This window comes from Nicotiana sylvestris, chromosome 5 (assembly GCF_000393655.2).
Source record: "Nicotiana sylvestris chromosome 5, ASM39365v2, whole genome shotgun sequence".
Taxonomy (NCBI): Eukaryota; Viridiplantae; Streptophyta; class Magnoliopsida; order Solanales; family Solanaceae; genus Nicotiana; species Nicotiana sylvestris.
In genome coordinates, this window is record NC_091061.1 from 2357590 (window position 1) to 2429678 (window position 72089).

Genomic DNA, 72089 nt, shown 5'->3' on the forward strand with positions numbered 1-72089 from the left:
TTTACTCGAGCCAGCCTCAGTCTCAATTTCCGCAAGCCATAACCGATTCACCAGCACGCCTCAAACTGGAACCAACATAGCACCCAACCGTGCAATTGCCTAATCAATAGCAAACTCCCCCACTTGGCTCGAAGCCATAGATAAACACACACTCAATAACTTATAACGATTATACTCTATTGATGCCATAATACCATAGTGAGATTAAACTCAAATCTTTTATAAGCTTGTGAAAACTTAGATCATCTAGAATTTTAACTCTTCTGTAAAACTCGCATTCCACTCTCGCAACAGTTACACCCACTCTCTAAGCAACCCAATTTAAATTGCAACATATATCACTCACAAATGAGATCTTCTAACAGACACATAAGGATCGTACCACCTCAGAACATTTTGCAGGAGGCCACCCACATGCTTTGCCTCTAACTAACATTTATGTATACCTTCCATCGTCATAAACTGTATGCAGTCACTTAGTCTTCCTGATTCTGAACTCATACCGCAACATGAAATTTACTTCACTCACAACTGGGAAACATGAAAAGATTCTTCACATGCCCATAACTCGGGGCTATACCTCGAATCAAGATAGAACTCAAGCACCTAATAGTTCTTTTATCCTCTAGCAGACCTTCTCGTCGATTTGAAATCATGTAGATACATCTCGCAGTACCAACATACTCATCACATAGTTATCCAGCCGTCACTTCCACTAATAGGGACAATACCGAACATACACGTTCAAAAATACTTGCTCATACAATCAGCACCTCGGTGCTCAAGCCATAGGCAAAAATCCGGCCTCAAGTCCTTCAGACTGGCCCAACATCAACTTACAAAGATCACATCTCGCCCCTCGATCGGAGAATCACAAGCCATCAAGGCATATCTGATACTAAGCACTCATGCGCGTATGCAAACACGTTGAAGGAATTTCAAGAATTACTTTTCAAGCTGAATCAAGGACGCACGTAAGAATTCAAAATGTGAATTTTTCCTAAAGGTTCTGCAGCCTCTCGAGGATAAATACAGACATCTCCATACCGATCCGTGAGACTCTACTAAACCTGCTCATGACTCGAGAGACCTATGTAACCTAGGCTCTGATACCAACTTGTCACGACCCAAACCCCGCTCCGGTCATGATGGCGCATCTCGTGAAGACAAGGCCAACCAACAAACCCATATCGCCTTTTCAAAAATAGTTAAACATTAATAAACAGTTTAAATATAATTTAACGATATATTTAACGAAAGCGCAACCCGACACAGCCCTAATCGGGGTGTCACAAGTCACGAGCATCTACTAGGGTATAAATACAACTGAAAGCCTGGAGTGTACAAATACAGACTAATGAAACGAGGAGAGAGAAAAGCAGTGCTGCGAACGCCGACAGCTACCTTGATAAACCCTGATGACTCTACCTCCGATCAGCCAAAACATACCTGAATCTGCACACAAGGTGCATGGAGTAATGTGAGTACTCCGACTCAGTGAGTACTAATAATAAATAAAGACCGAAGGCAAGAATTCACTCAAAAACATAAAGTATTCCATACTGAAGCAGAAAATCACTTTAAACAGTAAAGCAGTGAGAAATCAAGTGAAAATCCCTTTTTTTTTCCAACAAGTAAAGCAAGTAGTTTACAAGTGAGTAACAAAAATGATAGAAATGTAAACAACCCCTCGGGCAAAACATGTACAACAAACCGCCCCTCGGGCATAATATCAATAGAGCCAACCCCTCGGGCTCAATATCAGAACAGTGCCAGCCCCTCGGGCTCAATATCAGAACAATAACAGCACATCGGGCTCAATATCAAAATAGTATCAGCCCCTCAGGCTACCTCACAATCACTCATATCAGCCTCTCGGGCATAGTATCAATCACTCAAAACAATGGGTACCCGTGCTCACTATGGGTGTACAGACTCCGGAGGGGCCCCTTACGGCCCAAGCGCTATATCAAGCCACCTCGTGGCATCATCACTTAGCATATCCTCACATCACTCAAGCCACCGCGTGGCATATAAAGTATCTCAGGCCCTCGACCTCATATCACTCGGCCTCACATCACTCAAGCCACCGCGTGGCATAAATAGTAACTCAGGCCCTCGGCTTCATATCACTCAGCATATCCTCACATATGGCCCTCGGCCTCACTCAGTCCGAAAATCATCACAAGCCCCTTGGGCATTTGTAAAACAGTAGTTCTCAGCCCAAAATATCATTTAGAAATATCATTTGAGTTTCAAATCTATATAAAAGTGGCTGAGTCTGTAAAACAATAATGATCAATAGGACTGAGTTTAAATATAAGTCAAAACAATGAGGAAATAGTGATAAAATCCCCGAAGGGTTCAAATAATTGGCACGAAGCCCAAATATGGCAATCAACCCAAATCATGATGATAACAAATCAGTTTCAATCAAATATGTAGTAAAATCATCAATACGGGATGGACCAAGTCACAATCCCCAGTAGTAAAGGACCCTGCGCTCATCATCCAGCACGTGTCTCACCTCAATATAGCACTACAATGTGCAATCCGGGGTTTCAAACCCTCAGGACATCATTTACAACCATACTCACCTCGAACCGACTAATTCTCTAGCTCGCGATGTCTTTGCCCCTTGAATTGACCTCTGAATGCCTCGAATCTAGCCATAATAATTTGATTCAGTTAATAAAAATTATAGGAATTAATTCCATATGGAATTCTACATTTTCCATCAAAAATACGAAATTACACTCAAAATTTGTCTGTGGGGCCCACATCTCGGAACCCGGCAAAAGTTACAAAATATGAAACCCCATCCGACCACGAGTCCAACCATACAAATTTTACCAAAATCCGACAACAATTCGGTCTCCAAATCTAGAATTTTCGTTTTTGAAAGGTTTACAATTTTCTCCAATTTCTTCCATTTGATTCACTAATTCATGATGAAAATAACCATAAAATCATTAAATATAATCACTTTTGGATATAGAACACTTACCCCAATCCATATGGTGAAAATCGCTTCAATCCGAGCTCCATAGCCCAAAAAATGAGAAAAACTCTCGGACTGCCCGAATTATACACTGTCCAGAAATTTTCGGGATACTGTTCATATGTTTTTACTGTTCGCTGGGTACTGTACACGGTACTGTTCATGGGGTACTGTGCATGGTACTGTTTCTGCAATTTTCTGCAATTTTTCCTAAGTCCAAAATCACTCCGAGACACCTCCGAAACACTCCCGAGCCCTCGGGGCTCCTAACCAAACACATACACTAACTCAACAACATCCTACGAACTTAACCGTGCGATCAAATCGCCAAAATAACGTCATATACCGTGAATTAAGCTTTAAAATCCAAGAATTCTTTCAAATTTCATAAAACATCAAATTTTCCATTTTGAGTCCGAAACACGTCAAACGACGTCCGTTTTCAACCAAACTTTACAGAAAGTGCCTAAACTATATATAAGACCTGTACCGGGTGCCAGAACCAAAATATGGGCCCCATATCATCACTTTCTAATTAAATTTTATTTCCATTTTCCTTAAATATTTTCAGAAAACAATTTTACTCAAAAATTTATTTCTCGGGCATGGGACCTCGGAATTCAATGATTCTTGTTCCTATGAGTCACAAATAATGATATGAACATAGTCCTTCAATCGAAACTCAATTCGGAGCTCGTTTGCTTAGTGCGATATACATTTTACTCGTTAAACAATTAACATAGACTTGATGAAATTAGACCAAAATTTCCAGACCACTCCTATAATTCATTATCAAAATTTCGGAAGTCTCGAAATCAAATTTCGATCTCTAGAACTAAAAATGGACCTTTAGATCATTATATGCTTATGCTCAAAACGGCAAAATCTTCCAAAAACTCTTTCAAAACTTATCCGAGCCTCATGGGACCCCGACCAAACATGCCAACATAATTCATAACATCATTCAAACTTGTTCCAATCATCAAAATACCTCAAACAACATCAAATTACCCAAAACTCATCGAATTCAAGCCTAAGTTTTCAAAAACTTCCGAAATACACTTTCAATCAAAAACCCGACCAAATGATGTCCGAATAACCTAAAATTTTGCACACACATCACAAATGACATAACAAAGCTACAACAACTCTCGGAATTCCATTCCGACCCTCGGATCAAAATCTCACATATCAACCGGAAATTGCCAAAATACTAACTTTGCCAATTTGAGCCAAATCCTTCCACAGACTTCCAAAATGCATTCCGATCGCGCTCCTAAGTCATAAATCACCTAACGGAGCTAACCAAATCATAAAAATTCCAATCCGAGATCATATACAAACAAGTCAACTCTTGGTCAAACCTTTCAAATTCAAAGCTTTCAACTGAGACTGTTCCTTCAAATTCAATCCGATTTTTCCTGAAAATCAAAACCAATGATCTACATCAGTCATAATACGTTACACGGGGCAATGTCATGCCCGGGAACTGGCGATCAAATTGCGAAAGTTCAAAACGACCGGTCGGGTCGTTACAGTCGTAAATATCCTTCAGCTAGTTTGGGTGGCGGTGGTAATTCAGCTTCTGGTGCAACTTCGTCTAATGTAACCAACTATCAAGGATACACCTAGTGTTTTGTTTTTGTAATAAGTGTCTGTACTTGTTTATGTTGCATTATCTATCAAATAAAATTATGTTCCACAGTCTTGTTACTTATTTTTTAACATGACCTTTTGAATTGGGATGATGATATGATAGTTCCAACATTCAACTTATTGGTATTAGTAAAGAAGACCAATATGAAGATTGAAATTTCATAACATAATATTCGAAGAGAAAAAATCACAACAACCATAACTAAAGCAACATATATGAAAATAAAAGATAATAAAAGGATAAATCAAGACAAAGCTATTTCGTTTCAAAAAAGTCAATATGTATAACACGGTTAAATACTACGTTTTGTGTGTTGTCTTGTCGGTCTGAAAAGCTGACCAACTATGAAAAAGCTGTTTTGTTTCATAAAAATTAACATATATAGCGCGATTAAATACTTTGTTTTGTATGTTGTCTTGTCGGTCTGAAAAGCTGACCGACTACGAAAAAGCTGTTTTATTTCAGAAAAAGTCAATATGTATAGCGCGGTACAATACTACGTTTTGTGTGTTGTCTTGTCGGTCTGAAAAGCTGACCGACTGCGAAAAAGCTATTTCGTTTCAAAAAAAGTGAATATGTATAGCGCAGTACAATACTATATTTTGTGTGTTGTCTTGCCTATAAATAACGGGTGCATTCTAGTTATTTTCTGCGCTTAACAATAACCAATAGCAAATATTTCCATAAAAGCAAGGTTTTTCTTTACGCTTTAACAAATGTCTGAACCCCTTTATATGTCAAGGTGCGAGTGCGGAAAAAAATGTATGATGCAAGACTGTTGGGATGATGGTGAAGCTGGACACCGCTACTGGGTGTGCATGAACAAGTTTTATAGGGTTCCCGACAAACCTGTTTGCAATTTTGAGGTATGGATTGATGAACCATGTCAGCAGGAATACTACAAAGAATAGTTACAGTATCTTCATAATTTGTGTTTGAAAGAGTGGGAAAGAGAGCGACAATCCAAACGAGAAGTTGCGGAGTTGAAGGAGAAACTCAAAGAGGTGGAAGAAGAAAAAATAAGCTGGAAGAAAAATTTAAGTGGTTGGAGCAGAGAATACTAGGCGGTGGTGACTAAACAATGACATGTACGTGTTGAGCGTAGTAGTGTATCTTTATGTTTTCCGTGTCATGTGTTTTCATTAGTTGTACTGAATTTAAGTTATGTTAAGTTTTTATGTTTGTGTTTGTATTGTACTGTTAAAATAAAGAAGAAACGGAGTAATAAAAATATAATCCGCATATTATGTAAGCATAAAAACTGTTGTTATTATTTACATAAAATAATATTTACATAGAGTACATAAAATACAAAAAAAAAAAAAGAAAGAAAATCAATTAGTCCCATAGCCTTTGTGCTTCAATGCAGCCGCTGGCCTGAGGCGTATCCCCCCCCCCGCCCGGATACACTATCAAGATCATCCTCATCACGTCGCCTCTTTATATGAGGATGCGCTGCAGCATGATCGTCAGTTGGGTTGGCAGGATCGGTAGAAGGGGCCGTCAGTCCATCAACAACCTACAAAACAATAAGTAAGCTCAGTATATGAAAATGTATATTAGTAATGTACGTGTTAAGTCAAAAATATTTTCTTACCATGGTCTCGTCGGGCTCCTGAATATAAGCATCAGTGGTATCCTCAGCATCGCACAAAGTGGCCTCGGTGATAGGCTGGGATGAAGCCTTAATAAAAAAATTAAAAATTAATTTATGAAAAATCATTGAAAAAAACAAGTTAAAATTTAATAGTAATACAAACATACATGCACCCGTGATAGATCCGCCGCACCCGACGACGATGAGCCAAAACTCAACATGCGCCCACCATCCACGTCTCGGGTCGGCCGATCCTCAGGTGCGGTCGATGGGCCTGAAAAAAACTGCTCTATATCTATGGTGAATGTGCCCATGATCTACAATGGATCTGACGGGGTCACCTGCGATGCTGGCAGCTCCAACTGAAAGCTGTACGACAGCATGCTGCTGGGAGGCTCGTCTTGCTGAGGGATGTAACCCGGCATATCAGCTCCAAGATCCTCATCAGGTGCCTCAACAGGTGCCTCAATGCCCCCTTGCTGGGGACCACCTCCTCACCGACCCCCACGACTCCGTGGGATACCCCTGCCTCGTGCGGTAGCCCCGCCTCGTGGGATAGCCCTGCCTCGTCCCCATCCCCTCGGGAGTGCGACAGGCCTACCCGGCTAGTGGTGCTCTGGCGCCATATAATTAGGGTCATAATCTAAGCGCTCACCCTATCTGTCTCTCTACAGTGTCCGAAAAGCCAACTTTGTTATCTGCCGGCCATACTCAGCGACCCAGGATCGCCGACATGCTGCTGCATCTGTAGTCCCGACTGGTAGAACAAATGATGACCAATAGCCTACACACCATTTAAAATATTAATTACAGAACGTTATATCACAGTTATAAGTAAGAATACCAAATAACATACCAGTGCCTCGTGCCTCCCGGCATATGGTCTATACCGACTGCCAGCTTGATGAATGGGGTTCCCAATAAAAAGTCGGGTAACGCGGCGGTACCAGGACGTATACACCTGAATAGTCGCCACATGGATCTGTGAAGGTGGGGGCGGAATCAGGTCCTCTCGCCCCTCCCAAGTATGGACATGCACCTCTAGCCATGCTACATGTGCGTCGTCCGCCCTCGAACGATCATCCCACTGATAATGTGTAGCCTCCCATGTAGGCTCCCTCGGTATAGTCTGCGGACGGCCAAACTGGCGAAGTACACGCTTTGTGGCATTATGCTCCACAATATCGAGGCACATCAGCGGGACAGAAGTGCTCCAAATCAGTCAGCCGACCGAGCAATAATTAGGCAAGCCACCTATCAAGTCGTCGTTGTATGGCGTCCAGATGAACTATCAAATAATAACATAAAAGTGAGTATGCGCAACACAAGTGAATTTGTAATAAGTAAGTTTAGGTACACATTTACCTGTGCGCCCTCCAGCATATCCAATACATCCCTGACAAGGGGGAGATTATGATGAGCATCAATGGCTCGGTAATTTCCACGCCAGAGAACTCACCTCGTAGCAGAGGTGGCTGCAACTGCAGGAACCACTCCCAGGCCCAAACCTAACATACAAGGTTGACGTAAAGTTTAAGAAATTTTTTGACTAGATAGAATTGGAAGTAATGAACGAAGTATTCAAATATGTTGTCACCTGTAGAAGCGACAGAAAATCACATACGTCGCTCTGGGTGGCCATGCTCGCCCGACACATATTCCTGTACAGATAAGCAATAACAACAACAACAACCTCGAAGATGATGTAGAAATCGCAAACTCACTAGATTTCCCGAAGTGTTCGGGAACAAGACACCCCCAAAAAGAAGGAGCAACACCAACCTCATGTACCAGTGAATATGTAGATCATCTGTCTCGCCGGTGATGTCGGGGTGCAATATATCCAAATGCTATCCAATAGCTATCAAAGCCATGCGACTAGCCCCTGAAGCTGCAGTCTCATCCTGTGGCCTGAAACCAGTGAACTGCTGCAGCAAGTCCAAATACTGGGCACGCGACATAGATCTCATATACTGAGGCAGTGCAACGGGCAGTCCATCAGCAGGCAGTCCATATAAAACCTCAACATCCTGCAGCGTGATGGTGGCCTCGCCAATGGGTAAGTGGAAAGTGTGCGTCTCCGGTCATCACCGCTCTATCAAGGCCGCGATCTGAGACCAGCCAAGCTGCAGCCGCCCAATCTGAAATATCCTATAGAAGCCCGTATCTCGCAAGCGCTGGACTACCAGGGATGGAAATCTCTACCCCTCATAAAGTCCCACAAGTCGTCCACTCTCCTGGCGCGGAGAGTCTGGTCTAGTAGCTCTCCCTCCCATACATAGGCGGACCTATGATCGTCTTGTAACACTAATAGCTCATTGGAGAAAGGTCCAGGATGCACAGACGGCACTTCCATGTCGTCTAGTGTAAATTAAACAATATTAATGGTGTGTTTGTTTTGTAAATAATTAATATTTAATTATTTAATCGGACATAGTATATATCTATGGGTTCCAGGTTCGATATTTGAGTCCTAGTAGTACCAAGCTATCCTGAATTCTTATGTGTGTCAGTTTCAATACTTTTCATAATTTTGTTTGTTTCATAAATTATATAATTAATTTTTAATTGGACAGCGTATATATATATATGGGTTCCAGGCTCAATATTTGAGGTTTAGTAGCACCAAACTTTCCTGAATTCTTATGTGTCAATTTCAATACTTTTCATAATTTTATTTGTTTTATAAATTAAATAATTAATTTTTAATTGGACAATGTATATTTCTATGGGTTCTAGGCTCGATATTTGAGGCTCAGTAACACCAAGCTTTCCTGAATTCTTATGTGTGTCAATTTTAGTATTTTTAGAATTTTCTGTGTTTGTTTTGTTTTGTAAATAATAAATATTTAATTATTTAAATATTTAATTGGATAGAGTATATACCTATGGGTTCCAGACTCGATATTTGAGGCCCAGTAGCACCAAGATATCCTGAATTCTTATGTGTGGCAATTTCAATATTTTTCATAATTCGGTGTGTTTGTTTTATAAATTAAATAATTAATTTTTGTAAATTGTAATTGGACAATGTTTGTGTTTGATCTATCAATATAGTAGATACTTAAACTACAGAGATTCTACGCTAAAAGGATCTACATTTTACTACGCTAAAAGGCTCTATATTTTACTACGCTAAAAGACTCTATATTTTTACAACGCTAAAATGACACTAATCTTTAAGCAAATAAATAATCTAAACTAAATAAAAAAATAAATATATTTTAATAACATAACATTCACGAAATTGCATATAAAACAGTAAAAGATATTTATGAACATTTTTATTAACAAAAAAATTATTTCTCAACTTTTAACTATTTTTTAAAAATACTAATATCTTAATCCGGATAAAAATAACATACTAGTTTAGTCGCAAATAAAATACAAAACATCATAGAAACACATTCAAGACAACTAATATGCATTATTATACGAGTTTCGACATAAGCTAAATCGGAATACCTCGATTTATGTTTTTAGAAAACTCGAAAAATTAAAATTTTGAGCCCGAAACGAGGAAACCACAACAATAGAAGGCTTGGGTTGGATGCGGGACCTACAATCTTATCTTTTTGTGTGACGGGTGGGGTCCACTCGGATTTTTTTGGAGAAAAAGAGGGAGGGGGGGGACCGCTGTTTCTTTTCTTTTAAAAATGGGGCTCGAATATGTTTCTGTCATGGGAAGAAGAAGGGCTCTTTATTTAACAGGTATAGCGCGGTGTAATACCACGCTATACTTTAACGCCAGAAACATCGTTAAAGTATAGCGCGGTATAATACCGCGTTATATATAGAAAAATATCTTTTTTTAGGTAGTAGAAACATATTTTAAGTCCAAAAACTTGGCATTTAGGTTTCAGACTCGTAGCTCAAGGCCTATTTATTCAAATGGAGACCATTTATTAAAAAGAGGTAAAATTATTAGATGATTTCTTTTTATCTGTCCAAATTTTGGTAGATAGAGTTATCTAATATTTATACTGGTGGGAGGTAACATGCATTTTGTAAAATTAATCGATGTACATACAAGCTGCCTCAAACACCACGATTATAAGAAATGTAAGCTAGCCGTCTATATTGACGAAATAATCACATATTTATGTTCACTCGTACTTATTTATCGGCTTCAGAAAACTAGAATACATATACACTTGTTTTTTTTTTCAATAAATATTTTCATGGGAGACATATGTTACTCTCAAAGTAAAATGTGTATAAACTTTAGAATTAATGTGAGACGTGTTGTAATAAGTTTACCTTATGCTTTCAATAGACAAATGTAAAAACAAAAGTACAAATCTTTCCATTACTTATAAGTATCGTGTATCTAATAATCCTTTAAATTCCCTTCTTGCGACTTATTTATGAATATTACGCAATGTGTATATATATATATATATAGTTAGGTAGGTATGGTCAGGGTGAAGTAAACTTGAATATAGTTCGGGGTGAGCTAGACTTGAAGATACGGGTTCGATCGAATTTAGTAATTTTGGTTCAAAGTATGTATTTTATCTTTAAACCTCATTTAATATTTATAAATTATTAATTTAAAATTCAGTATTTTAAAAAAGGTTAGAATTCCGAACGAACAACTTTAAATTCTGACTCTGCCTCTGATTCTGATAAGGTGGGAGCAACCTAATAGGATGACTGCACGACAAGGGGTGGGGATTCGGGACATGGGTGTTGACAAGAGGCACAAATTCGTGGGTCTTGTTAAAGCCAAGCAGTCTTGGGGTAGCTCATCTCCATTGTCTCCACGGTAATCTTTTGTTTTTTAGTATTTCCTTCTTTAATACATGCTCTAATTTTCATCTTAACAATAACAAGTACCAATATCTCTTTTGGTTGTTCCAGAAAGATAATCTCTTTTGGTTGTTGGAGAAAGAATGTATGTACCAAATATATTGATCATAGTGAGTAAAATATATTTCTTGGAATGACACAACTAAGTACCAAATTTAACTTATAAGTGCAATTATAAATCTCAATAGGATTTGCAAGGTAATGTCTAGCTTAGTAAGTATTTGCTATATGTTCTATGCCTTTGGGAAATATCGAAACGGCTATGAAATTATTCGCCCTTGTGAGACTTTGCCGGCAACCATACCATGATTTTCATCATGAGGCTGCTATCATGAGGCTGCCATCAGGGGCAGAGGAATGATTATATAGCCAAGGCATAGAGGCAACACTATTGTAGCTTTTGCCACCTTACTTATACTTTTCCTTTGTGGTCTTTCTATTTTTATTATTAATAAAATAGCTATTAGACAGCCCACCTAGTAATATAATTTTTGAAAAAAAAGAGAGTGTATTTATAAGCAACTTCAATGTAGCAATACGAAATGGAGTAAAGCGCGCAACCACCAAGGAACGAGATAAGAACACTCCTCTTAATTAGAGGTCTCAGATTAAGTTTCAAAATTGAAACATTTTCTTAATAGGGAGCGTAGTTCTATTTTCATAGATTTTATGCCGCGTATGTCACGGCCCAAGTCCATGGCACATATTGTTCGCTTTGGGCATAAGTCCACACAGATTTGTCTTTCGGGCTATGCCACCTTAAGCCCAAAAACATGCGTACCAGAGGTGGACCAAGAATTTAAACGCATCAAAGACTGTTTATATAATATAATATAATATTGTTACGCGTACAACAATAAAATATTAGTTATATTTATAGTGGTGAAGAAAATGATAATACTTATAAGAACTTATTTATCAAGTTATAGAAGGTACTTGATTGGCTTCTTGCTGGTGATATACCATGGATGTATGTCTAAAATTTAATTATTTTTCTGTGAAATATTATCTTTTTAGTTGTCTTTATTTTTTTAAAAATAAAATACAATAACAATTGGTTAGAGATAAAGATTATTGATTAATGGAACTAATTAAATAATTTATTCCCCTTTCAAATTTTCTTTAATCAATATTTTGTCTCTCTATTAACGTTTCAATGTCTAGAAAGATATATCTCTAATATAGTTTTTGACTATTTAACTTTTATGTACTAGTTCTAAACTATTGTCTGAATTAAAAAGAAATAAACTAAGTTTACTATACATAGAGTACTAAACTGTCGTTCAATTAAAAAAGGAAAAACAAAGAAAAGGCGAAGCCAGTGCATCTATGGGGATTTAGTTATTTCACGGGGCACAATTAAATTATGGGTCTTCGACTTATATACAATAATAATATATATATTGGTTTTCCCGAGCCTATAGGGTTCCAGTGACCTCCACGTAGGTCCGCCCTTGGCGCGTACCATGTGAACTTGTGTCATGCCTTATAAAGCTTTTCACTTTCCTCTCCCATTCCGACGTAGAATTCGCCTAAGCTGACATGTTGTAAGGAAATGACACCAAATAATAATAATAATAATAATAATAATAATAATAATAATAATAATAATAATAATAATAATAATAATAATACTGCAATAATATTATTTGTAAGCGGATACACAGATTGACTTGAGTCGTGCTGAGCACTGTCCTAAGCAATGTGAAATGTTTCCCCAGGATTAAACAAGCCCATCTCTAATTTATTTAGAGGATACAGGAATCAGAAAAAATATTAAATTACAAACTCAGCTATTTAAAAGAGGGGACAAAAGAAATTAAGCTACTAAACTTTGAGAAGGAAAAATCACAAAAGGAAGCTGATGAAGACCGGAATTAGAAGGAAAGAAGTAGAGGGATTTCTTTATCTTGCTAATGATGATTTTGTTGTCCAATTGAGAGCCTATTTATAGGCATATGTGCATGGATTCAACATGCTGAGAGAAAAGAACGTGGCAAAGCAATTGACACTTTTCAAAAGCATTTTGCCATTTATCTCATAGCTTCTAGAAGGCTTGCCACTTGGTTTTGGTTAAGACACTTGTCAACAAGAGGCTTTAAAATATTGCCACAGTCCCCCACTATTTTAAAGACTTTTAAAAATAAACTTGCTGGATTTGTATGGTCTAATGTAATAGGTTTGGTATCTTCAGGACTATGAACCAAACTTAGACCAATAATACTTAACTCACAGAATTACTGGTGAAATATAATATTTCTATGAACCAATAACTCTTATTGTAAGTCAGAAATTTTATCAATCACATTTCAACTCTCGGTAATTTGCTGTTCAATGCAGTTTTGCGCTCAATAGGTCATGTGCGTGTCTGGTTATTCATGAGAGCTCTAGAGACTAGGCCAAAATCTCATAGGAGCGGTCCACTCCACTCTCATATAGGTGAATTCATCAAGTGTGTATTGCTTTTAAATACACCATCCATAAGGACTATGAATTTCATTAAGAGTTATAACTCAACCTCTCAATTAGTAGCAGTCAAACACTCTCTTTTAGTGCATCAGTGCCAATATCGACTTGTTATTACCCACATGAACTTACTTCATGGTATCTCCAATCACATAAGTTGGGTTACCATCTCTATTGACAATATGTCGGCCTTAACCCCATCTCTTTTGAGGTTTGAAGAATTAATTTTCTTCCCACAGGTTTAGTCAGAGGATTGGCCAAATTTATCTGTGACGTCACATAGTCAATGGAAATTATTCCATCTCTCAACAACTGTTTTATGACATCATGTCTCAGTTTCATGTGTCTACTTTTACAATTATAAGATTTATTCTTTGCAATAGCTATTGCCGCTTGACAATCACAATGCATAGACACATGAGGCAATACGTCCTTTATTAAAGGGATATTAGCAAAGAAATTTCTTAGCCACTCAGCCTCAGAACCAGCTAACTCCAGAGCTACAAACTCTGATTCCATAGTCGATCTAGCAACGATCGTCTGTTAGCTGATTTCCATGATATTACACTACCACCAAGGGTGAATACATAACCGCTAGTGGATTTTGTCTGATCTGAATCAGAGATCCAGTTTGCATCACTATACCCTTCTAAAGTAGAAGGAAATCCACTATATAGGATAGCATAATTCATGGTTCCTCTCAAATATTTCATTAATCTATCTAATGTAGACCAATGCTCCATGTTGGGATTATGAGTATATCTACTCAATCTACACACAACATAGGCTATATCAGGACTTATAAAATTCATTAAATGCATCAGACTCCCAATAATCTGAGCATATTTAAACTGAGCAACTGGGTTACCATTATTCTTGTTCAACTGAGAGTTAGCATCAAAAGGAGTTCTCACAGATGTGACATTAAAATATTCAAACTTCTTAAGAAGTCTCTTTAATATAATGTTCTTGAGACAACATTTTTCCATCTTCACTCCTTATAACTTTAACTCCCAATATTGTATTTACTTCACCCAGATCTTTCATATCAAAATTAGCAGACATAAATAATTTTGTACTTTACACAATATTTAAATTTTTACCAAATATAAGCATGTCATCAACATATAGACATATTATTACATAATCATTGTCTACCACTTTAGTATAAACACATTTATCCACCTCAACTGAAGAAAAACCGTCTCTCAGTAAGACTTGTTCAAATTTCTCAAACCACTACTTAGGAGCTTGTTTAAGGCCATAAAGAGATTTAACTAATTTACAAACTTTATTTTCTTGTCCAAGAATGACACAACCTTCATGTTGAACCATATAAATTTCTTCTTCTAAATCACCATTCAAAAAAGCAATTTCGACATCCATTTGGTGAATAAAAAGCTTACGGATTGAAGCTGAGGCAATTAAAACTCGAATAGAAGAAATTCTAGTCATGGGTGCAAATGTATCAAAATAATCTATATTTTATTTTTGAGAAAGTCCTTTTACTACTAACCGAGCTTTATATTTATCTAAAGATCCATCAGAATTAAATTTTATTGTAAAAATCTATTTACAACCAATAGATTTTGCACCAGGAGGTAAGTCAGTTAAAATCATGTATTATTTTTCATAATAGAATTTCAACTTTTATTGCCTCTTTTCAATATTTAGCATCTGAAGAAGATATAACTTCAAAATAATTTGATGGTTCATTATCATCAAGAAAAGTTTGAAAGTAACTTTCATAGGCCTTTTGCTCCTTCTCAGTTCCTCATTAGAGATAATTTCATTATTTGTTTCAACAGGTGTATAAGAAATTTTATTAGATAATAGATAAATATATTTAAAGAACTCAACATTCTTTGTCTCAATTATAGTATTGCAATCAAGCACATCACTTTTTAAAACAAGGAATCTATATGCAACACTATGTTCAGCATATCCAATAAGCATGCAATCAATAGTTTTAGAACCTATTTTTCTCTTTTTAGGTTCAGGCAAAAGAGCTTTAGCAAGGCACCCCTACACTTTTAAATATTTCAATTTAGGTTTATAACCCTTCCACAATTCATAAGGAGTTTTGCCAGTTCTTCTATATGGTATTCTATTTTATAAGTGACATGTAGATAAAATAGCTTCATCCCACAAATTATCAGGAGCATTAGAGCTAACTAATATAAAGTTCATCATCTTTTCCTTTCAACTACTCCATTTGACTTAGGTGACTAAGGCGGAGTTACTTCATGAATTATTCCATTCTTTTCACAAAAATCATTTAAAGATAAATATTCTCCACCTCTATCTGATTTAATTCTCTTGATTTTTCTACTAAGTTGATTTTCAACCTCAATTATAAGAAATAAAAGCAATAAATGTATCATCTTTATTTCTAAGCAAATACAACTTAGTATATCTAGAAAAGTCATCAATAAAAATCACATAATATCTTTACCACCTCTAGTCATAGTCTGCTTCAAATCGCCTAAATCAGTGTGAATTAAAGATAACAATTCGGTTTCTCTATTTACGGAAAAACATGTCTTTCTAGTACTTTTAGCTTCAGCACATATTTCACACTTGTTAATATTATTTGAGTCTAAACTAGATATTAATCCTAACGACTACATTTTCTTTATATATGCGACATTAATATGTCATAGTCTAGCGTGCCACAAAGAAATTGACTCAACCATATAAGCAAAAGAAGATGCATTTTTATTGCTATTATCAGAAATATTTAGCACAAATAAACCATGGTTACAATATCCATTGCCCACAAAAATATCATTTTTGGTCAATACCACCTCATTATTTTCAAATGATACCTTTACTCCAAATTTTCCTAATAACCCCACAGAAACCAAATTGGATTGGATATTAGGAATATGCAATACATCACTCAATGCTAGAGTTTTACCAGATGTGAGTTTGAGAAGAATTTTTCCTTTCCCAAGAACGCGATCTGTTCTTGAGTCACCAAGATAAATAGTTTCTTCTCCTTCCTCAACTTGGGTCTAAGACAAAAAATCATTTTTGTTTGCACAAATGTGCCTAGTAGCACCAGAGTTTATCACTCATTTTCTCACATTGGCCACATTATTTATTTGGAAAATGACCGCAACAATTATATTATTTGCTTTAGTCAAATTTAATTTTGACTTAGCGAGATTGTCATTTATGCCAACTCTCCTCTTGCATTGAGCTGTATTTTTCTTGAAGGTTTTAATTTTAGCATTGGATATGTAACCATGTCTATTTACATACATGTGTTTTGACATTAGTGTCTGTCAAAGTTATGGATGCAATAACGTATTTGCAACACCATGGATATCTGGCAGGACAACTGAAACAGCAGCATCGAAGACAATACCAAAATTGGTAGCACCATCAAAAATTTCCGCAGTAGTATTACTTGCCATAGTTTCTTAGATGGTAGAGAAATGATACCGAATAATAATAATAATAATAATAATAATAATAATAATAATAATAATAATAATAATAATAATAATAATAATAATAATAATAATGCAATAATATTATTTGTAAGAGGATACACGGATTGACTTGAGTCGTGCTGGGCACTGTCCTAAGAAACTATTTCAACAATGTGAAATATTTTCCCAGGATTAAACAAGCCCATCTCTAATTTATTTAGATGATACATGAATCAGCAAAATATTAAATTAGAAACCAAGTTATTTAAAAGAGGGGAACAAAATAAATTAAACTACTAAACTTTGTGAAGGAAAAATCAGAAAAGGAAGCTGATGAAGACCGAGATTAGAAGAAAAGAAGTAGAGGGATTTCTTTATCTTGCTAATGATGATTTTTGTTACATATCGCGTTTTTCGTACGTTAAAGTTTCGTCTTCAGTAAATTGACGTAAACTTGGGGATGAGATTATCTGGAGGTTAGCATATTTATGCTTTTTATAACAAGCAATAAGTAAGTGCTATGAAGGAAAAGGTACACGAATTAAAGAAAATAAGTTTCGTTGAAGGTTGTCGAATTGGGATAAACTACGGGTCGAGCGTTAATACCCGATACTTATGAAGTAGCACCATGCAAGGTACCATATGACCATAATAGTATGATGTATAAAGTATATTAAAAATAAGTAGAATTTTAAGTAATTTGAGACGATTTTTAATTATGCAGGTAATTGGTTAATTACCGGATAACGGGATATTACCTAATTACCTAACAAGTGGATAAATATTAAATATCCCACCCCAACCCCACGTGGCAGCTATCCATGTTATAAAAGAATGACTAAGTCATTCCTTGCTAAGGTATCTTGAAGATATAACATGTTTCATTTCCGAGACTTTGACTAATCAAAGCCTTTCACTTAAAAACTAAACATACCATACATATTTTATTTTAAATGTTCCATAACTAAGAACAAAAACGTTAGCCTCACATGATACTTGTTGGATGAAGTAGATGTTATCCATTTTCGTTGCAATCAATTCCTATAAAAAACCCAACAAAGAATTATTAAAGTCTTAGAAACATAATTACGTTCTGCGATTCTAACAGAGTACGGTGCAACCTTTTTCAAGAATATCATACGGATTTTTTCCTACTCCAGGTATGTTAAGGCTAAGCTCTTCCTTCATTTTGCATGATCTCGTAATTACAAAAGTTTGATAACGAGTCATAAAAAAAATTCATATCCTGGAATTTACGTATTTTTTGCTAGTCTCGCAAGTTACGTATATTTTCCTAGTTTTATAAGTTATGATATTCTCTTTAGCGGGACTTCATATTCAATTGAGTATTTCCTTCTTCCAGTCAAGAGAGCAGAGAATTTATATATATAGTATTAAAGTATTTCATTACCATCGAGCTATAATCGTTGGGCAGGCTCCTATTAGGCAACCTCTGATCAGATGGTAAGTTATATACCGATCCTACTGTGGCTGAGCTCCTGTGAGCGAGCCCAATTGGTTATGACCGAGCGCCTATGAGCGAGCTTACTACGACAGAGCAGATATATACATACACCGAGCCTTATAGGGCCGGACAACTATTTTACTCACCATATTGAGAGAGTTGAGTCAGTATCAACAGATGAGCATATCCTCAGTTTTTCTTTGACTCCCAGTTGCTTTCAATTAGTATATTATCAGTTCAGTTTCAGCTTCAGTATCTTGCCTTACATACTCGGTACATTATTTCGTACTAACGTCCTTTCTGGGGGCGCTGTATTTCATGCATGCAGGTCCAGACAAGCACACAGGTAGACCTCCTCAGTAGGTGTTTGCTCGAGTTCAGTTTTATCGGTAAGCTCCCCGTCCTTCGGAGTTGCCGGGTCTAGAAGTTTTATGTACATCTTGTGTATATATGTAGATAGGTTATGGGTATGTAGGGGCCCTGTATCGATCATAGTACATCTATCAGTAGAGGCTTGTAGTCATATCCTGTCAGTTAGTGCAGTATATTGAGCTTGTAGGCCCTGTACGTATATTTTGTTGGCTTGTCAGTTGAAGTAATTATGACAGCCTTGCTGGCCCAACTTTATATTGACATTTAGTCAGCATTAGTCTCTATTCAGTTTTATATTTTGCATCTCACATTATCTTTTAATGTGTCCCATGGCCAAAGTATGACATTACATGTCCAGAGTCTCTTAGTCGCAAGTGATATGCAAGGATAGGTGATGCACTAGGTGCCGGTCTCGCCCCCAAGCTCGGGGCATGACAAAAATGGTATCAGAGCAGTTCTGTCCTAGGGAGTCTACAAGCCGTGTATAGTAGGGTCTTGTTTATAGACGTGTGGTGCACTACATTATATAAGTAGGGGACTACATGACATTTAGGAGTTGGTTACCCTTCTTTCAGATCTAAATCGTGTTGTAGCATTGAGTTATAGGAAATTTGAGTTAAACTAAATATTGACGTGTGCATGCACAGATGACGGTAACTAGGAAGACTACGACTACCTAGAGGAGAAAAATAATAGTAGGTGAGGGGACTAGCATGGTACCCCCAACAGATGGGGCCCAACCGGAGTCCTAGGGAGAGACCTCTACCCAGCAATTATCGACTCCTCTGCCACCTGAGGAGATTCCTAGGAAGATAGCACATCCAGTTCCCCCTCCGCTTCCATCAGATCAGGACTTGAGAAGTGTGGTACATTTGTTGGCACAATTGGTAGCTACCCAGCAACATGCTAGGGCATCTGCTAGTGCAGGACCTTCTGAGGGATCTGGGAGTTCAAGGGTCTGAGAGTTTATTGCTTTGAATCCCCAGAGTTCACGGGGACAGATCAGAGGGAGGACCCGCATGATTTTATAGATCAGCTTCATAGGATCTTTTGGGTTATGCATGCCACAGAGAAAGAGGCAGTTGAGTTAGCAGCTTTTTGACTCCGAGATATAGTCATCCTTTGGTATGAGGGATGAGAAAGGTCTAGGGGACGTGATGCACCTCCTGCTAATTGGGAGAATATTTCAGATGCCTTCCTTGACTAGTACTTACCGCGAGAGATCCGACATGCCCGACTCGATCAGTTTCTAGCCCTCAAGCAGGGCAATATGAATGTTGAGTATAGTCTCTGTTTTGACTCATTGGCTAGATATATACCATCCATAGTTTCTACTATGCGGGATAGGATCCACAGGTTTAAAGCAAGGTTGGCCCTAGAGTTGACCGAAGCATGTGCCATCGCTGCATTACAGTATAGTATGGATATCTCCCGAATTCAGGAATTTGCCCAGAATATAGAAAGGGGTAGGCGTCGACAGCAGGGTACGGAGAGGACTAAGTTAGGGCAGCGGAATAGGATGAGATTTTCCAGATCTCAAGAGTAGTCTCAAGGTAGTTATAGGCCCCAGTACTTCGAACGACCAACTAGACCTTCGCCACCTCAGTCACAGGGTTACAGGTATGACCGTTATACTCATTCAGGACCAAGAGCTCCCAGGCATCAAGTTTGTAGCGACAACGAGGTTCGGAGCAGACATGGCCATTTCCACTACGGTGTGCCATCTGCGGTCGAGGACACTTGGGCCAATGCTGATCCAGTTCCGATGCTTGTTATACATGTGGACGTCCAGGGCATATGATGCGAGATTGCCCAAATAGAGATTCTGGAGGTATGGCGCACCCAGCAAATTCAGCAACAGGATCAACTATGTCCATGCATCCTTTAGGACGCGAGTCTTAGTCTTCGACTGGTAGAGGACGAGGTAGAGGTAGATGGTCCAGCTCAGGTGGTAACCATAATCGTATCTATGCGTTAGCAGGTCGACATGACCAAGAATCCTTACCAGACGTTGTGACAGGTATGTTGACCATTCTTTCTCACGATGTTTATGCCTTGATATACCTAAGATCTACTTTATCATGTATTACCCCATTTGTCGCGAGGAAATTTGGTATAGTGCCTGAAATACTAAATGATCCTTTTGTGGTATCTACACCGGTCGGAGAATCGATTATCTCTAGTTGAGCTAGAGATGTTGGAGTTTGTTGCTATCATGGGCATGGACTGGTTGGAAACTTGTTATGCCATAGTTGATTGTCGAACAAAGACAGCCAGATTTCATTTTTCGGGTGAGCCAGTCCTTGAATGGGTAGGTAATACCGCGACACCCAGAGGTAGGTTTATTTCCTATCTGAAGACGAGGAAAATGATTGCAAAAGGGTGCATTTATCATATTGTGCGAGTTAAAGATGCAGATGCTGAGGTACATACACTTCAATCTATTCTATTAGTAAGGGAGTATGCTGATGTATTTTCAGATGAACTTCCAGGTATTCCTCCAGAGCGAGATATTGATTTTGACATCGATTTACTTCCGGGAACGCATCCAATATCCACTCCTCCGTTTAGAATGGCACCTGCCGAATTGAAGGAGTAGTTAAAAGATTTGCTGGAGAAAGGTTTCATCAGGCCTAGTACTTCACCTTGGGGTGCACCGATACTGTTTGTGCAGAAAAAAGACGGCTTGTTGAGAATGTGTATCGATTATAGACAACTGAACAAGGTAACTATTAAGAATAAGTATCCACTACCAAGGATAGACGACTTGTTTGATCAGTTGTAGAGAGCTAGATGCTTTTCAAAAATAGATTTGAGGTCGGGATACGACCAGGTCAGAGTTCGGGAGAAAGATATCCCCAAGACAGCCTTCAGGACATGATATGGCCACTTCGAGTTCCTTGTTATGTCCTTCGGGTTGACGAATGCACCTGCCATATTTATGGACTTGATGAATATCCTATTTCGGCCATATTTAGATCTGTTCGTGATAGTCTTTATTAATGATATTCTGGTTTATTTGCGTTCAGAGGATGATCATATGGACCACCTACGAGCGGTACTCCAAACCCTCCGTGATAATAAATTGTATGCTAAGTCTTCTAAGTGTGAGTTCAGGTTAAAGTCTGTAGCATTCTTGGGGAACATTGTATCCGATGGAGGTATAAAGGTAGACACTCAAAAGATTGAGGCTGTGAAATCCTGGCCTAGACCTACCACTCCGACAGAGATTTGTAGGTTTCTAGGCTTAGCAGAATACTACAGGAGGTTCGTAGAGGGTTTTTCTTCTCTTTTACCACCATTAACAAAGCTGACACAGAAAACGACTAAGTTTCAATGGACAGAGGTCTGTGAGCAGAGTTTCCAAGAGCTTAAGAACAGGTTAACCTCAGCGCCAGTTCTAGCACTTCCAGAGGCCCCAGATGGTTATGCCATGTATTGTGATGCCTCAGGTGTCGGGTTAGGATGTGTCCTGATGCAACATGGGAAAGTAATTTTGTATGCTTCAAGGCAGTTAAGGAAGTACGAACAAAATTATCTGACCCACGACCTCGAATTAGCTGTAGTTGTCGATGCACTTAAGATATGGCGGCATTATTCATATGGTGTTTATGTTAATATATTCACAGATCATAAAAGCCTGCAATATATCTTCAAGCAAAAGGATTTGAACTTCCGGTAGAGGTGGTGGCTTGAGTTATTAAAAGATTATAATGTTAACATTCTCTATCATCCAGGGAAAACTAATGTTGTAGCAGATGCCTTAGGTCGCCGATCTATGGGTAGCTTAGCACATGTAGAGGCCGAAAAAGGACAATTAACTAGAGAGATTCATCAATTGCCTTGTTTGGGGGTTCGGTTAGTAGACTCTGGTAATAGAGGACTTGTACTCCAAAATACTGCAAAGTCATCTCTCATAGCTGAAGTAAAGGAGATGTAGTACGAGGACCTAGAGTTAGTCGAATTGAGAGAGCGGGTTCCACAACAGAAGAAGCCATTGTTAGAACTCAAAGGAGATGGGGTTCTCAGATACATGGGTCGTTTATGTTTTCCAGACTTAGTAGGGCTACGAGACAAGATCATGTCAGAGGCACATTATTTGTGGTACTTCATTCACCCTGGTTCGACGAAGATGTATCATTACATTAAGGAAGTGTATTGGTGGAGCGATATGAAGAAGAACATTGCTGAGTATGTCGCTCAATGCCCTAGTTGCCAGAAGGTGAAGATAAAGCAGTAGAAGCGCGGAGGGCTAATACAGACTACAAATATCCCGACATGGAAAGGGAAGGCGATAAACATGGACTTCATCACGGGTTTACCTCGTTCTAAATGTAAGTTCGATTACATATGGGTGATAGTCTATAGGCTCACGAAATCAGCTCATTTCCTACTGGTCAAAAATATATATACAGTAGAAGATTATGCAAAGTTATATATTAAAGAGATAGTGCGACTACACAGAGTGCCAATATCTGTTATATCTGACAGTGGGGCCCAATTTATACACATTTTTGGAGGTTATTTCAGAAAGGTCTAGGGACTCAGGTGAATCTCAACACAACTATTCATCCACAAACTGATGGACAAGCCACTCAGACGCTCGAGGATATGTTACGAGCATGTGTGCTGGATTTTAAAAGGAGTTGGGATGAACATCTACCTCGTATTGAGTTTGCATGTAATAACAGTTATCACTCAAGTATCCAGATTGCTCCGTACGAGGCTTTGTATGGGCGCATGTATAGATCTCTTATAGGGTGGTTTGATGTTGGAGAATCTGGCTTACATGGGCCAGATCTGATTCAGCAGGCCATAGAAAAAGTAAAGTTTATTCGGGAGCGACTGTTAACAGCTTAGAGTTGTCAGAAGTCATATTCTGACGTGCGACGATGAGATTTAGAGTTCGGGGTTGATGACTGGGTATTCTTAAAGGTGTCACCTATGAAGGTGTGATGAGGTTTGGCAAGAAAGGCAAACTTAGCCCACGGTATATTGGACCATGTAGGATCATTCGGATAGTGGGCCAAATAACTTATAAGTTAGAATTTCCCTCAGAATTGGAGTATGTCCATCCGGTATTTCACGTATTTATGTTATGAAAATGCATTGGCGATCCTACCTGAGTGGTGCCCATGGATGATGTACAGATTATAGAGGACTTGCCATACGAGGAAATTTCGGTTGCCATCCTAGACCGACAAATCCGCAAGCTACAAAATAAGGACATATCATCCGTGAAGGTTTTATGGAGGAGTAAGAAGGTGGAAGAGATGGCGTGGGAAGCGAAGGAAGAAATGAAGTTTAAATACCCCCACCTATTTCAAACTGAAGATATGGCTCGAGGTGGGATACCTCAGCACAACTCTATTCAGGCCAGTATGTCATCAGGTAAACTCTCATTTTTAACACTCAAAATTTATAATGGACAGTTGTGTGGAGCCAAGTGTTGCTATTTATAAACAGTGGTTATGTGTACCATGTATAGTAAGTTTTCTGGCTGCGTACAGGTTGGTTTCAATTAGGTGTACGGAAGAGACTCCGGCAAAATTTTTTCCAAAGTATCTAAAAATAGACATTCGAGGACGAATGTTTCTAAGGGGGGAAGAATGTTACATCTCGCGTTTTTCGTACGTTAAAGTTTTGTCTTCAGTAAATTGATGTAAACTCGGGGATGAGATTATCTTAAGGTTAGTATATTTATGCTATTTATAACAAGCAATAAGTAAGTGCCATGAAGGAAAAGGTACACGAATTAAAGAAAATAAGTTTCGTTGAATGTTGTCGAATTGGGATAAACTACGGGTCGAGCGTTAATACCCGATACTTATGGACTAGTACCATGTAAGGTACCATATGACCACGATAGTATGATGTATAAATTATATTAAAAATAAGTAAAATTTTAAGTAATTTGAGACGATTTTTAATTATACAGGTAATTGGTTAATAACCGGGTAACGGTACATTACCTAATTACCTAATAAGTGGATAAAGATTAAATATCCCACCCCTAACCCCACGTGACAGCTAGCCATGTTATAAAGGAATGACTAAGTCATTCCTTGCTAAGGTGTCTTGAAGATACAACATGTTTCATTTCCAAAACTTTGACTAATCAAAGTCTTTCACTTAAAGACTAAACAAACCATGCCAATTTCATTTTACATGTTCCAAAACTAAGAACAGAAACGTTAGCCTCACATGATACTTGCTGGATGAAGTAGATGTTAGCCATTTTCTTTGCAATCAATTCCTATAAAAAAACCAACAAGAATTATTAAAGTCTTAGCAACATAATTACGTTATGCGATTCTAACGGAGTACGGTGGACCCTTTTTCAAGAATATCATACGGATTTTTTCCTACTCCAGGTATGTTAAGGCTAAGCTCTTCCTTCATTTTGCATGATCTCGTAATTACAAAAGTTTGATAACGAGTCATAAAAAAAATTCATATCCTGGAATTTACGTATTTTTTGCTAGTCTCGCAAGTTACGTATATTTTCCTAGTTTTATAAGTTATGATATTCTCTTTAGCGGGACTTCATATTCAATTGAGTATTTCCTTCTTCCAGTCAAGAGAGCAGAGAATTTATATATATAGTATTAAAGTATTTCATTACCATCGAGCTATAATCGTTGGGCAGGCTCCTATTAGGCAACCTCTGATCAGATGGTAAGTTATATACCGATCCTACTGTGGCTGAGCTCCTGTGAGCGAGCCCAATTGGTCGAGATACAGAGCCTAGTATGACCGAGCGCCTATGAGCGAGCTTACTACGACAGAGCAGATATATACATACACCGAGCCTTATAGGGCCGGACAACTATTTTACTCACCATATTGAGAGAGTTGAGTCAGTATCAACATATGAGCATATCCTCAGTTTTTCTTTGACTCCCAGTTGCTTTCAATTAGTATATTATCAGTTCAGTTTCAGCTTCAGTATCTTGCCTTACATACTCGGTACATTATTTCGTACTAACGTCCTTTCTGGGGGCGCTGTATTTCATGCATGCAGGTCCAGACAAGCACACAGGTAGACCTCCTCAGTAGGTGTTTGCCCGAGTTCAGCTTTATCGGTAAGCTCCCCATCCTTCGGAGTTACCGGGTCTAGAAGTTTTGAGTACATCTTGTGTATATATGTAGATAGGTTATAGGTAGGTGGGGGCCCTGTTCCGATCACAGTACATCTATCGGTAGAGGTTTGTAGACATATCCTGTCAGTTAGTGCAGTATGTTGGGCTTGTAGGCCCTGTACATATATTTTGTTGGCTTGTCAATTGTAGTAATTATGATGGCCTAACTGGCCCAACTTTATGTTGACATTTAGTCAGCGTTAGTCTCTATTCAGTTTTATATTTTGCATCGCACATTATCTTGTAATGTGGCCCATGGCCAAAGACATTACATGTCCAGAGTCTTTTAGTCGCAAGTGATATGTAAGGATAGGTGAGGCACTGGGCGCCGGTCTCGCCCCCAGGCTCGAGGCGTGTCAATTTTCTTGTCCAATTGAGAGCCTATTTATAGGCATATGTGCATGGATTCAACATGCTGAGGGAAAAGAACGTGGCAAAGCAATTGCCACTTTTCAAAAGCATTTTGCCATTTATCTCATAACTTCTAGAAGGCTTGCCACTTGGTTTTGGTTAAGACACTTGTCAACAAGAGCTTTAAAATATTGCCACACATGTGCACCCCTTTGTTGTACGTGATAAGAATGGACTTTGCGCCTAACTCAATACCAAAAAATAGTTTAAATGGCGAGAATCACCCCAAGACCTGCCAATTGGTGCGTGACTAATCTATCATGGGGGCCCAATCTCCGATGTGGGATTCCATCACACCCTCTACCTCACACGCCCACACCTGCCAACTGGAGCGTGAACAATTTATCCTGAGGCCCAACATTAGGGGTCTGACTTCTGATATCATAATAAGAATGGTCGTTGGGCCTAATTCATCCCCAAAAGCTAGCTTAAAGGGTAAGGATCACCTAAAGAGTTCAATGAACTCATCCATCTCCAGTGTGAGATTCCATCAGTATGTTAAAATTAAGTTCAACGTTTTATGCAATTTTGGCGTTGTTTTTTCTTTTGACATGAGGACTTTTCTATGACGAAGGGAATTAAAAAAAAAAAAAGAAACGCTTGTTATAATTTAATTTTTAACCAAAATCTGATAATAATTGGACATGGGATGGATGCAAAAGCAATTAGGCAAATGTCTAATGAAGTTAATTAATCCTCTCCACCAACTTCTGAAAGTAGAGGCATTTCTTGATTGATTATATTAAATTTAATCAACTGCTTTTAATGTCAAAAATAGTGGCGGATTAATTTGTCGGATGTTATTTTTTTTTAAAAATTAATTTTGAGTCAAATAATTCATAAAATGTAAACCACTCTTCCATAATCTCAAAGAAATCATACAATAATAGTCCAACTTGTTTAAACCAAAGTTTGAATGACAAATATTCTTCAGTTAATCTCAAAATAAAAAATTAAGTAACCGCCAAAACGCCCATAGTTGACTCTAATAAAATATTTGTAATTAATTGACTTTAAGAAATTAATGATCTCTAGTTTTCCACAACGACTTCATCTTATTTTCTATTTATCATGACTGCATGCATTACAGTAATAACAAAATAAGTAAGTTTTTTCTCAGACCAGATAATTAGGCAGTGATTAGATTTGTCAGCTTTAATAATGATTTTTCGATCTTGGCTTCATCCGATAGTCAGAAGGATATTTTATAAAACACGAAATTTGGTAAGTTCATTATATTATAGGAAAAAAATTAATATTAGGATGTGTTTGGTAGGAAGTAGGAAAAACATTTTCCAAGAAATAAATCTTTTGTCGCAACGCCTGAGACATGATTTTCGCTAAGGGAATTCAAAAAAAAGTTAAAAAATTAAAAGAGAAGATGTGGTCAATGAAAATCGAACAAGCAACATCACAAAGGTTTTGAACTACCTTTATCATTGAGTTAAACTTTTAAGTTGTGTTAAGGGGATTCAAAAAATATTATATAGAGGCACAAAATGAATTTTGCCTTGTATGTACAATATAATTTTCCGATGAAAGGAGTTCGAGTGAACCCCATCCGCACCCTAAATCTGCCCCAGCAAACGAGCAACTAAATATCAAAAGATATAGAAAAAAATTCTATTATAAAGGGAAAAACTACTTTCTCCGCTTATATTTTCTTTCAATAGTCCATTTAATATATTTTCTTAATTTAGAAAGTGTTGGATAATGATAAATCAAATATCTCTATTTTAGGGATGGTAATGGGGCGGTGCGAGTTTGCGCGAGTTTTCCCCACAACCGCCCCTTTTTTTTTGGGGTGGGGTGTGTGGGGGGTGGGGGGGGGGTGGGGGAAGTTATAAAAGAAGATAAACAAAGTGAGAAATCTACCCAATAGGTTGACCTTGTATTGCATGCATGAGGGCCATATAAGTGCAACTGCCAAAGTTAGAAAATAACAAAGGTTGAATTAATGACTTTTGGAGATCTTAAATGTAAAACTAATTGAATATTTACAAGTTACAATATAGTAATTAAAAGCAATAATAGTCTTAGTCGTCTCCATTTGCAATCTAGAAATGCAAGTGTAAGGAATTTTAGCATTAAGACAATTCAGAAGTTGAAAAAATGATTCACCAAATTACAACTTATAATTACGCGTTTTTTTTTTGGTTGTATTAATTGTTTAAACCTGAAATTGACATGAAAAAGTCATACATAATGTTCTCTTTTCATTCTCTCCATTTATTACTTTATCCGTTCACTTTTACTTGTCCATTATATTAAAAATATATTTTTGCATTTACCTGTCCACTATACTAAATCAAGAAAAAGACAATCTTTTTTCCCCATGTTTTACCCTTATCATTAATTATTTATTCCCCAAAACTTTTGAAAATGCTATCATTATTATGGGTAAAATTATAAAATACATACTTCACTTATTTTTTCTTAAAGGAGTGTAAAGTCAAAAGTGGACAACTAAAATTAAACGGAGGGAGTAAGTTTTAGAGTTAAATGCTTAATTAATTAGACCGTATGTATTTTACATATATATATATATATACACACACTCTCCCAATTGACCAAACAAATTAAAGATTCTCCAATGTTACTGGTTTTATACGAACCCACCCCACCAAGTCGTAGAAAAGAAAAACTGTTTATTCTTAATTATCTTTGTCATGCCAATATAAAGATGGTTTTCTAAATGAATACATTAAATTGTTTGGATCTAGACATAATTATTGTAGTTATTTGATTGCTTAATCAGATATATATTACTTCCTTTATCATGGTGAGAAATTAGCATATTTAACCTTTAACTTCAAAGATGTGACTAAGATATGTTTTTTTTTTCTTTTGCTATTTAGTATAGGCGTTTGGACGTAAGAATTGTAGAATTTTGAAAAAAAGTGAAAGTTTTTTTTTCAAGTAAAAATTGTATTTGAAAATTAGAGATGTGTTTGGACAAGAATATAATTTTGGGATGCTTTTAAATTTTTGTGAGCAATCTAAAGTGAAAATTTTGAAGAATAGGCTTTTGGAGTTTTTCAATTTTTTGAAAAGTTCCGAAATTCATATCAAGTAAAAATAAAAATTACACTAATTTTGAAAAAAAAGTGAAAAAAGTCTCAAAAAAGAATTTTTTTTATTGCCAAAGGGGCCTTAATTTTTTTTTTTTTGAATATTTAGCAGTTCCTAGCTCCTTTTTGTTTGCTTATTGAAGGAACACACAATAATCTAAACATATTAGATAGCGCGTAAATCGTAAAACAAGAACTTACTTGTTCTTCGTGAAGTGGACGCGAAAACGGATGAACCGTGGCTAAAATTACTGGTCGGCGGTGCTTGTCACAATGTGTTGGAGCAACCCCCAATTCCACAGACTAAACCCTAGTTTGATTGTGGGAGAAACTTGCGTGGGAAAAATACTGCTCTTTATATTTTTAATGTACACACTAAGTATACTTATATAGAAAATGTTAGGGTTAACTAATAACCTTATTGGGCCTTAGAGCACTCCTTATGGGTAGATCCAATATTTCCTACACTTATACAGGTGTTAGGGCAGACAAAATAAAGGGGGAAGTGCACGGTTGGCCACTAATAACACATGTATTTATTTTTAAGCCACCGTTTAAAATGTCTTTAGTCTTTAGCCACTGGTTTAATAAACTTTAACTGCCCGGATGAAATACCTTTCTGCTCATGTCCTTAACTTCAGAACTTCAGGACTACATGTCCTTAACTTTTGAACTTGGAACTCTAAGTTCAGGACTTCAAGACTACATGTCCTTAACTTTTGAACCTGTAACTCTAAGTTCAAGACTTCAGGACTACATGTCCTTAACTTTTGAACTTGGAACTCTAAGTTGTGGACTTCAAGGCTACATGACCTTAACTTTTGAACTTGGAACTCAAACTTCAAGACCAAACGTCCTTAACTTTTGAACTTGTAAGTCAAAGTTAAGGACCTATTGTCCTTAACTTTTGAACGTGTAACTGTAAGTTAAGGACTATCTGTCCTTAACTTTTGAACTTGGAAATCAAAGTTAAGGATCTATTGTCCTTAACTTTTGAACTTGTAACTATAAGTTAAAGAACGCCTGTCCTTAACTTTAGAACTTGTAACTATAAGTTAAGAACTGTCTGTCCTTAACTTTTTGAACTTGTGTCCTTAACTATTGAACTTAACTTTAGGACTTCAAGACTACATTTCCTTGCTACCAAGTACTTGTATTTCATCTGAAGTGACTGAAGGAGTTTTCTGTTCAACATTTTGCGAGACTATTTCTATCTCTGGATCAATATCATAAGGAACTTCTTCGTCACTATCATCATTTGACTCAGAATCCGCAATCTTTGTATTAGCAGCTGTTTTCAAAACCAAAAGCATCGTTGTCAATCATAACAGTAGTGAACAAGTGCAAATTAAAACGAAGTCTTTATGTTTTGAATGCATTAGTGTATTTCCGTTTGGGGAGGAAAGGGTAACACAGTCTTTTCTTATTATTTTTAATAGACTAGTGACTACTATTGCTAAGCATTAAAAATGCTGGATAAAAAGTAAATACCAGCTTAAATAGTGGCTACCCCACACCATTTCTACCGAAATAAAACTATTTTTAATAGTAATTAAAACCTGAAATTGACACGAAAAAGTCATACGGAATTTCTTCTCTTTGTCTCTCTATATATCTTGGAAATTAGCTAGGTTTTCCCAAGATTAAAATGCTGAATTAATTAGAACGTATATATTTTAATTTCCCAATTGATCAAACAAATTAATCAAAGATTCGCTAGTCTTATTGGTTTCATACAACCTCTTGGCTCTATGTGGGTTGGGTTAGGATCAATTACCCACCAAGTCCACACATAAAAAAAAGAAGAAGAAAAATTGTATATTCTAATCTTTGCAATGCCAATATTAAAAGGATTTTCTAGAGACATACATCTGGTTTGGATTAAAGCGTAGTTATTATAATTGTTTTATTATTTAATTGTCATTTTGAGAAATGAACACGCTTAACCTTTAACTTCAAATATACAACTTACGATGGGTTTTTTTTTTTTTTGTGCTATTTAAATTTTTTTGTGTATTTAGCAGTTCCTCCTTGTATTATAATTATTATTATAATAAAACCTTAATCCATGAAGCAAACAACCAACTAAGCCTATAGAGACAAGAACTTTAGTATCACTGGTTCAGAGGCGGATCCACATTTTAAATTTTATGGGTTTAGAGTCACTATTCTACCACATTTCATCTAATTTAATGAGTTCAAAATTAATTATTTGTACATATTTAATAATATTTTAGGCAAAAATACAAAGTATGAGCGAATCCATCAGTTAAACCCATAGCTTCTTTACTAGATACGCCTCTGGCTACCGTTAGCCTACAAATTAACCTTAGAAAAATGATGTGTTTGTTGGAGTTTGGCACTGCAGGAAACTTTGAATAAGCTATTTTATTTCTCTTTAAAAAAAATAAAATTAAGTAAATAAAAGTTGACATAGAACTTTGACAATTGGGCACACTCTTCTGCTTCCTACTGCTATAAATATGTGAACATATTTCACTTTAAGCAGTACCAAACCAGAAATTGGGACAAATATCTTCTTCTCCCTTTTTACTGCTAATTCTTCCTTATTTTTATCTCATTAAAGACATGGCTAAGATATCATTTTTACTACTAATAATAATCCCTTTTCTTCTTGGAATGAGCTCTGCTGAGTTGACTTCAAATTTCTACTCTTCAACTTGCCCTAATGTCCTCTCTGTAATCAAAACTGCTGTGAATTCTGCTATCTCTAAAGAGTCTCGCATGGGGGCTTCTTTGCTTCGTCTTCATTTCCATGATTGTTTTGTTAATGCAAGTTTATTACCTTTGCCTCGTTTCATTCTTTTTATGTGACGTAGTTTTATTCAGCACATACTTTTGAAATTTATGATCTTAAAAACACACACACATATATATATATATATATATATATATATATATATATATATATATATATATATATAAACTTGATATTATAAGTTTTCTCATTTCTTGAGTAGTAGTACTATTCATGCATGCATGCATGCATGAATGCATGTGGCTTGCAAATAAAATGTAGCTTCGAGACAATCATATATATATATATATATATATTCTTAAACAACATACTTTGATGACAAATAAACATGTGATGGACAGATTTACTGTCCAAAATATGGGGCACATGAACCTATATTCTCTCTATCAAACTAAGTATTTTATGTATAGAATTGATCTAATATTATTTGTTTGCCCTCATGTTCTAAGAAGGTTGAATATCGAGTTATTTACCTAGAGGAACATGAATCAATACTTTTTTTCCCTCCTATGTTTACTGATGCACCCATATTCTATTACTAGCTGGTAGCGCCTGTGTTTTGGTTGCTCTACTTCCTAGTTGTTGTTAATACTTTTCTGACTTTTACACTACTGTATTTTTTTTCTCTGTACTATTGTGATTTGCATGCTTGCTTGGAGACGAGGGTCTACTGGAAATAACATCTTTACTTACGTAAGGTAGGGGTAATGCTGCGTACATAATACCCTCTCCAGACCCCCAATTTGTGGGATACTCTGAGTTTTTGTTATTGTTGTTGCTGTTGTTATTAGTGATACACCCATATTCAAGAAATTCTTGATCCGCCTTTGTGTGACATGTTTACATATTTGAATCAGGGTTGTGATGCATCTGTGCTATTAGATGATACATCAAGTTTCACGGGAGAAAAGACTGCTAATCCAAACAGTGGATCATTAAGAGGATTTGATGTGATTGATACTATCAAAACTCAAGTAGAGTCAACATGTGCTGGAGTTGTATCTTGTGCAGATATTTTGGCTGTTGCAGCTAGAGACTCTGTTGTTAAAGTAAGCCAAAAAATACATATGCTTAAAATATTCTATAAACTTAGTTTATAAATTAATTTTTTTAAAGTCACGGCCTTAAATACTCCTAACAGACACCCCATGCAATACTTGATGGATATTTAACTAATAAATTGTTGGTTAGGGAAAAGAAAAGAAAGTATGTTGACCTTTAAAAGCTAAGCACAAGTCAAAGTTTTGATATGCAACTTCCGTTTGGTCATAGATTTTAGTTTTATTTTTAATTTTTTTTTAAAATATTATTTGTTTATGAAATATGATCTTGTTTTGGATTTTTTTTTTTTAAAATTTTCAAGTTTCCAAAAATGGTTTAGGGCAGTTTTTGGGTGAAAATATATCTTCCAATTACAAAGCTTCAACTTTTCTTCAAATAATATACATGTTCAAATACAACTTCAACTTTCAAAATTTATTTTTCAAAACTCTTTTTTCAAGTTTCAATCAAATCAATGTCCAAACGCTAGCTAGGTACTGCATATCATTCTTAGTGTTAATTAGATGGAAAGTACATTCTAGAAACGGAGGACAACAACAACTTGAAAGTTGTTGGTAGTGTGTACGCAGACCTTACCCCTACCCTGGGGTAGAGAGGCTGTTTTCAAATAAACCCCCGACATCCTTCCCTCCAAGAACTTCCCATCTTGCTCTTGGGGAGACCCGAACTCACAACCTTTTGGTTGGAAGTGGAGATTGCTTACCATCAGAGCAACCCCTTTTGTCTATTCTAGAAACGGAGGCTTTTTCATAAAGGCTTTTTCATAAATAACCAGCCAGATTTATTATTTGCTTTCGTTAGTTGGTCTACATAAATTATATACGATTATATACATATTATACATAAATTATTTATATATTATATATTCGTTAATTATTTTTTGTTTAAGCGGTTGTGTGAACGATTATTTAGATTAATTCGTCATAAACTAATTAGGCGTGAACTTGATTGATTTATCAGCTTGGTGGCCCTAGTTGGAATGTTTTACTCGGCAGAAGAGACTCAACAACTGCAAGTTTGAGTGCAGCAAACAATGACATTCCTGCACCAACTTTGAACCTAAGCAGCCTTATTTCTTCCTTCTCTAACAAAGGTTTTAATTCGAGGGAAATGGTGGCACTCTCAGGTTTATTTTACTTCCACAAATTATTATTCTTTTTAATTTTCCTATATATATATATAGAGATTTCTACGAATGGTTATTCACTGCTTTTCATACGTAACTTTTGTACGGTTTAACATTGTCATCGCAATGATGGAGTCAGAACTTTCATTAAGAGGAGTCAAAATATAACGAAGTATACGAAAAAGTAAAGGAGATTCAATATACATCAAAATTATAACGAAGTATACGAAGAAGTATATACAATAAAAAAAATATTTATAGCTACATAGTGTATTAATTTTTAGACGGAGGGGTATAAATTGACACATCTTGGAATAAGGTGGTTGTCGATAGAGAATTTGTGGTATGTCGAAAAATATTTTTCAAAAATGATCTTTCAGATATAAGTTATTTTCTGGTGTTTGATTTTATAAGTATTTTTAGTAAAAATATTTTGCACAAAAGTGGAAAAATGACTTCCCTCACTTTTGAGCGGAAGCCATTACCTTCATTATATCTCTGCCCTTACTTTAGGTCATTACTTTAACCAACATATAAATATTATTATCAATCTTTATTACTCAAAAATTTCAAAACACACCAAGTTATTCTAAAACAATCGTCTATTTTATGCAAACAATTGGGTTCATAATCTAATATTTGTCGTTTTTCATATATTTCGTGTAAGAAATACTAGGTTCAGTAAACTCGTAACTCTAAGGCTACATCCACAAATAAAACTAAATCAAAATATTTTGGTATTTTGCAGGATCTCACACAATAGGCCAAGCAAGATGTACTACATTCCGAGATCGTCTCTACAATGAAACAAACATAAATTCATCATTTGGTACAACAATTAAAGCAAATTGTCCACAAAATGGAGGTGACAACAATCTTTCTCCACTTGACACAAGTCCAACATCATTTGACAATGTTTATTACAAGAATTTACAAAGCCAAAAGGGAATTCTTCATTCTGATCAACAACTATTTAATGGAGGCTCAACTGATTCTATAGTTAACACTTATAGTTCAAATTCAGCCACTTTTTTCACTGATTTTGCAATGGCTATGGTTAAAATGGGTAATCTTAGTCCACTTACTGGTACCAATGGCCAAATCCGCAAAAATTGCAGAAAAATTAATTAATATTTCACATAAATGAGATTCTAAAATTTGATCTCTAGAATTCTAAGTGTTATTATGTTTTTCCTTTTGTTTTATGGCAAAATTTTATGTTCTATGTTTTTGGAGGTAAAGATGGTAAAGTCCCTCTCCAATATGTAACTTTCCAAGTATTGAAATAAAATAAATAATATAATTATTCTATCTTTATATACTACTAACATATTGTTTGGAATGTATCATTTCATAATGTATCATTTCATAATGTATCATATAGTGTTATATTGTATTGTACTGTATCGTTTTGATGTATATAATATTTGGATAGATTGTGTTGTTTTTTATTTTTTCATGATGTCATGCACCAACAATATGAACAACAAATTTGCAATATTATAAAGAAAAAGTAAGGTACGAGGTAAAAAGCTAGGGTAAAGGATAAAAAGGATTATTTAATAATATGGAAGGGCAAGATGAGAGAAAAAAAATAAGGGAACGACGCGACCACACCAAATCGGTCGTTCCATAAAGTGACACTTTTTCGTCGTTACATAACAACATATTTAACAACGCGACACAATAAAATTTAAGTAACAATCAAACCAAACATTGTATTTAAAGTAATAATATGATACAATAAAATATGTAACAACCATCCAAACAAGCTGTAAACTTAATATGGCAAGAAAATCAAAGCGAGTTTGTGTATTGCACACTGAAAAATTACACCTCAAGAAATGGAAAGTATACAAAATTAGAATTACAGGATTGTGTATCTATATATGGTGCCTTACAAGAAAGGGAGAAAAAAAAAGATTACAAATTAACAGTATTCTTATCCCTAAACAGTGAACATTTGTCATCTGTTTGGTAACTTTATAATTACAATTTTTGTATAAAGATATATACTTGGGTGAGGAAAGGAAAAAGAAAATTAAATTAAAGGAATTAGTGCATATATATAACTTATGAGTCAGCCCCAACTTCTGTAGTTGAACCAATCCCAACTTGTAACCAATGAGAAGGATTTTCAGAACTTGTATTCATATCCTTTAATTCACTTAGCTTAGCTAACTTCAATTTACTGTCTGCTTCATCATCTTCTACATTTTGCGTCAAACTATTATTATTGTTATTGTTGTTATTGTCGTTATTGTTTTTGATTTCCTCAAGGTAGTAGTTGTCACTGGAATTATCTTTAGTATTCCATGGATGCAAATGTATTTCGGTAGAGACCTCGAAACTCAAAGGATTCATAGGGTCTCGTCTAACTCGTGACATGTCTTCGTGTGATGGAATGTTAAGATCTAATGCATCACCTGATTTTCTTAAGTTTGATCGTAGATTAATTTGCTCCATATGACTATGGAAATTGTATTTCGATGAATCGGGTGAATTAGAGGTGATCCAATGGCATCTTTTGTGTCCACCTAAAGCTTGCCCTGTGGAGAAAACTCTATGACATATTGAGCATTCATGGATTTTTGATTTCCTCATTGATTTTGAAGCTTGTAATGTGAATTCATCATGTATAATATTCATATCTTGATCACCAATTAAGCTATCATCTAGTTGATCTTGTTTGGCTGCATAACACCCTTTAACTTTTTTGTGACTTGCCCTATGTCCACCTAGGGCTTGGTGGGAATTGAAGACTTTCTTGCAAGCTTTGCATTCAAACAACCCTTTAGAAGAAGCCCCTTTAGCCTTGTTGTCCAAGGGTACACGAGTAGTCACTAATGGGGTGAGGTAGGTCATGGGGTTTCGTGCTCGCTCTTCCTCCTTGCTAGCTGAGGCACACGACTCCTCTGGCTCAGCCAACGATGTATCAACCCTCGCGTTGGCTAAATCTATAAGACATTTTGCAAGGAGAAGATCATCTTCCTCACTTGATGGATAAGTTGAAGTACTAAGGGTTCCTACTTTTGTTCTCAATGACCTCTTCCTTTTAGACCATCCATACCCTTTTCTTTCACCATTAGTAATGTACTCCTCGCCCTCTGAACAGGGCGAGGATACTAGTGATTCTTCTACATCTTCTGAGCTACATTTTCCATGCTCAAGAAAAGATTTCCAGGACGAGAATTCTTTCCCACAATTCTCACATACCCTATTGCTCTTTTGTCGATTAGGGTTTGTTCTTAATTGATACATCCTCTTATTACCTCCCTTAACACTCCCTCCAAACTTATCTTCCCAATCACTAGCTGGATCATCATCATCCAAATTTGCACCTTCATCTCCAATTCCATGAGCTCTCATATGCCCACCTAGAGCTCTCCCACACACAAAACCTTTCTTGCAAACCCTACAATAATGCTTAAAAACCGGTTGTTGTTGTTGTTCTTGATCTATACAAGCCATTGCTTAAATTTTATATTTTTTCATTAAATATACTACTTTAAAGTATGATTCAGAAGAAACACAAGAAATAAGAAGCAAATGTACATGCATGGGAGAGTTTGTTCTCTTGTACTAGAAGTTGTTATGGACTTGTACGGTTAGAAAAAGTTAGTCCTAGTTTTTAGTTGGAGTAGTGGTTTAATTTGTGGAGGAGAGTTTAGAGGTAGAGAGAAAAATAGGAGTGTGAGTGGAAGTGAGGAGTGAGAGTTGACAAGTGGAAGGATAATGTAGTGAAGGACTAATTTTTCTTTTACAGACTTTTTATTAACAACCAAATGGACGGCGCAAAAGATTAATCTTACACATAATGGCGTCATTAGAGTAAAAATTATACTTAGGTTTATTTATTCTTCTTCTTCTTATTATTATTATTATTATTATTATATATATATAGATTCGCTGAACAGCCGCAAATAGGGGACATCAAATGAACAAATATGGTTATATTTGGGCATGTTAAAATTAGTTAGATCAATAAGTGAGTTGACCTATAAACCGTACAGTGTTTGCTTGATCAAATTGAAACGGGTCAATTTGGCTAAGCATTGGGTCATAATTCTAATTTGTTTGTTGGGTCTTTTGTATTTTGTTTATATAATTATCAAAATACGAGAAGGAAGTCAAAAAAGATGCAAAGGAAAAGAGAGGGGCATTTGCAACTATACCCAGTTTTGGGGTCACAATTAAAATTATATTTACTTTGCAAAAAAAATTGCAAGCGTACCATTTTAGGATAAATTTTAGACTTAACGGGTCTGAAGTTAGAAAAAAATAGAAACAATCTGAAGTGCAATGCACTTAAGGCCAATTAAGTCTAAAATGCAAAAATTACACTTAAGATGCACTTAAGGCCAAATAGATCTGAAGTACAACAAATGTTTTCATGCACTTAAAGTCAAGTAGGTCTGAGTGAAAAAATAGTACTTCAGATGCACTTAAAGTCAAATAGGTCTGAAGTGCAACCGATGTTTTCTTGCATTTATGGCCAAATAGGTATGAAGTGAAAAAATTATACTTCAGATGCACTCATAGCCACGTAAGTTTGAAGTGCAAATTGCCCAGAAACAGAAATTTGTTCTTCGAATTTCAACAATCCAATATATGATTGAAAACTTAAATATACTCCAAATGAGCTCAAATTTGAAATATAACCTCCAAATATCATCAAGAACAAAAACCTCGATCATCAGTTTGTCAAAATAACAACAAATATAACAATATCGTTTTACAATTAAGAAAAAAAGAATAAGAAGAAACCCTAAGCAGTAGTAAAAATAAAGTGCCCTTGCAGCTCACCATTATAAATACCATAAACCACCTTAAACTAAATTTGAAATAAACCACCATTCCTGATTTCCTGTTTCATGGCTCTAAAACATCAAAAAACGAGGAACTCATACCTCCTGCATGGGCTCGAGTGACCGGACCCGAATTGCCTAAAATATTGTCGATCCATCAAAAAATGACCTGAGGAATAATAATCATTGCCTCGTCGTGACCGTTACTTGTATTTTGACATTTTGGGGCCATAAAATTAGAATTTCGCCTAATTTCCTGATTTTCTTGTGCTATAGCCCAAATCTCCTGCATAGGCCCCGACGACCGGACTCGGATCGCCTTAAAGTTTGCTGACGCATCAAAAATGACCTAAGAAACAATAGTCACCGCCTTGCCATGACCATTACTCATTTTTTGGCATTTTAGGGTCATAAAATTAGAATTCCGTCTGATATCCAGATTTTCGTGTGCGCCCACGCCTCCTGCATGGGCCCAGACGACCGAACCCAGATTGCCTAAAAAAATTTTGACCCATAAAAAACGACCTAACGAACAATAGTTACCTCCTCGCCATGACCGTTACTCGATTTCGAGCATTTTAAGGTCATAAAACTAGAATTTTACCCATTCCTAGATATTCGTGTGTTATAGCCCACGCCTCCTACATGGGCCCGGGCACCAAGACCCGATCGCCTAAAAAATTTCCGACCCATCAAAAATGATCTAAGGAACAATAGTCACTGCCTCGCTATGATCGTTACTCGTTTTTTGGTATTTTAGGGCTATAAAACTAGAATTTCGCCTGATTCCTAGATTTTCATGGGCTATAACCCATGCCTCCTGAATAGGCCTGGGCGCCAGGACTCGATTTCCTAAAATTTTGTCGGTCCATCAAAAAATGACAAAGGGAAAAATAGCCACCGCCTAGCAACGACCATTACCCGTTTTTTGTGTTATAGAGCCATAAAACTAGAATTCTACTTGATACCCAAATTTTCATGTGCTATAGCTCACGCCTCCAATATGGGCCCGAGCAACCGGTCCCAGATCGCCTAAAATTTGTCGGTCCATAAAAAATGACCTAAGAAAAATAGGCACCGCCTTTCCATGACTGTTACTCATTTTTTGGCATTTTAGGGCCATAAAACTGCCGGATTCCTAGATTTTCATGTATTATAGCACATGCCTCCTATATGGGTCCGGGCGACTAGATCCGCATCGTCTATAATTTTGCTGGCCAATCAAAAATAACCTAAGGAACTATAGTCACCGTCTTGCCTTGACCATTACTCATATTTTGGCAATTTCGGGACATAAAATTGAAATTCCGTCTGACTCTCTGCTTTTCTTGTGCTGCTCACGCCTTCTTCATGGGCCCGACGACAAGACCTGGATCGCCCATTATAAAAGACATAAGAAATAATAGTCACCGCCTCACCATGATTATGCTCGTACTGCATGGGCCTCCTGCATGGGACTGTGAGACTGGACTTAGAATGCCTAAACCTTTTCCGGCCCATCAGAAATGACCTAAGGAACAATATTCAATGTCTCACCATGACTGTTACTCATTTTTTAGTGTTTTAGGGCAATAAAACTGGAATTTCGCCAAATTCCTAAATTTTCATGTGCTATAACCCACACCTCCTGCATGGTCCCGGGAGACCAGAACCGGATCGCCTAAAGTTTTTCCATCTCATGAAAAATGATCTAAGAAACATTAGCTAATGCCTTGCCATGAACGTTACTCGTTTTTTGGTGTTTTAGGGCCATAAACTGGAATTTTCCCAATTCCCAAATTTTCGTGTGCTATAGCCCACGCCTCCTGCATGGGCCCGGGTGATCAGACCCGATTGCCTAAAATTATGTCGGTCCATCAAAAACGACTTAAGAAACGATAGTCATAGCCTCGTCTTGACCGTTACTCATAGGCATTTTAGGGGCCATAAAACTGAAATTCCACCTGATTCCTTGATTTTCTTGTGCTATTGCTCATCGCCTAAAATATTTTCGACCTATCAAAAATGATCTAAGAAACAATATTTACCGTTTCGCCATGACCGTTACACGTTTTTGGAGTTTTAGGACCATAAAACTGAAATTCTATCTGATTCCCCAATTTTTATGTGTTATTGCCCTAGCCTCCTGCATGGGCCCGGGCGACCGAACCTTGATCGCCTAAAATTTTGCCCAGCCCATCAGTAACAACCTAAGGAACAATAGTCACAGATTCGCCATAATCGTTGCTTGTATTTTGGCATTTTAGGGCCATCAAACTAGAATTCCACATGATTTTTCAGGTTTTCGTGTGTAATAGCCCATGCCTCCTACATAGGCTCGGGAGTGGGACCCGTATCTCCTAAAAAAAATTTGGCCCATCAAAATTGACCTAAGGAATAATAGCCATTGCCTTGCCGTGATCTCTACTCATATTTTGGCATTTTAGTACCATAAAACAGGAATTCCTTCTGATTATCCTATTTTCAAGTGCTATAACCCACGTCTCCCGCATGGCCAGGGAGACCGGACCCGAATTGCCTAAAATTTGGTCCGCCCATCAGAATTGACCTAAGAAACAATATTCATCGTCACATCATGATCGTCACTTATTTTTTTGCTATTTTCGTGCCATAAAATTGAAATTCCTCCCGATTCCTAGATTTTCATGTGCTATAACCCACGCCTCCTGCATTGGCCGGGAGACCAAATCCGGATCACCTAAAATTTTATCGTCCCATAAAAAACTACCTAAGGAACAATAGTCACCGCCTCACCATGACCGTTGCTCGTATTTTGGAATTTTTGGGCCATAAAATTGGAACAATATTCCACTCTTCCTGCATCGACCCAGCGACCAGACCCAGATCACCAAAAATTTTGTTGCTCCATAAATAACGATCTAAGGAAAAATAGGCACCACCTTGTCATGACCGTTACTCTTGTTTTTTGCGTTTTAGGGCCATAAAACTGGAATTCCACACAATTTTTAGATTTTCGTGTGCTATACCACAGGCCTCCTATATGGGCCCGGCTATATTTTTCCACCCCGTAAAAAATAACCTAAGGAATAATAATCACCGCATAACCATTATCATTGCTCGTATTTTGGTGTTTTAGGTAAAACTGAAATTTTGCCAATTCTCAGATTTTATGTATTATAGCCCACGCCTCCTACATGGACCCGGGATGACCAGACCCGGATCACTAAAAATTTCTTCGGCCCATTAATAATGACCTAAGGAACAATAGTCACCGCCTTTCTATGACCGTTACTCGTTTTTTTTTGTGTTTTAGAACCATAAAACTGGAATTCCGCCATATTTTCAAATTTTCGTGTGCGATAGCCCAAGCCTCCTATATGGGCCCGACTATAATTTTTCCGGTCAATAAAAATGACCTAAGGAACAATAGTCACTGCCTCGCCATGACCGTTACTTGTATTTTTGCATTTTCGGGTCATAAAATTTGAATTCCACCCAATCTTTTGATTTTTATGTACTATAGCACACGCCTCCTGCTTCGGCCCCGACGATCGAACCTGAATCGCCTTAAATATTGCTGAACCATAAAAAATAACCTAATGAACGATAACCACCATTTTTCCATGATCGTTACTCATTTTTTGGCACTTTAGGGCCATAAAACTAGAATTTCTCACGATTCCCAAATTTTCGTGTGCTATAGCCATACCTCCTGCCTGGGCCCGGGCGACCCGACCTAGATCGCCTAAAATTTATCCGTCACATCAACAATGACCTAAGTAACAATATTCACCGCCTCGACATGACCGTTATGTGTTTTTAGTGTTTTAGGGCCATAAAACTGGAATTCCGCCTGATTCCAAGATTTTCGTGTGTTATATTCCACACCTCCTACATGGGCCCGAGCGCTAAGACCCGAATCACCTAAAACTTTTTTGGCCCATAAAAATGACCAAAGGAACAATAGTCACCGTTTCGCAATGACAATTACTCATTTTCTGGCGATTTAGGGCTATAAAACTAAATTCTGTGTGAGTCCCAAATTTTTGTATGTTATAGCTCACGCCTCCTGCATGGGCCAGGGAGACCGAATCCGAATCACCTCAAATTTTGCCAACCCATAAAAAATGACCTAAGAAAAAAAATAGCTACCTCCTCTCCAGACCGTTACTCATTTTTGGTATTTTAGGGCCATAAAACTGGAATTTCGTTCGATTTCTAGATTTTCGTGTGCTATAGTCCATGTCTCCTGTATGGGCTCGAGCGACTAGACCCGGATCTCCTATAAATTGGCCAGCCCATAAAAAATGAACTAAAAATAATATTTACCGCCTCGCCATGATCATTACTCATATTATGGAAATTTCACACCATAAAATTAGAATTCCGCCTGATTCTCCTATTTTCATGTGTTATTGCCCACGCCTCCTGCATAGGCCCGGGCGACCAGGCCCAGATCTGCTTAATTTTTGTTGGCCCATCAAAAAGAACGTAAGGAACAATAGTCACACCTCACCATGACTGTTGTTTGTATTTTAGTGTTTTAGGGCCATAAAACCGGAATTCTACCTCATTCCTAGATTTCCGTGTGCTCTATAGCCCATGCCTTCTGCATGGGCCTGGGAGACCAGACCCGGATTGCCTAAAATTTTGACAACCCATCAAATTGACCTATGGAACAATAGTAGATGACTCGCCATGACCGTTACTCCCTTTTTGGTATTTTAGGTCCTTAATCTGGAATTCTGCCCGATTCCAAATTTTCGTGTGTTATAGCCCACGACTCCTACATGGGCCCAGACAATTGGGCATGGATCGCCTAAAATTTTGCCAACCCATAAAAATGACCTAGGTAACAATAGACACCGCCTCGCCATGACCGTTACTCATTTTTTGATGCTATAGGGCCATAAAATTAGAACTCTGCCCGATTCTTTGATTTTCGTGTGTTATAGCTCACACCTCCTGCATGTTCCCGGGCGACCTGATCTGGATCGTCTGAAATTTTGTTGGAGCATAAAAATTACCTAAGGAACAATATTCACCGCATCGCCGTACCCATTACTCATTTTTTGGCGTTTTAGGGCCATAAAATTAGAATTCCGTCCGATTCCGAGATTTTCATGTGCTAGAGCCCTCTCCTCCTGCATGGGCCATGGCGACCGGAACCGGATGGCCTAAAATTTTGCTGACGCGTCAAGAACGACCTAAGGAACAATAGTCACTGGTTCTCCATGACTGTTACTTATTTTTTGCCGTTTTAGGGCCATAAAATTGGAATTCTGCCTCATTCCCAAATTTTTGTGTACTATAACCCAAGCCTCCTGCATGAGCCCGGCGACCAAACCCGGATCGCCTAAAATTTTATCGGCCCATCAATAACGACCTAAGAAACAATAGTCACCACCTCTCCATTATCGTTACTCGTTATTTGGCATTTTATGGCCATAAAACTAGAATTCTGCTCAATTTCAAGATTTGGCATGGGCTCGAGCGACAGGACCTTGATCGCCTAAAATTTTGCCGACCCTTCAAAAATAACCTAAGGAACAATAGTCGCCACTCCATGACCATCTCTCGTAATTTGGAATTTTAGGGCCATAAAACTGGAATTTCACTCGATTTTTAGATTTTCATATGTTGTAGATCATGCCTTCTACATAGGCCTGAGCGACCGAACCCGGATCGCCTAAAACTTTTTTTCGGCTCATAAAAAATGGCCTAATGAACAATAGTACCATTACTCATATTTTGGTGTTTTACGGCCATAAAATTGGAATTCCGCACGATTCTCAGATTTTCGTGCGCTATAGATCACGCCTCCTGCATGGGCCTGGTCAACTGTATCCAGATCGCCTAAAATTATGCTGGACCATCAATAGTGACCTACGGAACAATAGTCACCGCCTCTCCATGACCGTTACACGTTTTTGGGCATTTTAGGGCCATAAAATTGGAATTCCGTACGATTCCCTAATTTTCGTGTGCTATAGCCCACACATCATGTATGGGCCCGGGCGACCAGACGCGAATCGCCTAAAATTTTTCCAGTCTATAAAAAATGACACGAGGAACAATAGTTACTGCCTCGCCTTGACCATTACTCGTATTTTGGCATTTTAGGGCCATAAAATATAATTCCGCGCAATTTTCAGATTTTCGTGTCCTATAGCCCACGCCTCTTTTATGGGCCTGGCCGATCGGACCCGGATAGCCTAAAATTTTACCGGCCTATCAAAAATGACCATAGGAACAATAGTCACCGCCTCGCCATGACCGTACTCATATTATGGTGTTTTAAGATCATAAAATTGGAATTCCGCCTAATTCTTAGATTTTCGTGTGCTATAGCCCACGCCTTCTGCATGGGCTCGGGCGACCAGACCTGGATCGCCTAAAAAAAATTTGACCTATCAAAATCGAACTAAGGAACAATAGTCACCACCTCGTCATGACCATTACTCGTATTTTGGCGTTTTAGGGCCATAAAACTGGAATTCCGCGCGATTCTCAAATTTTCATGTGCTAGCCTACGCCTTCTGTATGGGTCCGGGAGACCGGACCTAGATCACCTAAAACTTTGTCGGACCATTAAAAATGATTTAAGGAACCATAGTCACCACCCACGCCTCCTGCATGGGCCCGGATAACCGGACCCAGATCACCTAAAATTTTGACGGCCCATAAAAAATGACCTAAGGACTAATAGTCACTGCCTCGCCATGATCGCTACTCATTTTTTGGCATTTTAGGGTCATAAACTGGAACTCAGCCCAATTTCTAGATTTTCGTGGGCTAAAGCCCATACCTAGTGGATGGGCCCGAGTGACCGGACCCGGATCTCCTAATATTGTGTCGGCCCATCAAAAATGACCTAGGAACAATAGTCACGACCTCATCATGACTATTACTCGTTTTTGGAATTTTAGGACATAAAATTAGAATTCTGCATAATTCATAGATTTTCGTGTACTATAGTCTACGCCTCCTACATGGGCCTAGACGCTCGGACCCGGATCGCCTAAAATTTTGTCAGTCCATAAAAAATAACATAAGTAACAATAGTCACAGCCTCGCCATGACCGTTACTCATATTTTGGCGTTTCAGAGCCATAAAACTAGAAATCCGCGTGATTTCAAAATTTTCGTGTGCTATAGCTTACCCGTCCTGCATGGGCCTGGGCGCCCCGACCTGGATCGTCAAAAACATTTTCCAGCCCATTAAATGACCTTATGAACATAAGTCACTGCCTCTCCAAGGTCGTTACTCATTTTTTGTCATTTTAGGGCCATAAAACTGGCATTCCATCCGATTTCCAGATTTTTGTGTGCTATAGCCCACGCCTCGTGCATGGGCCTGGCGCCTAGAACCGTATCACCTAAAATTTTGTCGGTCCATAAAAATGACCTAATGAACAATAATCACTGCATCTCCATGACTGTTACTCATTTATTAGTGGTTTAGGGCCAAAAAACTAGAATTCCGCCTGATTTCTAAATTTTTGTGTGCTATAACCCACGCCTCCTGCATGGGCCCACACGACTGGACACGGATCCCCTAAAATTTTGCCGGCCCATCAAAAATGACCTAAGAACAATAGTTACCGCTTCGCCATGACCGTTACTCATTTTTTCGCATTTAGGGCCATAAAACTGGAATTCTGCCCGATTCCCAAATTTTTTTGTGCTATAGCCCACGCCTCTTGCATGGGCTCGGTCGAACTTACTTGGATTGGCTAAAAATTTTCAGGTCCATCAAAAACAACCTAATAAATAATAGTCACCGCTACCCATGACCATTACTTATTTTTTGTATTTTAGGGCTATAAATTTGGATTTTCGTGCGATTCTAAGATTTTCGTGTGCTATATAGCCCACGCCTCCTGCATGGGCCCGGACAACCGGACCCAGATTGCCTAAAATTTTGTCGGCCCTTGAAAAATGACCTAAGGAATAATAGCCACCACCTCGCCATGATCGGTACTCATGTTTTGGCGTTTTAGGATCATAAATTGGAATTTCGCACAAATCCTAGATTTTCGTGTGCTATAGCCCACACCTAGTGCATAGGCCCGAGCAACTGGACCCGGATCTCCTAAAATATGTCAGCCCATCAAAAATGACCTAGTAACAATAGTTACGACCTCACCATGACCGTTATTCATTATTTTTTGGAACTTTAGGACATAATATTAGAATTCCGCATGATTCATAGATTTTTGTGTGCTATTGTCCACGCCTCTTGCATGGGCCTAGACGCTCTGATCCGGATCGCCTAAAATTTTGTCGGTCCATCAAAAATAACATAAGAAATAATAGTCACTGCCTTGCCATGACCGTTACTCGTATTTTGGTGTTTCAGAGCCATACAACTAGAAATCCGCGTGATTCTTAGATTTTCGTGTGCTATAGCCTACACGTCCTGCATGGGTCTGGGCGCCCGGACCTGGATCGCCAAAATTTGTTGGCCTATCAAAAATGATCTAAGGAACATAAGTCACTGCCTCACCAAGATCGTTACTTATTTTTGTCATTTTAGGACCATAAAACTAGAATTTCGCCAGATTCTCAAATTTTCGTGTGGTATAGCTCGATTCCCAGTTGTGACTGTGCTATAGCCCGTGCCTACTGCATAGTTCCCGGACGACCAGACCCGAATCGCCTAAAAATTTTGTCGTCCCATCAAAGATGAACTAAGAAAAATAAGTCACTGCCTTGCCATAACCGTTACTCATTTTTAACCATTTTAGGGCCATTAAAGTGGAATTCCGCCCGATTTCCAGATTTTCGTGTATTGCCTCCTGCATGGGCCCGGGCGACCATACACGAATTGCCTAAAATTTTGATGGCCCATCATAAACGAACTAAAGAATAATAGTCTCTGCCTAACCATGACCGTTACTCATTTTTTAACGTTTTAGGGCCATAAAACTGAAATTTTGCCCAATTTCTAGATTTTCGTATGCTATAGCCCACGCCTCCTGCATGGATCTTGGGAGACCGGACCTGAATTGCCTAAAAATTTTCCAGCCCATAAAATATGAACTAAGGAAAATAAGTCATCGCCTTGTCATGATCGTTACTCATTTTTAAGTGTTTTAGGGCCATAAAAGTAGAATTCCACCTGATTTCCAGATTTTAGCGTGTATAGCCCACGCTTCCTGCATGGGCCCGGGCAACCATACCTAGATTGCCAAATTTTTGGTTGGCCCGTCAAAAATGACCTAAGGAACAATAGTCACTACCTCGCAATTATCGTTACTCATTTAATGGTATTTTAGGGCCGTAAAACTAGAATTCCCCCCGATTTCAAAACTTTTGTGTGTTATAGCCCACTCCTCGTGCATGGGCCCAAGCGATCGGAACCGGATCACCTAAAATTTTTGGGGCTATAAAAATGACCTAAGGAATAATAGTCTCTGCCTCGCCATGATCTTTACTTGTTTTTTGGCTTTTAAGGGCCTTAAAACTGGAATTTCACCCTCTTCCTAGATATTCGTGTGCAATAGCACACGCCTCATGCACGGGCCCAGGCAACCGGACCTGGATCGCTTATAATTTTTCGTACGCCTTAAAAACAACCTAAGGAACAATAGTCACTAACTCGCAATGACCGTTACTCATTTTTTGGCGTTTTAGGACCATAAAACTGGAATTCTGCACGATTCCCAAATTTTCGTGTGCTCTAGCCCATGACTCCTGCATGGGCCCGATGACCGAATCCGGATCGCTTGTAATTTTCCCCCCATCAAAAATGACCTAAGGAACAATAGTCGCTGCCTCTCCATGATTGTTACTCGTTTTTTGGTGTTTTAGGGGCATACACTGAAGTTTTTCCTAATTCTTAGATTTTCGTGTGCTAAAGCCTACGCCTCCTGCATGGGCCCGAGAGATCAGACTCGGATCGCCTAAAAAAATTTCGACCTGTCAAAAATGATCTAAGAATTTATAGTCACAAATTCGCCATGATCGCTACTCATTTTTGGCGTTTTAGGCCCATAAAGCTGGAATTTCGCCCGATTCTTAGATTTTAGTACGCTAAAGCCCACGCTTCCTATATGGGCCCGGGAAATCGGACCTAAATTGCCTGAATTTTTTTCGGCCTATCAAAAATGACCTACAGAACAATAGTCACCGCCTCATCATATCTGTTACTCATAGTTTGGCATTTAAGGGCTATTAAACTGGAATTCCGCCCAATTCTTAGATTTTCATATGTTATAGCCCATGACTCCTGCGAGGGCCTGAGCGACCGAACCCTGATCTCCTAAAATTTTATCGGCCCATCAAAAAAGACCTTAGTAACAATAGGCACCGCCTCTCCATGACCTTTACTCGTTATTTGGCGTTTTAGGGGCATAAAACTGGAATTTCGCCGATTCCCAAATTTTCATGTTTCATAGCCCACGCCTCTTGCATGGGCCCGAGTGACCGGACCCAGATCGCCTAAAATTTTGCCGGCCTATCAAAAATGACCTAAGGAACAATAGTCACTGCCTTGCCATGACCGTTACTCATATTTTGGCATTTTAGGACCATAAACTAGAATTCTACCCGATTCTTAGATTTTCGTGTGGTATAGCACACGCCTCCTGGATGGGCCCGGGAGATCGAACCTGGATCGCCTTAAATTTTTCTAGCCCATAACAAATGACCTTAGGAAAAATAGGCACTGACTCTCCATGACCTTTACTCGTTTTTGGCGTTTTTGGGCCATAAAACTGCAATTCCGTCTAATTCCCAAATTTTCGTGTGGTATAGCCCACGCCTCTTGGACGGGCCCGGGAAACCGGACATGGATTGCCTTAAATTTTGTCGGACTATCAAAAATGACCCAAGGAACAATAATCACTACCTCTCCATGACCGTTACTCATTTTTTGGCGTTTTAGGGCCATAAAACTAGAATTTCCTCCGATTACAAAAATAATTTGTGCTTATACCCATGCCTCATGCATGGGCCAGGAAACCAAAACAAGATCGCCTAAAAAAATTCGGCCTATAAAAATGACCTAAGGAACAATAACCGACCCCTCGCCATGATCTTTACTCGTTTTTTGACTTTTTAGAGTCATAAAACTAGAATTCCGCCTTATTCCTACATTTTCATGTGCTACACCCCTCGCCTCCTACACGGGCTCGAGCGACTGGACCTGGATCGCCTAACAATTTTTCGGCGCATAAATAACGACCTAAGGAACAATAATCACTGCCTCGCTATAACCATTACTCGCTTTTTGGCATTTTAGGGCCATATAGCCCATGCCTCCTGCATGGGCCCGCGCGACCGGATTCGGATCGCCTGTAATTTTGTCATCCCATAAAAAATGACCTAAGAATAATAGTCACCGCCTCGCTATGACTGTTACTTGGTTTTTGACATTTAGGGCCATAAAACTGGAATTTCGCCCGACTCTCAAAGTTTCGTGTATTATAGCCCATGCCTCCTGTATGGGCCTGGGCGACCAGATCCGGATCGCCTAAAATTTTGCCGGCGTATACAAAATGAGCTAAGGACCAATAGACACTGCCTCACCATGACCATTACAGGTTTCTTGGCGTTTTAGGACCATAAAACTAGAATTCTATCGGATTCCCAGATTTTCATGTGGTATAGCCCACGCCTCCTGGACGGGCCCGGGCGACTGAACATGGATTGCCTTAAATTTTACCGGCCCATTAAAAATGACCTTAGGAGCAATAGGCACTGCCTCGACATGATCTTACTCGTTATATGGCGTTTTGGGGCCATAAAACTAAAATTCCGCCTGATTTCCTAATTTTCGGGTGGTATAGCCCATGCCTCCTGGACGGGCCAGGGCAAACGGACATGTATCACCTTAAATTTTACCGGCCCATCAAAAATGACCCAAGGAACAACAATCACTACCTCTCCATGACTTTTACTCATTTTTGACGTTTTATTAGCTATAAAACTAGAATTCCGTCCTATGTCCAGATTTTTGTGTGCTAGCCCACACCTCCTGCATGGCCCAGGCTACCAGACTCGGATCACTTAAAATTTTGCCGGCCTATAGATATGACCTAAGGAACAATAGTCGACCCCTCGCCATAATCTTTATTTGTTTTTTTGGCTTTTTAAGGCCTTAAAACAAGAATTTCGTCCTATTCCTACATTTTCGTGCCCCATAGCTCACGCCTCCTACACGGGCCTGAGCGATCGGACCTGGATCGCCTAAAAAATTTCCGACGCATCAAAAATAACCTAAGGAACAATAATCATTGTCTTTTCATGACCGTTACTCATTTTTTGGCGTTTTAGGGCCATAAAACATGAATTCTGCTCGATTCCCAAGTTTTCGTGTGCTACAGCCCACGCCTCCTACATGGGCACGCGCGACCGGACTCGAATCACCTATAATTTTGGAGTCCCATAAAAAATGACCTAAGAAATAATAGTCACCGGCTCGCTATGACTGTTACTCGATTTTTGGCGTTTTAGAGCCATAAAACTAGAATTCTGCCTGATTTTTAGTTTTTCGTGTGCTATAGTCCACGCCTCGTGCATGGGCCTGAGCGTCCGGACCCGGATTGCCTAAAATTATGTCGTCCCATCACAAATGACCTAAGGAGCAATAGTCACTGACTCACCATAACCGTTACTCATTTTTAGCGTTATAAGGGCATAAAATTGAAATTTCGCCTGATTCCCAAATTTTCATATGTTATAGCCTACGCCTCCTGCATGGGCGACCGGAACTAGATCGCCTAAAATTTTGCTGGCCTATTAGAAATGACCTAACGAATAATAGTCATCGCCTCGCTATGTCCATTACTCGTATTTTGGCATTTAAGGACTAGTAAACTAGAATTCCGCCCGATTCTCAGATTTCGTATGCTATAGCTCATGCCTCAAACATGGTCCCAGGCCTCCAGACCCGGATCTCCTAAAATTTTTCCGGCCCATAAAAATGATTTAAGGAATAATATTCACCGTCTTTCCACGACTATTACTTGTTTCTTGGCATTTTAGGGCCACAAAACAAGAATTCCACTCGATTCTCATATTTTCATGTGCTATAGCCCATACCTTCTGTATGGGCCTGAGCGACCAGACCCGGATAGCCTAAAAGCTTATTGGCCCATCAAAAACAAGCTTAGGAATAATATGCACCACATCTCCATGACCTTTACTCATTTTTTTGGCGTTTTAGGGCCATAAAATTGAAATTCTCCCTCATTCCTTTATTTTCGTGTGGTATACCCCATGCCTCCTGGACGGGCCTAGGCGACGGGACCTGGATCGCGTTAAATTTTGCCATCCCATCAAAAATTACTCAAGGAATAATAATCGTTGCCTCGCCATGATCATTACTCATTTTTGGCGTTTTAGGGCCATAAAACTAGAATTCAACCTGATTCCCAGACTTTCATGCGCTATAGCCTACGTTTCCTGCATGGTCCTGGGCGATCGGACCTGGATCGCCTATAATTTTGCCAGCCCATCATAAATGACCTAAGGAACAATAGTCACCGCCTAATGATGATTGTTACTCGTTTTTTGGTATTTTAGGGCCATATAACTGAAATTCCGCTCAATACACAGATTTTCGTGTAATATACTCCACGCCTCCTGCATGGGCCTGAACGACAAGACTCGGATCGCCTATTTGGCAAATCAAAAATTACCTAGGGAACAATATCATTGCCTCGCCATGACCAATACTCGTTTTTTGTATTTTAGGGACATAAAACTAGAATTTCGCCCGATTCCCTAATTTTTTTGTGTATAGCCCAGGCCTCCTACATGGGTCCGAGCGACCGGACCAGGATCGCGTAAAATTTTTCCGGCCTATCAAAAATAACCGAAGAAACCACATTTATCGCCTCGCCATCACTTTTACTCGTTTTTGGCATTTTAGGGCCATAAAATTAGAATTCTGCCCGATTCTCATATTTTCGTGGTGTTAGCCCACGCCTCCTGCATGGGACCGGATGACAAGACCCGGATTGCCTAAGATTTTGTGAGCCCATCAAAAAAACCTAAGGAACGATAGTCACCACCTCACCATGTCCATTACTTATGTTTTGGTATTTTAGGGCCATAAAGCTGGAATTCCCATCGATTCTCAAATTTTTGTGCGCTATAGCCCACGCCTACTATATGAGCTCGGGCGTCGGGACCTAGATGGCCTAAAATTTTGCCGGCCCATCAAAAATGACCAAAGGAACAATATTCACTCCCTTGCCATGATCGTTACTCACTTTTTGGCATTTTAGGGACATCAAATGGAATTTCGCATGATTCTTCATGTGCTAGAGCCCACGCCTCCTCATGGGCCAAGGCAACTAGACCCGGATCCCCTAAAAATTTTGCCGGCCCATCAAAAACGACCTAAGAAATAATAGTCACTGTCTCGCCATGACCGTTACTAATGTTTTGGCATTTTAGGGCTATAAAACTGAAATTTCTCTGATTCCCAGATTTCTGTGTGCTATGCCCACGCCTCGTGCATGGGCCTGGGCGTCGTATCGCCTAAAATTTTGTTGGACCGTAAAAAATGACCTAATGAACGATGATAACAGCATCACCATGACCGTTACTTATTTATTGGTGTTTTAGGGCCATAAAAATAGAATTCTACCCGATTTCCAGATTTTTGTGTGTTATCGCCCACTCCTCCTGCATGGGCCCAGGAGAACAGACCCGGATCGCCTAAACTTTTTTGGCCTATAACAAATGACTTAGGGAACAATAGTCACTGCCTCACCATGACCGTTACTCGTAGTTTGATATTTTAGGACCATAAACTAGAATTCCCCCTTATTATAAGATTTTCGTGTGCTATCGCCCACGCCTCATGCACAGTCCCAGGCGACTGGACCTTAATTGACTAAAAAAATTTAGCCCATCTAAAATGACCTAAGGAACAATAGTCACCGCCTCGCCATGACCGTTCTCGATTTTTGGCATTTTAGGGTCATAAAATTGAAATTCTGCCCGATTCTTAGATTTTCGTGTGCTACAGTCCACGCCTCGTGCGTGGGCTTGGGAACCCGAACCCGAATCGCCTAAAATTTTTCCGACCTATCAAAAATAACCGAAGAGACAATAGTCACCGCATCGCCATGACTGTTACTCAGTTTTGGCATTTTAGGGTCATAGAACTGAAATTCCAACCAATTCTCATATTTTCGTGCGCTATAACCCACACCTCGTACATGGGCTTGGGAACACGGACCCAGATCCTAAAATTTTTCTAAACCATAAAAAATGACCTAAGGGACAATAGCCACCGCCTCCCCTTGACTATTTACTAGTTTTTTGGCGTTTTAGGGCCATAAAATTGAAGTTATGCCTAATTCCCAGATTTTCGTGTGATATAACCTATGCCTCTTGCATGGGACCGGACGATCAGACTCGGATCACCTAAAATTTTGCTGTCCCATAAAAAATGACCTAAGAATTAATAGTCACCGCTTCGTCATGATCGTTACTCGTTTTTTGGCGTTTTATGGCCATAAAACTGAAATTTCGCTCGATTTCCAGATTTTCGTGTACTCCTCCACATGGGGCCGGACGACTGGACCCGGATCCCTAAAATTTTGCCGTCCCATAAAAATGATCTAAGTAACAATAGTCACAACCTCGTCATAACTGTTACTCTCTTTTAGGCGTTTTAGGGCCACAAAACTGAAACTATATTCGATTCCCAATTTTTCGTGTGTTATAGCCCAAGCCTCCTACATAGGCCTGGGTACCTAGACCCGGATTACCTAAAATTTTTTTGACCCATCAAAAATGCCTAAGGAATAATAGTCACTGCCTCCCCATGATCTTTACTCATTTATTGGTGTTTTAGGGCCATAAAACTGGGATTCCGCCCAATTTCAAGATTATCGTGTGATATAGCCCACGCCTCCTGCATGGGCCTGGAAGGCCGGACCTAGATCGCCTAAAATTTTGCGGGCCCATCAAAAACGACCTAAGAAACAATAATTACCACATCACCATGGCCGTTACTCGTTTGGCATTTTAGGGCGATAAACTAGAATTCCACCCGATCGTCAGATTTTTGTGTATTATAGCCCACGCCTCCTACATGGGCCTGGGCCAGCGGACCCAGATCTCCTAAATTTTTTTTGCCCTTAATAAATTACCTAAGAAATAATAGTCACCACCTTTCCACGACCGTTACTTGTTTTTTCGATTTTTTAGGTCCATAAAACTACAATTCCACCAGATTCTCATATTTTTGTATGTTATAGCCCACGCCTCCTATATGTGCCTGGGCGACCAGACCCAGATCGCATAAAATTTTATCGGCCAATCAAAAATAACCTTAGGAACAATAGGCATCGCCTCTCCATGACCTTTACTTATTTTTTTGGCATTTTAGGGCCATAAAACTGGAATTCCATCTAACTCCCAAATTTACGTGTGCTGGTATAGCTCACGCCTCCTTGACAGGCCCGGACGACGGGACCTAGATCGCTAAAATTTTGCTGGCGCATTAAAAATTACCTAAGAAGCAATAACCACTTCCTCTCTATGACTGTTACTCGTTTTTTGGCGTATTAGGGCCATAAAACTGGAATTCCACCCGATTCCCAGATTTTCGTGTGCTATAGCCCACACTTCCAACATGGGCCCGGGCGACCGGACCCTAATCGCCTGTAATTTTGCCGACCCTTCAAAAATGACCTAAGAAACAATATCACTGCCTTTTTATGACCGTTAATCGGTTTCGGCATTTTACAGCCATAAACTAAAATTTTGATCGATTCCTTGATTTTCGTGTGTTATAGCCCACGCCTCGTGCATGGGCCTAGGCGTCCGGACTCGGATCGTCTACTATTTTTCAGCCCATCAAACATGACTTAAGTAACAATAGTCACGCCTCACCATAACCGTTACTCATTTATTGGCGTTTTTGGTCCATAAAATTGAAATTCCGCCCAATTCCTAAATTTTCGTGTGTTATAGCCCAGACCTCCTACATGGGCCCGACTATAATTTTTTCGACCCATAAAAATGACCTAAGGAACAATAGTCACCGCCTCAACATATCCGTTACTCGTATTTTGGCGTTTTAGGGCTATAAAACTGGAATTCTGTCATATTTTCATATTTTTGTGTGCTATAGCCCACGCCTCATGCATGGGCCCGAGCCACCAGACCTGGATCTCCACATTTTCATGACCGTTACTCGTTTTTAGCATTTTAGGGTCATAAAACTAGAATTCCACCCGATTCTCATATTTTCGTATGCTATAGCCCAAGCCTACTACATGGGCCTGAGCGACCGGACCCAGATCGCCTAAAATTTTATCTGCTTATCAAAAACGACCTTAGGAGCAATAGGCACCACCTTGCCATGACCTTTACTCATTTTTTGGCATTTTAGGGCCATAAAACTTGAATTTCGCCTGATTCTTAGATTTTCGTGTGGTAAAGCCCACGCCTCATGGACGGGCCTTGGCGATACGACCTAGATTGCATAACATTTTGCATGGCCATCAAAAACAACCCAAGGAACAATAATCACTGCTTCGCCATGACCGTTACTCATTTTTTGGCGTTTTATTACCATAAAACTAGAATTTTACCCGATTTTTGAATTTTCATGTGCTATTGTAGCCCATGCTTCCTACATGGGCCCGGACGACTGGACCCAGATCGCCTAAAATTTAATCGGCCCATCAAAAATGACCTTAGGAATAACATGCACCGCCTCGCGATGTCCTTTACTCATTTTTTGGTGCTTAAGGGCCATAAAACTGAAATTTCGCCTGATTCCCAAGTTTTCGTGTGGTACAGCCCACGCCTCCTAGACGGGCCCGGGCAACCAAATTCGGATCACCTAAAATTTTTCCAGCCCATCGAAAATGACCCAAGGAACAATAATCACTGCATCACCATGATCGTTACTTATTTATTGGTGTTTTAGGGCCATTAAACTGGAATTCTATCCGATTTCCAGATTTTCATGTGATATAGCCCACGCCTCTTGCATGGGCCCTGGCAACGGGACCCGGATCGCCTAAAATATTTTCGGCCTATAAAAATAATCTATGGAACAATAGTCACCGCCTCTCCATGATCGTTACTCGTATTTTGGCATTTTAGCACCATAAAACTAGAATTCTGCCATACTCCCAGATTTTTGTGTGCTATTGCCCAGGCCTCCTTCGCGGGCCTGGGCGACCGGACCTCGATCGCCTAAAATTTTGTCAGCCTATCAAAAATGACCTAAGGAACAATAATCACTGTCTTGCCATGACCTTTACTCGTTTCTTGGAGTTTTAAGGCCATAAACTAGAATTTCGCTCGATTTTCAGATATTCGTGTGCTTAGCCCATGCATTCTGCATGGGCCCGGGTGACCGGACCCGAATCGCCTAATATTTTGTCGGACCATCAAAATCGACCTTAGGAAAATAATCTTCTTCTCGCCATGATTTTTACTCATTTTTGGCCTTTTAGGGCCATAAAACAGTAATTCCATTCGATTCCCAAATTTTCGTGTGGTATAGCCATGCCTAATGGACGGGCCCAGCCGACTGGACCTTGATCACCTAAAATTTTGCCGGCGCATAAAAAACGACCTAAGAAATGATAATCACTGCTTCTCCTTGATCGTTACTCATTTTTTGGTGTTTTAGGGCCATAAAACTAGAATTCTGTCAGATTCCTAGATTTTCGTGTGGTTTAGCCCACACCTCCTGCATGGGCCAAGCCGACCGGACCCGGATCACCTATAATTTTTACGGCCCATCAAAAATGATCTAAGAAACAATAGTCATCGCCTCGCTATGACTGTTACTCGATTTTTGGCGTTTTAGTGCCATAAAATTGGAATTCCACTTGATTCCTAGATTTTCGTGTGCTATAGAACACCTCGTGCATGGGCCTGGGCGTTTGGACACGAATCGCCTAAAAAATATTTGGCCCATCAAAAATGACCTACGGAACAATAGTTGTCGTCTCGCCATAACCATTAATCATTTTTTGGCATTTTATGGTTATAAAATTAGAATTCTGCCCGATTTTCAAATTCATGTGTTATGATCGCCTAAAATTTTGACGGCCTATAAAAAATGACCTCAGGAACAATAGTCACCGCCTCGCTATGACTGTTACTCGGTTTTGGCATTTTAGTGCCATAAAACTGGAATTAAGCCCGATTCCCAAATTTTTTGCCTTGTGCGGGGGCCTGGGCGTCCGGACCCGGATCGTCTAAAATTTTGCCAGCCCATCAAAAATGATCTAAGGAACAATAGTCACCGTCTCGCTATATTCGTTACTCATTTTGTTTTCCATTTTAGGGCCATAAAATTTGAATTTTGCTAAATTTCTAAATTTTCGTGTATTATAGTACCCGCCTCCTGCATGGGCCTGGGCGACTAGACCCAGATCGCCTAAAATTTTGCCGTCCTATCAAAAATGACCTTAAAAACAATAGTCAGTGCCTCTCCATGTATGTTATTCGTATTTTGGCGTTTAAGGGCTATAAAACTGGAATTCCGCCCTTTTCCCAGATTTTCATGTGTTATAGCCCACGCCTCCTGCATGGGCCCGGGACACCGGACCCGGATCTCCTAAAATATTGTCAGCTTATAAAAATGACATAAGGAACAATAGTTACCACCTTTACATGACCATTACTTGTTCCTAAATTTCTAGGTTTTCATGTTCTATACCCACGCCTCCTGCATGGGACCGGGCGACAGGACCCAGATCGCCTAAAATTTTGCCAGCCCATCAAAAATGACCTACAAAAAAATAATCACCACCTCATCATGATCGTTACTCATTTTTTGGATTTTTAGGGCCATATAATTGGAATTTCGCCCAATTCCAAGATCTTTGTGTGCTATACCCCACGCCTCCTCCATGGGTCCAGGCGACAGGACCTGGATCGCCTAAAAAGTTTTTGACCCATGAAAAATGACCTAGGGAACAATATCAAATTGATAAGTTATGTTATTTTGTGTTTTGATGATTTGCCAAACAATCTCGAAGAACTAGTTGTGATTAGTTCCTTTGGTCTGGTTCTCATAAGGAATATTGCTTATTCGTAGGGGAAACAATGTAGAGATCTGGTTCTTAGGGGGAATATCAATTCTAAGTTTGTCATCATCAAAAGGGAAATATTGATAAGTTATGCGTCTTTTGTTTTGATGATTTGACAAACTTCATGAGAGAGCCAGATAAGCAACCTGATACAATTAGTTCTCTTGTGCTCAGAGTAACCAGTTAGACGTCTGGTTCAATTCTCAACGAAATTAGATAAAGGAACAACGGAGAGAACAAATATGGATTAGTTCCCCTAGTCGTCGTATAGTCAACTTGTCACGCCCCGAACCTGGGGGCAAGACTAGAATCTGATGCCTCACCTATCCTTGGATACCAACTTGCGACTAAGGGACTCTGAACATGTAATGTCATACTTTGTCCATGGGAGACATTGCAAGATAATTGCGAAGGCTGACTAAATATTAATATAATGCTGGGTCGACAAGGCCATCATAACTACTACAGCTGACAAATAAACAAAATATACATACAAGGCCTACACGCCCCACATATTGCACTAACTGACAGGATATGTCTACAAACCTCTACTGATAGATATACTATGATCGGAACAAGGACCCGACCTACTCATAACATATATACATAAATATACAAGATCTACATAAAGCTCTAGACCCGGCAACTTCGAAGAACATGGAGCTTACCGATCAAGCTGCACTCGGGCAACACCTAATAAGGAGGTGTACCCGTCTGTCTGTCTGAACCTGCACGCATGAAATACAGCGCCCCCAGAAAAGGGACGTCAGTACAAAATAATATATCGAGTATGTAAGGCAATATACTGAAAGCTGAAACTGAACTGATAATATAACAACTGAAAGCAACTGGAAGTCAAAGATAATCTGAAGATATGTTTACCTGCTAATACTGACTCAACTCTCTCAATATCGTAAGCAAAATAGTTGTTCGGCCTTATAAAGCTCTGTATATATATATATATATATATATATATATATATATATATATATATATATATAAATGCTTTGTCGTAGTAGGCTCGTTCATAGGCGCTCGGCCATACTAGGCTCTGTATTTCGGCCAGCTGGCTCGCTCACAGGCGCTCGACCACAGTAGGCTCAGTATATAACTTACCATCTGATCAGAGGTTACCCAATAGGGGCTTGCCCATCGATTATAGCTCGACGATAATGAAAATACTGTAATAATGTATATATAGACTCTCTGATCTCTTACTGGAAGAAGAAAATACTCAATTGAATATGAAGTCCCGATAAGGAGAATATTGTAACTTACAAAACTAGGAAATATACGTAAATTTCGGAATATAAATTTTCTTTATGCCTCGTTATCATACTCGTATAATTACGAGATCATACAAAATGAAGGAAGAGCTTAGCCTTAACATATCTGGAGTAGGAAAAAATCCGTATGATATTCTTGGAAAAGGTTGCACCGTACTCCCTTAGAATCGCAAAATCTCATATTGCTAAGGTGCTAAGAAATCTCGTTGGAATTTTGGTTACTAATGTTGGAATTCTTGTAGATGTTATGAATTCTCTTTGTTCTGTAACCTTTGCAATAGAAAATCATTATCAAATTACTACTTGAATGTCTAAAGTCAAAAGAAGCCAAAATGCCAATTCTTTAAGTCTTACACGTAAAAGGAGTTAGTGTCTAGTATGTGACATTTTAGCTTGCCACCTTTCTTTGTAAATAGTGACTCATTTAATTTGATCCATCTTGCTGCCACGTTTTGGCATTTAAGCTTATCCATAATTCTAGTTAATTAACCACTAATCTCCTGATTAACTTGTTAATCTTCCACTAACAAATAATTAAACAATTACCCACATACTTAAGATTTATCCAAAATTACTTAGAATACTACTCACTTTTAACACACTTCATGCACCTTATTATCATGGTCATGTGGTACCTTGTATGACACTAGTCCATAAATACCGGGTATTTATAGTCCGGATTGTATTTTATCTCAAAATACCAAACTTCGACGAAATTCTTTTCATCGATTTTCTTACCCTCTCACCTTTACGAATTTACTTATCACTTGCTTGAAATAGCATAATACTTATAATCTCATTCCCAACTTTACGTCGATTAACTTACGACAAAACTTTATCGTACGAAAATACGGGATGTGACATCTCATTTCCCGAGCTTCCATCAATTTATTTATGGCGTACTTCCACGTATGAAAACATGAGGTGTAACATCATTCCCCTCTTTGGAACATTCATCCTCGAATGTTGACTGATGAACTTATCATTCTCATAACCCATAGCTTTTGTGAATACTTTGATACCCCTCTTGCCATCTAGGCAACTGTTTTGTGATTCAATCCCAAAGGCCAGGACATTTACCCCCTTTAGGCCTCTTTCTCGCACCACAACTCATTGTCGGAATTCTTTCGATCTTGTAACTGTTGCTACCTTTTATCATGCACCCTGTACGACTCTGACTTTGTAAGTGCGCCTATGCGACTCTTCTTTCCTTTTTCCTCCTACTTTTAGCCAATCTCTAGGCCTCACTTTGTAACCATGTACAAAGCTTAATAAGATGTCCCCCTGTGTATCTATAGGTATACTGAAGTTGTTCACTCGGTACTTTGTCGATCTTACTAATATTGCTATATCTTATTTCATAGGCCCGATTATCAATCCGCATGACTTTACTGCATATAAGTAGGTCATCAAATACCATAACTCTTACCTCGATTTATCATTACTAAGGTCTGCTACCAAACTCCAGGTTACGTTCGTTTCTTATCCCATATGTATAAATCTATGTGCTTTAATGCTTCCTCATTACTGTTTATCTTAAGAACGACGGCCTAATATCATCTCATACTTTGTGACTTTTGTCCATCCATTGTTGATTCATCTTAATGTTGATCTATCATCTACCGTTTATAACTTGATCTCTTGTGTAATACTGGCACTAGGGCTCATGTCTCATCGGGGACATCTGGAGTAATTAGATTGATCCACATAGGGGCGATACTATACTTCCATAATCGTATACTATAGCATCCCAATATTACTCAACTTACATGGGTATTTTAATCCCGTATAATTCATGAAATCCTCTTCAAGTCATTACTCAATCGAAGGCCCAAACATCATCCTTTATCTTATCACAATCACACCATCATTCCACTACCAGGGCAACATTCCTTTCTTCTAGTTGCTATTAGTCTTAGATTCCTTTGAGTTAACTTAGGCTATACTGAACTTTCTATAACTTAGAGAAACTATTATCTCTTATTTTCATGGGCTTAATCCCGAGGACTTATCCATTCTCATCATCTTCTCATTCGCCCTTCCTCATCCTTACTCAAGTTATAAAACCTTGTCGCTTTACTATACTTTGGCTTGCGACCTATATGTATCTATTTAAACTATTCGCAACCTTCCTTTAACTTGCTTGCACCATAGGTTTCCTTATGTTATTCTGGAACATCAAGCGAGACATCACATCATCTCTAACTCTTTTTTACTCTCTTAGCTAGATCTTTCGGTACCTAGAAACCATAGGCTGGAAGATATGTTGCTGACGATGCTGCTATTATTCCTGGATACTGAATCCCTATGCTTCTAGCTTTTTATCCAAAGTATGGACTATTCCCAACATTCTGCATCTGAATATCTCGTACATTGTTCACTTTTACCTTACTTACCTTAAAATTTTGCATCACCTCTTTTATTTCCTTCATAACCTCCTTTCCATATAGGTATAATTCATATTCGTGACTTGAAGTTCTATTATAATACTTGCACCTCTAATGTATACACAATCCGGTGAGAGCTTTATACTGACTTCTTATAAGGATGGTACCTTTCTAACTAGTTTTATCGTAGAGCCATTATAGAATATAGCTACTGTACCATCTCTCTTGCACCTCTAATAGTAAGAGTGATTCTGCAATGTCCTCAGTCACAATTTCTGTAATTTTCTAGGTCCAATAATCAGACTCCTGATTTACTTTGTTGATGTAACTCTTTAGTTTCCTCATCCCTCTGATCAACCTTTATGTAGGCTTAAGCTATCTTCCGATCTGTGGCTCATGGCCTTAGTTATTGCTTTAGCCCTTCATGGACGCTATGGAATATCCAAGATATAATCTTCTAATAATACAATCCTTTGTCTATGACCGGGACTTGATTCTTCCTTTTAACTTATACCGGAGTCTCCTACGGCTGTATGATTGTCAATATATATGTTGCATGGATAATACTCCGAAATCTTAAGTGCGTTCATAACGTAACTAACTCTAGATCATTGATCAAATAATTCCTTCCATTCCTTCTCAGATTCCTTTACATATAGGCAATTACTTTTCCTGGTCTTTTTACCCCCTTGTTGTGCACGTACTTAAATTATCTTAGTGCCCACATATATTGGAATTCCGTAGGTGCCACTTTCTTATGGAGTACATACAATGTTGTTGTGAGACTGTTGTTATAAGACCATTACCTTTTTAGGTTATTGAGCTTAGGTTGAAGCCTTTTTCCTTACTTCCCCAGCTAGTCTTTCATTGTAGTACTTATGGAGGATCCTTTGACTCATGTAAAGCTGTGAGCTTATTACATTGTATATTCGATGGACCATTTGATGTCCTTCCTTGTCTATAATTACCCATAGTTACTTACTCCCACGCCCTTGTGCTTGTAGGGTTTCTTCTGAACTGATATTTTGACTGTCTTCCCAGTGGTAATCTCTTTTATTCCCATAATACACATATATTACCTTTAACTATCCCAACTCCTATTTGAATATTTCTCAAGTATTACAATGATATTACTGTGAGGCTGAATTCACTATATTGGGTTTTACTACGTTTATCTTGCATGATCTGCTGACTCATCTTTAACCTCCCATTTAGCCATAACTAGGCTCTTCCGGAATCAATTACTAACTACTCTTTGGCCTATTCTCATATCAATATTTTTGCGTAATCTTTCTTGGGTTATTTCCTTTGTCTTGACTTACATCTTGCACTGATCTATCAATAGTATCCCCAACAGGAACCTTTACTTCCTTTCCTTGACGTCGTGCTTGCATAATGCTCTAGAATCGTAGCATATCTGTAGGATTCGAATAAGTGCAATCTCATTCCTTTATCATTTTTATCGCATTCTTCCTTTACCATTCCATAGTTATTAGAACCTCTTAATTCTGACTTAATGGCATATCACTCTATATCCCCTCTTTAGGGGAGTACTAAGATTTAATGCTACGATAATCTACGTATAGATGTTTTACCTCTTCATCTTTGGCGTCTTTTCACATTATCGATGACCCTTACTCGCCTTGTAGTAATCCTTCTGTACCAAGGATAACGAAATTCCTTACTTACGAGGGTGATACCTAGTGTAACTGGCACATATAGTCCCTTAAGCTTAACTTTGCTCACATTGCTTGCTTTTGGGAAGCGTCTTCTTGAATGACCTTTTTCTGAATTCTTTATGAATCTTCTTCTGTTGTCCATTCTATTATTGTCGAAACGCAATCTGAAATTTTTATGATGTCGACCATTATCAAATCACTCAGTCCCTAATTCATGTTTAGTTTATCTTGTTCACCAGCCCATACCAAATTTTAAATTTTGGGGTCTAAATTTTCCTTCTGGTAGTTGCGTTAGAGTCACGAACTTATTTCTCGAAATAAGGATATGACTTTATGGCCTATACTCTTTTGTTGTCTTAAGGCATGTCACCTGTCATTTTTTTCTTTACTTGACCGTAGACTCTGTAATACTGCTATCCTTTTGATCTACCGTTGTCATCCATGTATCACATCTTACCTATAGTGCCTCATTAACTCTCTTCTTATTTCCCTGCTAACATTTATGTCTATCACTTTATTGTGAAACTCCAACAAGACACCCTTTTACTTTTAGCTCCCCTTGCTCCATCTATTGGCTCTTCGGTTTACCTAACATTCTCTCTTTACCAGGGACAAAGCCATACTAAGATAATATTTATCCCTTTCAGGCTTCTAGTGCCTATCTTTGTAGTACTCATATCTAGCTGTACTATTTTAGAGTGCACCATCTGGGTGTCTCACAAGGAGATCTATTAGCATATTTGCAATATCCTTCGGAAATGTCAACTAATTCAAACAATCCATTCACCATTTTTTTTGTTACTCTAACCCCAGCCGAATCCTGATATCCCGTCCTTCTTTCATACTACTTTTGTTAACCCTCATAGAGCATAACTGGAATGGGTATGACCAATTGTACATACCTCTGTTATTGATGAAGGTAACTCAAAATGCTTATATCTCTCTGCCTGATTTGAAAATACCGATAATCTTCAATTAACTAGGTACCTCGTATCCCTTTTCACCTTGCTTCTTTTAGTTGCTGGAACTTATGTCTACTTTCCGATTCTCTTATTCCTTTTTACCGTAAAAGTGGATAGGCATTCTTGCCTTAGGGATCCTTTTCAAGAAGCTTACACATCTTAGTATACACATGATCTGCTGAATACCTCATATTTATCCATCATAAGCATGATGCAAAAACCGAGTTCCTCTAACTCAACTCTTCCACGGCTATATCTCTTACCAACTGTCTTTCTGGGTGTAGGTATCATCGTATTATGAATGAGTTTAGGAGTTTGAATCCATACAATTGAGCTCTACCATACGATCTAGAGTAAAAAAAAGATTGACAGTCCTAAATGCCCTGTAGCCTCCTGCTTATAAGTATGGTGCACGAACAGAGACGGATCCAGGATTTAAACAGGATGAGTGCACTATTATAAAGAGATGGTTCTAAAATTCTCATTTGCCAGGTTTAACTTTAGTCTCTTACCCTAGACCCACTTATCTTTTGAAATTATAGGCTCAAAATTTATACTTTTTAAAATTTTATTGATTTTCACATATATATCTATACTCAATGTCGAAAGCAAAATCGTCTGGGAGTAGGTTTTGAATCACAAATTTCACTTGTAGAGGTGCACCCAATAATTATTGCACTATATGAGTCCTTGAGCATGGGTGCACACACATATATTTAAGTAATTTTGAAGAAATATAACATTGTCATACATGATCTAGGGAAAAGAGCATGGGTTCATGTGAACCCATACTTTAAGAGCTAGATACGCCCCTGTGCACGACATACCCATAAACAAGACTCTACTAGACACGACTTGTAGACTCCCTAGGACCTGGGGGGAGGCGAGACCAACACCCGATGCCTCACCTATTCTTGCGTACCAACTTGCGACTAAGGGACTCTGAACATGTCATGTCATACTTTGACCATGGGCCACATTGCAAGACAACTGCGAAGGCTGACTAAATAACAATATAATGCTGGGCAGACAAGGCCGTCATAACAACTACAGCTGACAAATCAACAAAATATACATACAAGGCCTACAAGCCCCACATACTGCACTAACTGATAGGATATGTCTACAAGCCTCTACTGATGGATATACTGTGATCGGAACAGGGCCCCGACCTACTCATAACATATATACATAAATATACAAGATGTACATAAAGCTCTAGATCCGGCAACTCCGAAGAGCATGGAGCTTACCGATCAAGCTGAACTCGGGCAACACCTAATGAGGAGGTCTACCCATCTGTTTGTCTGAACCTACACGCATGAAATGCAGTGCCCCCAGAAAAGGGATGTCAGTACAAAATAATATATCGAGTATGTAAGGCAATATACTGAAACTGAACTGATAATTTAACAATTGAAAGCAACTGGAAGTCAAAGATAATCTGAAGATATGGTTACCTGCTAGTACTGACTCAATTCTCTCAATATAGTAAGTAAAATAGTTGCCCGGCCTTATAAAGCTCCGTACACACACACACACACACACACACACACACACACACATATATATATATATATATATATATATATATATATGCGCTCTGTCGTAGTAGGCTCGTTCATAGGCGCTCGGCCATACTAGGCTCTGTATTTCGGCCAATTGGGCTCATTCACAGGCGCTCGGCCACAGTAGGCTCAGTATATAACTTACCATCTGATCAGAGGTTGTCCAATAGGGACTTGCCCATCGATTATAGCTCGATGGTAATGAAAATAATGTAATAATGTATATATAGACCCTCTGCTCTCTTGACTGGAAGAAAGAAATACTCAATTGAATATGAAGTCCTGATAAGGAGAATATTGTAACTTACAAAATTAGAAAATATACGTAAATTTCAGAATAAAATTTTTTCTTTATGTCTCGTTATCAAACTCGTGTAATTACGAGATCATGCAAAATGAAGGAAGAGCTTAGCCTTAACATACCTGGAGTAGGAAAAAATTCGTATGATATTCTTGGAAAAGGTTGCACTGTACTCCCTTAGAATTACAAAATCTCACGTTGCTAAGGTGCTAAGAAATCTCGTTGGAATTTTGGTTGCTAATGTTGGAATTCTTGTAGATGTTCTGAATTCTCTTTGTTTTGTAACTTTGCAATAGGAAATCGTTATCAAATTACTACTTGAATGTCTAAAGTCCAAAGAAGCTAAAATGACAATTCTTTAAGTCTTACACGTAAAAGGATTTAGTGTCTACTATGTGACACTTTAACTTGCCACTTTTCTTTGTGAACAATGACTCATTTAATTTGATCCATCTTGCTGCCATGTTTTGGCATTTAAGCTTATCCACAATTCTAGTTAATTAACTACTAATCTCCTGATTAACTTGTTAATCTTTCATTAATAAATAATTAACTAATTACCCATATGCTTAAGATTTATCCAAAATTACTTAGAATACTACTCACTTTTAACACACTTCATGCACCTTATTATCTGGTCATGTGGTACCTTGTATGACACTAGTCCATAAATACCTGGTATTTATAGTTCGACCATATTTTATCTCAAAATTCCAAACTTCAATGAAATTCATTTTCATCGATTTGCTTACCCTCTCATCTTCATGAATTTACTTATCACTTGCTTGAAATAGCATAATACTTATAATCTCAAAATAATCTCATTCCCAACCTTACGTCGATTAACATACGACAAAACTTTAACGTACGAAAATGCGAGATGTGAAATCTCATTTCCCGAGCTTCCATCAATTTATTTATAGTGTACTTCCACGTATGAAAATATGGGGTGTAACACAACTCTACAACTTTAAACATTCTCAAGACCTTAAGATCATAAGGTTCCAAGTTGGGATCGAGTTTGGGTTATGGCTCAACTCTTCAGAGTCGAAGGAACAGATGAGGGACCATGTCCTTACTAGTTCCCGAGGAGACTATACGAAGTCAACTTTCCAGCTTAGCTGGAAAGTTGCTACCTGCACATGCTACAGTGCAGGAACAGTGTTGCAGTCAACTTTCCAGGGAAGACTTTTTACCTATCTTGCTTACATCATTGTAAGTGATGTTGCACATGTATATATGCATTCAAGGGAGGTAAAACATATACTTGAACACTTGCAAATCAAAGAAAGATATCCTCTCAAGTGCTAGCCACCACATCTCTCAAGAACAAAGCTACTGCAACCTCAAGGACCAGATCCAAAGATTGAAGATATCTTAAGTCCTTAGGTTTATTGAGTCTTTGTTATTTTGTCCTTCACTTGTAATTCCTACTTAGCTTAGTTAGAAGCATTGTGTAGGAAACCTTTGTAAATCATAAACCATTTTGTTTGTGTCTTGGCCAGAGTTAGTTGAGTTGGAAGTCTTTGTAATAGAGGTATTACAAAGTGGCTTGCAATAGTATTGTTACAAGTTAGTGAGTGATTAAGTCTTTGTAATAGAGTTATTACAAAGTGGCTTGTAATAGTGTAGTTACAAGTTAGTGAGAAATTAAGAGGTTAATTTTTAGGTTACAATAGGTTGTAATCTAAAGATTGCTCAGTAGTGAAGTTAAAATCCTACAAGAGTAGGTCATAGTTTTTAATCCTGTTGAGCTAGGAGTTTTCCACGTAAAATTCCTCTGTGTTCTTTATTTACTGCCGATTTATTGTGAGAACAAATAGAGAACCCGGTTCCCTATACTGTTTCATTTTATAGTCTGTTGCTTACTGTGGGAACTGCTAGAGAACCCGGTTCTCTATACAATTTGGTGGACGCTTAGTTTCTATCAACTGCCTCGCCATGACCGTTACTAATTTTTTAGTATTTTAAGGCCATAAAATTATAATTTCGCCCGATTTTCAGATTTTTGTGTGCTATAGACCAAGCCTCCTACATGGACCCGAGCAACCAAACCCGAATTTTATCGGCCTATCAAAAATGACCTAAGAAACAATGATTACCGCCACGCCATGACCATTACTTGTTTTTTGGCGTTTTAGGGCCATAAAACTGGAATTCTGCCTGATTCTTATATTTTCGTGGTGTATAGACCACGCCTCCTTTATTGGCTCGGGCGACCGGACCCGGATCGCCTAAAATTTTGCCGGCCTATCAGAAGGACCTAAGGAACAATATCACCGCCTCGCTATGACCATTACTCATTTTTTGCCATTTTAGTGCCACAAAACTGTCATTATGCGAGGTTTCCATATTTTCTGTGCTATAGTCCACGCCTCCTATATGAGCCCGGGCGCCAGGCTCAGATCGCCTAAAAATTTTCTGGACCATCAAAAATGATCTAAGGAACAATAGTCACATTCTCGCCATGGTCGTTACTCATTTTTTGGCATTTTAGGGCCATAAAACTAGAATTCTGCCTAATTCCCAAAGCCTACGCCTCCTGCATGGGGCCAGGCGCCTGGATCCGGATCGCTTATAATTTTGACAACCCATAAAAAATGACCTAAGGAACAATAGTTACCACTTCGATATGACCGTTACTCGTATTTTGGCATTTTAGGAACATAAAACTGGAATTCTGCCCGATTCCCAAATTTTTGTGCTATAGCCCACGTCTATTACATGGGCCCAAGCGTCGAGACTCGTATCACCTAAAATTTTATCGGCCCATCAAAAATGACCTAAGAAACAATAGTTACCACCTCGCTATGATAGTTACTATTTTTTTGATGTTTTAGGGACATAAAACTAAAATTCTACCCTAATTGTCAAATTTTCGTGTGATATAGCCCACGCCTCCTACATGGGCCCGGGCGCCTGAAAGCGAATCGCCTAAAATTTTGCAACCCATCAAAAATGACACAAGGAACAATAGTCACTGCCTCGCCATCACTGTTACTCATTTTTTGCCGTTTTAGGGCTATAAAACTGGAATTCCGTCCGATTCCTAGATTTTCGTGTATTATAATATCCCACACCTCCTGCACGAGCTTGGGCACTCAGGCCTAGATCGCCTTAAATTTTGTTTGCCCATCAGAAAACGACCTAAGGAGTAATAGTCACTGTCTCGCTATGACCGTTACTCTTTTTTGACGTTTTAGGGCCATAAAACTAGAATCTCACTTGATTCCAAGATTTTCGTGTGCTATAGTCCACGTCTTCTGCTTGGGCCCAGGCGCATTAGACCCGGATTGCCTAAATTTGCCTGACCATAAAAAATGACTTAAGGAACAATAGTCATTGCCTCGCCATGACCATTACTTATTCTTTGGCGTTTTAGGGCCATAAAACTGGAATTTTTTCCGCCTGATTCTCAAATATTCGTGTGTTATAACCCATGCCTTCTGCATGGGCCCGGGCACCCAGACGCGTATCGCCTAAAATTTTGTCGGGCATCAAAAATGACCTAAGGAATAATACTCACGCCATAAAACTTGAATTTTGTCCGATTCTGAGATTTTTCTATGCTATAGCCCACACCTCCTTCATGGGCCCGCTGACCAGATCCAGATCACCAAATATTTTATTGGCCTATCAAAAATGACCTAAGAAACAATAGTCATTGGCTCGCCATGACCGTTTCTCATTTTTTGGCGTTTTAGGGTGATAAAACTGGAATTCCACAAGGTTCCTAGATTTTCATGTGCCATAACCTACGCCTCTTGCATGAGACCGGGCGACCGGACCCGGATCGCCCAAAATTTTTCTGGCCCATCAAAAAAACCTAAGGAAATATAGTCACGCCTCGCCATGACCGGTACTCGATTTTTGGCGTTTTAGGGCCATCAAACTGAAATTTCACGTGATTCTCATATTTTCGTGTGCAGCCCATGCCTTCTGCATGGGCCCGGACAACTAGACCTGGATCGCCTAAGAAAAAAATTTCCCATAAAAAATGATTTAAGGAACAATAATCACTGCCATACTATGACTGGTACTCATTTTTGGAGTTTTAGCTCAATAAAACTGGAATTTCGTCTGATTCAAATATTTTCGTATGTTATAGCCCACGCCTCCTGCATGGGCACGGACGCCCAGACCCTGATCGTTTTTCGACCCATCAAAAATGACCTAAGGAATAATAGTCAACAACTCGCCATGGTCGTTACTCATTTATTGGCATATGGCCATAAAACTTGAATTCTGTCGGTTCCTAAATTTTCGTGTGCTATAGTCCACGTTTCCTATATAGGCCCGGGCGACAAGCCCTCGATCGCCTAAACTTTTGCCTGCCAATCAAAGATGACCTAAGGAACAATATTAACCACCTCACCATGACCGTTACTCATTTTTTGGCGTTTTAGGGCCATTAAACTGGAATTTCGCCCGATTTCTAAATTTTTCGTATGCTATACCCACGCCTCCTACATGGGCACGCGGGACCAGACCTAAGTAGCCTAAAATTTTGTCCAGCTCATCAAAAATGACCTAGGAACGATAATCACCACCTCGCCATGATCGTTACTCTCTTTTGGCATCTTAGGGCCATAAAACTAGGATTAAGCCTGATTCCCAGATTTTCGTATTCTATAGCCCATGCGTCCTGCATGGGTCCGAGCGCCCGGACCTGAATCGCCTAAAAATTATCGGTCCATCAT

The 72089-nt window shown here is 38.5% G+C and overlaps 3 protein-coding genes and 1 long non-coding RNA gene across 4 annotated transcripts; 1 reads left to right on the plus strand and 3 right to left on the minus strand.

Annotated features, from left to right (window-relative positions):
• Nucleotides 1-12278: 12278 nt before the first annotated feature.
• On the minus strand, nt 12279-12966 carry LOC104225564 (uncharacterized). The gene is made up of 2 exons (XR_710636.2): nt 12731-12966; nt 12279-12604 (listed from the first exon to the last, which is right to left on the minus strand). It is a non-coding gene; the product is annotated as an uncharacterized lncRNA (long non-coding RNA).
• Nucleotides 12967-14033: 1067 nt separating this feature from the next.
• LOC138891331 (secreted RxLR effector protein 161-like) lies at nt 14034-14522 on the minus strand. The gene has a single exon (XM_070174734.1). The coding sequence runs from the start codon at nt 14520-14522 to the stop codon at nt 14034-14036; it is 489 nt and encodes a 162-aa protein (XP_070030835.1).
• A 17444-nt stretch (nt 14523-31966) lies between these two features.
• Nucleotides 31967-35673, plus strand: LOC104233889 (cationic peroxidase 1-like). Its single transcript, XM_009787351.2, has 4 exons — nt 31967-32227; nt 33071-33262; nt 34236-34401; nt 35150-35673. Exons 1-4 carry the CDS (start codon nt 32024-32026, stop codon nt 35530-35532), a joined length of 945 nt encoding a protein of 314 aa, XP_009785653.1. The 5' UTR covers nt 31967-32023; the 3' UTR covers nt 35533-35673.
• A 545-nt stretch (nt 35674-36218) lies between these two features.
• On the minus strand, nt 36219-37922 carry LOC104233890 (zinc finger protein ZAT4-like). The gene has a single exon (XM_009787352.2). It carries the CDS (start codon nt 37870-37872, stop codon nt 36475-36477), a length of 1398 nt encoding a protein of 465 aa, XP_009785654.1. The 5' UTR covers nt 37873-37922; the 3' UTR covers nt 36219-36474.
• Between the last annotated feature and the right edge of the window lie 34167 nt (nt 37923-72089).

Excerpts from the sequence above, each read along its gene's own strand:
- LOC138891331 (XM_070174734.1), bottom strand. The coding sequence starts at position 14,522 with ATGGAAAAATGTTGTCTCAAGAACATTATATTAAAGAGACTTCTTAAG.
- LOC104233889 (XM_009787351.2), top strand. The coding sequence starts at position 32,024 with ATGGCTAAGATATCATTTTTACTACTAATAATAATCCCTTTTCTTCTT. Across the intron at positions 32,228-33,070 it reads TCCATGATTGTTTTGTTAAT|GGTTGTGATGCATCTGTGCT; the intron begins GCAAGTTTATTA and ends TATTTGAATCAG. Across the intron at positions 33,263-34,235 it reads CTAGAGACTCTGTTGTTAAA|CTTGGTGGCCCTAGTTGGAA; the intron begins GTAAGCCAAAAA and ends TTGATTTATCAG.
- LOC104233890 (XM_009787352.2), bottom strand. The coding sequence starts at position 37,872 with ATGGCTTGTATAGATCAAGAACAACAACAACAACCGGTTTTTAAGCAT.